At 38.4% G+C, this 60,948-nt stretch overlaps 1 protein-coding gene across 1 annotated transcript; it reads right to left on the bottom strand.

The window, feature by feature from the left end:
• Positions 1-28,870: 28,870 nt before the first annotated feature.
• LOC130848462 (all-trans-retinol dehydrogenase [NAD(+)] ADH7-like) lies at positions 28,871-60,431 on the bottom strand. The gene is given in 9 exon segments (XM_057726950.1): positions 28,871-28,932; positions 33,246-33,381; positions 35,133-35,393; positions 45,450-45,666; positions 45,759-45,846; positions 46,451-46,527; positions 46,529-46,590; positions 47,469-47,570; positions 60,310-60,431. Coding segments are annotated over 9 exon segments (1,023 nt in total). The 5' UTR covers positions 60,328-60,431.
• Between the last annotated feature and the right edge of the window lie 517 nt (positions 60,432-60,948).

Genomic DNA, 60,948 nt, shown 5'->3' on the forward strand with positions numbered 1-60,948 from the left:
TGAGCCACAGCCACCTCCCACCTCTGCAGATGACCCTCCAACACCAGCAGTTAGGGGTCACTGCTCCTTTCCCCAGGTCCTGGTTTGCATACTACATTTTGTGTGCCCTCCAAGAGTGGAGTCTCTGTTTCACCCAGTCCTATGGAAGTCCTGCAATCAAATCCTGCTGGCCTTCAAAGTCTGATTCTCTGGGGATTCCTCCTCCTGTTGGCAGACCTTCAGGTTGGGAAGCCTGACATGGGGCTCAGAACCTTACTCCAGTGGGTGGACTTCTGTGGTATAACTGTTCTCCAGTTTGTGAGTAGCCCACCCAGAGGTTATGGGATTTGATTTTATCAAAATTTCACCCCTCCTTCCATCTCACTGTGGCTTCTCCTTTGTCTTTGGATATAGTGTGTCTTTTGGGGTGAGTTCCAGTGTCTTCCTGTTGATGATTGTTCAGCAGTTAGTGTGATTCTGGTGCTCTCACAGGAGAGAGTGAGCGCATGTCCTTCTACTTCACCATCTTGAACCAATCCTTTGTCTTGTTCTTGATTTTAGAGAAAATGCTTTCAGCTCTTCTCTGTTGAGTTTGATGTTAGTTGTGGTTTTGTCATGTATGTCCTTTATTATGTTGAGATATGTTCCCTCTATGCCCACTTTCTGGAGAGTTTTATCTTGAATGGATGCTGAACTTTATCAATAGCTTTTTTCTGCATCTATTGAAATGATCATATGGTTTTATTCTTCAATTTGTTAATGTGGTGTATCGCATGAATTGATTTGTGGATATTGAAAAATCCTTGCATCCCTGGGATAAATCCCACTTTATCATGGTGTATGATCCTTTTAATGTATTGTTGGATTTGGATTATGGACTTTTTAAAAAGCTATATACCAAAATTTATAAGATGCTCTCATCTGTATTAATAGGTAAAAGCCTTGATTATTTGACTTAAAAATTATGATGTTGATGTTCAAGTGAAAACTATAGCAGCTTTGTGAAAAGGACAAGCCAAGATATACATGTCTGGTGGGAAAATTGATTCAATCACGTTCCTTAAATATAGATTGTAAATCATATTCTTCAACCTGTAGCACTGTTATTGCTCTCTACACTAATACAGAAGCCAGTTACTACTCAAGTAGAACTTTGCTGTGCTCAGCCCTCTCCCTGAAAGTGGGAATTTTCAATTGCATGAAAAATCAGAACTCAGAGCTGGAATTACTCACTGGTTAAATAGAGGGCCACATAAGTGTTTTACTTGCAGCTCACAGCTGAGCCCCCATTGGGACCATCTGATGACCTTCTCAGGAAGGAGGGAGGAGGAGCATGTTTTGTTTCCTTTTATTATTTTTTTCAGGGCAAATAATGTGGGTCCATAGTGATATTTAATCACAACACTTTGTTGCTCTAATTTAGGATAGAAAGGACAAGCCTCTTGCTAATTTTTATCTATAAATAAAGGGCAAATATGTGTGATTTTCTAAATAAAGAGAGATGCACTTTAGATGTTTATCTCTTGATAAAGACATTTAATATTTGTCAGAAAAGTGCCCTGCCCTTGGTATACTTCCCTTAAGGACAATAGAAATTAAAAACTATTAATCACATCATGTATTTCCCATAAAGAAAAAATATATATTAAATAATTGTCTTGGGAAGGAAGTCTTGGGCTCCATTTAGGGGATTTTCCTAGCAATTCCAAGAACACATTTAAGGATTGAGGACTTTATTCTTAAGAGTAATTGAGAAGCTTTGGATTCTGTTAAATGTGGAAGAGGGACTCATAATCATTCTGACACTTTAGAATAATCATTGTATTTGTCTGGGTGGTGAAAACTGGATTAAACAGGGATGAAACTGGAGACCAAAAGACCAGTTAGGTGCTTATTTTAGTGGCACAGAGGAGAGATCATAACAGCCTAGATGAGGAGGTAAACTAATTAAATAGGGGGTAAGGTTAGAGATCAAGAGATGCTTAGGAGATGAAATTGGATTGAATGGATGTTGAAGATAGAGACAGAGAAATTTAGAATGATTCTCTGGTTCTTGCCACTTGTAGAGGGATTGCAGAAGTAAGAATAGGTTGGGGGAAGAGGTGATGGGTTCCACTATGAACATGTGGATTTTGAAGTGCCTAACACACACCCACAGGGAAGTGCCCAATAGGCAAAGATGCATAAGGGCTTGGAGTTCTGGAGAGAGGCCTGGGCTGGAAATGTAGACTTGGGGGCCTTAGCATGTAGCATCTGAAACCAGGAAGTGAATGAAAGCAACATCAAGGGAGGGATAATATTTCCCCCCATACCTTGCTTGCTTGTCTTTGTGATTTCTTTAAAATCCCTGTTGGTTAACAGCTCATTTGCTCTTCCAGTGACATTTCTTTTCACTTTCAGTTCAACACCTGCCATCTTTATTCTGAGATTTGGGGGAAGGTAGGAAGAGGGAAAAGCATGAAAGTAGAGCTGGTAAAGACGAGAGCCAGGTCTTATTGTCTTTGGCAGAGAGCGTGTCTTTGTGGGATATAGTGAGCTGTGCAGGAAATGTTAGGTTGGGAGCTGTGGTTTTCTGTCTTTCATTAAATCTTGTAAAAAAATCCTGACTGGGTGAGAAGGATGAAACATGAGGAAGGCTTCACTTTTTCTTTAACAAATCCAGTTCAGCCAACTCGTACTGCTCAAAGGGAGACAGATGCAAAAATACCACAATGAACTAGACTCTCTTTCTGCTTTTAAGGAATTTAAGGTCCAGAAGATCATGTGGGGAAAAATTTAACATATCCTATATTAGAAACGTAAAAAGGAGTTATCAGATAAATCAAACTAGTGTGATTGGGAAATCTCCATGGAGGTGATGTTTAAACAGGCTTTATATATTTTGGCAAGTGCATACGTGGAAGGAATATAATTCTCAATGGAGGAATGCCTTGAAAAGGTTGGGGCAATATAAGGCATGTTTTGACTGAATGTAGAGTGTGTGAACAGACATAGTCAAGGGAAGTAATATTGAAAAGTAGGTAGGGTCTAATTATGTATTACTTTAAATCCCATTTTAAAGAGTTTGCATTTCCTTTTTCAAAGGAAGGAGGCTATTGAAAGTTCTCAGCATTAAAGTAAAAGGATCAAAGTTGTGTTTTTAAAAAATCTCCTATCCTTGTACTAGGAGGTATGTGTGTGGTGGGGCAAAAGGTAAGAGTTCTTCCAGTAGAAATATTCCTTTAGGTAGGAAGATATAAGTATTCAAAATTAGAGCAGCAAAATTGAAATAGAAGAGACCATGCTCAAACCCCTAATTATCACCAGTGCATTGTATTATCAAGGTACAGGTAGCAACACTTTTCTATTTCTGGTTAGGTGGAAGAAATGAGGCCAGAAAAGGGAACTAGAACTTGCTGAGCATTTACCATGTGTCAATCACATTTAACAGTTATCATCTCACTGAGTCCTTACAACATCGCTTTAAGGTAGTTATGACTTTCTCCATTCTACAGATAAATGAAGGGGCTTAGATAGATGAAGTACCTTTCCAGAAGTTACATAGGTGGAAAAGATGCAAAACTGAGAGTCAAACCTAAATCTGCCTGCCTGAATTATTGTTACCATAATGCAAAAAATAATAAAGTTCTCTCCAAAAGGGATTTTTAAAAAAATTAAGCAGCAGGTTGAGGAAATGGACAAAAAGAACAGTGAGATGCAAGCATAAATAATTCTAGGTTTACAATAGTTTCCTGTGGGTGTTAGTTTATAGGCAATGTTAATTTTCTGCTCAATAATCAAATACAGGGTTAGCTTTCTCACCATAGACAGTTTTCTTTAAACAATCTATTGTAGTATATACCATTTCTTGTGAAAGAGTTGTTGAGCCAGCCAAAAGTTTATCTAAGCAAATACTTTACTGCTTATCTTAGCTTGGGCTGTTGTAACAAAATACAACAGATGGGGTGGCTTAAACAACAAACATTAATTTCCTACAGTTCTGAAGGTTGATAAATCCAAGATCAAGTTGCAGTTTCTGGAGAGAGCCCTTTTTCTGGCTTAGGTGGCCACTTTCTTGTTGTGTCCTCATATGGTGAAGAGAGACAGTGAACTCTCCTGTGTCTCTTCTTATAAGAACACTAATCCTATCAATTAAGGCCCCACCTCTGTGACTTCATTTAATCTTAATTACTTCCTTACTCCAAATACAGTCGCATTGGTATTTAGGAAATCAACATGAATTGGAGGGGGGGGGACACAATTACCTACAAGAAAATTAAAAAATGGCATTACCTACAAGAAATTACCTACAAGAAAATTAAAAAATGGCATTACCTACAAGAAAATTAAAAAATGTATTCACCTATTAAGTTCATTATTCAGCAAAACAAATGAAACAGCCATGGCTTAAGAAGAAATACATCTAAGAAAGCCAGGATAATGTTATTATTTATTTGTGAGAGTTGCCTTATCACAAAGAGTCAATAAAACTGAACATCCAAAGCGAATATGTACACTATACATGATTTCCAGTGAAATCAGTGCCAGTGATGAGTAATGTTCTCTTTAATGTCAATGAACTATTGTTAAGAGGAGTATTTGAAGCAGATAGTCATCTCAGAAATGTTTATTCTTAATAGAAATTATGAACACAGCTTAAATTTTTCTTTATTAATATGAAATTAATCTTTTTGAAAATAATACATTTGTTAGAGAAATATTATAAAATACTGATAATAGAATGAAATACAATAGCCCAGAGATAACCATGAATAATATCTGGATGTGTTTCCTTCCAGAATTTTTTGTACACATAATTTTACATGGTTTATACTCATCAGTACTTTTAAAATTCAGGTCACAATAGCTGTGAAAATATTTTCACATCAGCAAATGTTCACCTATGACATTTTAAGTTGCTGGAGAGTATTTTAGAATATGGATATACTACAACTTATGAGCCATATGTAAGAATCTCCATTTCCCACATTCAAGTCCAAGTTGAATATTTTCAGTCATTAAAATCTTCATTTATTTGATCAGTTTAGTTTTCATTTCCTTAGTTACTGAGGCTGAATTTTTTATGTACTTATTGACCATTTGTTTTCTTACACAGATTGTTAATTCATTTCCTTTGCCTGTTTTTCTTTGAGTTTTGTCTTTTTCTTACTGATATGCATGAAATCATTGCAGGAAATGTATTAACCATTTATATTTAATTGGAAAAAATTTCCAAGTTGTCATTGGCAGTTAAAAATTTTCTGTGTCTTTTATTTTCATCTTTAGCATGTGTCTTCTACTACTAATGGGGTATATACATATACTGTGTATCCTAATCTCCCTGGTACTTATTTAGATATATAGAATGAGATAGGAATATGATCATGTATCCCAACATAAATTATTGAATCATCTGTCCTTTCATTGATTAAAATGTCAATTTTATTATATGCTAAATTCTTATACATATTTGGGTCTATTTATGGACTCCCTAAATTTGTTCTACTGGGTGTATCTCTACTATTGCAAAAGGTAGTTTTATTTTTAATTTCACTTTTTATTTCTTTGTCAATGGTATATAGAAATATAATTTTATATTGACTCTGCATTAGTCATCTTTCTAAATTCATTTATTGATTTTAATAATTTGAAGACTTTTTTAGATTTTCTACATATATGGCATCTGGGAATAAAAGCTTTATTTCTTTCTTTCCAATACTGAAACACTTTATTTCTTCTTTTTGTCTCTTTGCTTTGGCTAGGCCTTTTAGTAAATGTCAAATAGAAATTGTGTTTGTATTACTATTTTTGCCTCATTGTCAATCTCAATAATTCATTATTAAGTATGATGTTCACTGTAGGTTGACATATAGATATGCTTCATCAGAATAGGAAGTTCCTTTTAATTCATATTTTGCTCAGAGTTTTTATCATAATTGCAATTTGAATTTTATCATATGCTTTTCTTCATTTATCAAGATTTTTGTTAATGTGCTGAAATACATTGATTTTCAAATGCTCCTTTTTTTTCTGTTCTCTGGAGGAGACATGACTAATCATCAGAAAAATGCAAATCAAAACCACAAAGAGATGTCATTTCATATCCACTAGGATGGCTACTCAAAAAAACAAGTGTTGGCAGGGGTGTGGAGAATTTGGAAACCTTGTGCACTGTTAGTAGAAGTGTAATATGGCACAACTATGCTATGAAAAACAGTATGGCGATACCTCAAAAAATTAGAAATAGAACTACCGTATGATCCAGCAATATCTGGGTGTATACCCAAAAGAATTGAAAGCAGGGTCTCAAAGAAATATTTGCATATCCATGTTTATCGCAGCACTATTTACAATAGCCAAGAGGTGGAAGCAATCCAAATGTCCATTGATGGGTAAATGGATAAACAAAATGTAGTATATACATACAATGGAATATTATGTAGCCCTTAAAAAGGAAGAAACTCTCGTCACATACTACAACATGGATGAACCTTGAGGATCTTATGCTAAGTTAAATAAACCAGTCATAAAAGGACAAATACCACATGATTCCACTTATATGAGGTATCTAAAGTAGTCAAATTCATACAAATAGAAAGTAACATGGTGGTTACAGGCTGGGAGAGGGAAGGGGTTATTTAATGGGTAGAGAGTTTCAGATTTGCAAAGTGAAAGAGTTCTGAAGATCTGTTTTACAACAATGTAAATATATTTAACGCTACTAACCTTTACATTTAAAAATGGTTAACATAGTAAATTTTATGATATATGTTTTTTACCATAATAAAAAAAGATACAACTTTTTTGTTCCAATGAACTTTTAGATGCCTGAGATGAAAAATACACTGGATGAGATTAACAACAGATTAGATGTTTTAGGGAAAAAAATTAGTGAATTAAAAAAAAACCAATGAAATAAGAGAAACTATACAAAATTAAAAACTGAAAATAAAATGAAGAAAGTGTTAGTGAAATGTGAGATAACTTAAAGGGGACTAGCATATGTGTAATTGTAGGCCTAGGGGAAAAAAAAGCAGGGGAAGATATTATATTTGAAGACATAGTGGTTGACAGTTTTCCATATTTGGTGAAAATTATAAACCCATAGATCCAAGAAATTCAATAAACCCCAGGCACAAGATACATAGAATAAACCACACCAAGGCAAATCAGTCACATTGCTCAAAACCAGTAATAAGGAAAACCACAATTCAAAAAGACACGTGCACCCCAGTGTTCACTGCAGCACTATTTACAATAGCCAGGTCATGGAAGCAACCTAATTGCCCATCAACAAGGAATGGATAACGAAGATGTGGTACATATGTACAATGGAATTCCATTGCATAAAAAGGAACAAAACTGGGTCATTTGTAGAGATATGGATGGACCTAGAAAGTGTCATACAGAGTGAAGTAAGTCAGAAAGAGAAAAACAAATATCGTATATTAATGCATATATGTGGAATCTAGAAAAATAGTATAGACGATCTCATTTGCAAAGCAGAAATAGAGACACAGATGTAGAGAACAAATGTATGGATACCAAGGGGGAAAGGGGAGGTGGGATGAAATGGGAGATTGGGATTGACATATATACACTATCTATGTATAAAATAGATAACTAATGAGAACATACTGTGTAACACAGGGAACTCTACTTAATGCTCTGTGGTGACCTAAATGGGAAGGGAATCCAAAAAAAGAGGGGATATATGTATACGTATAACTGATTCATTTTGCTGTACAGTAGAAACTAACACAACATTGTAAGGCAACTATACTCCAATAAAAATTAATTTAAAACAACAGTAATAAAGAGAAAAGTTTAAAAAGAGCCAGAGAGTAAATGCTGGAGCACAAGGGTCTTTTGGGGGTTGCAGATGTGTTTCTATCTTGTGAATATGTATTAAGTGTATCAAATTGTACATTTTATATTTGTGAAGTTTATTGTTTGTTAGTTATAACTCAAAACAGCTTTTAAAAACGCTGACATACACTTACAAATTGATCAAGGAAATCTTTCTTCATTACTCCTCTAACTTTATCTTCTTTATATTCAGGTGTGTCATGGTCCCATAATAGGGCAAATTAAAAAAAAAACAACTCAAATTTTAGGCTGCAGTAGGAAAATATTTGATGAAAGGCACAAACCTATAATAAACCCTGAAAATTCAAAATCTTTAATGTTCTGCTTATTTCTAAGTGTGTTTCCCACTTGTGAGAGCAGGGGGCCTCACAGGACATTGTGTTTGCTAGACCTCCAAAGGCAGTGCAGGGATGTCTTGCCATCTTTGCACTCTGCTTGGCCTAGTTAGAGTCAAGAAGTCATTGATGGAACTGGGATGCTTACCTTGTAGAGGAGGAGACTTGGGATGAAGGTGGGGAAGACAGTGTACAGCCATCTTCAACTGTCTGAAAAAAGACCCAACCTGTTTTCTTGGACCTATAAGGCAGGGCCAGGGCAAAGCTAGGTTTAGAGACAGATCAACCTAATACGGTGAACAACTTCCCTAGGCTGGCTGTTGAGACGTAAAACACATACATTGACAGGATTGGAGATATCCTAGCAGAGATTACACAACTCTTTGTATACAGTATGGATTATAAAACTTTCTGGCAGATCACAGTGGGGAAAAGTTCACCACCAAATAGAAGGGATGGTCCAACAGTAGACAACTACTTCTTATTCTATTTTTTTTCAATATATACATGTATCTATTCTTTTTCAAATTCTTCTCCCATTTAGGTTATTACAGAGCATTGAGCAGAGTTCCCTGTGCTATACAGTAGGTCCTTGTTGGTTATCTGTTTCTAATATATAAACAACTTCTAAAACTCTTCCAAATTGGATGTTTGAATCTTTTGGCTGTTGTTGGACACAGATTTTTTCCTGACCTTTTCACTGCAAGCCACAGAGAACAGTTCCTTCGATTCTAATGCTTAATTGTGAAAAAACACACCTGCTGCTGGAAAGTAGGATGTCTCACTGAAAGGAGCAGAAGAAACTACAATAAAAAGAAATCATGGGTTCCTGTCTCTGTTCCTATCTTTAAACCAACCAGCCATGCAACTTTATTCTCTATCCTTCTCATCTATAAAATAAGGGAGTTGAATTTGAAGAAATTTAAGGTCATTTCCAGCTCTCACAGCCTATAATTTTTTTTTAAAAAGAGTATCTGTCTTGAAATAGAGACCCAGATGTAGAGAACAAACATATGGACATCAATGGGGGAAAGAGGGGAGGGTTGGGGGGGAAAGAATTGGGAGATTGGGATACCAAATCGTACACTCTAAATACATGCAGTTTATTGTATGTTAACTGTATCTCAATAAAAGTTCTCAAAAAAAAAAAAAAGAGTATCTGCCTTTTGCTCACCACATATTATCAGTGCAGTTTTCTTTCCCATAAAAATCTGTGCATTTTAGTTCTGCTGGGTTTGGTTTATTTTAAGATTGAGAATTTGGGTACTCTCTCAACCTTGTCATAGAAAAGTTGGAGAGCTCATTATTTTGCACATGAAAGATGTCACAGTGGAGGCTCTGGGCTAGTGGAATCTGACTTGAAAGTGTCGGGGGCTGTAAAAATTAGAAGATAACAGTGACAAAGAGATTTTCCTCTAATGTAAGTTGAGTTCACAGAGAGTTATCATGTGTAAACCAAAGTGAGGGTGGACTCAATAAAAATATTCACATCAGCATCATTGATTTCACTTTTCCCTCTCCTCATACAGCACCTGTGGAGGCTTTAGTTAAGGTCACAGGATATGTGTAAGAATGATTTCAGCACTCATCCTGAAGTTGAACCTGAGACACCACTGAGGTCACAATTTTATTGGAGAGGTTATGAAATCCACAGGGCTCTGTAGGTAAAGAGCTAAAGAAGGAAGCCCCATCCATCCCAATGTCCTTATCCTCACAGCCTCCTCATGGTGTCTCTACAGTTCTCCTTTATCCCCTCAGTGGAACAACTGCCGAGCTCTGACTGTAAGTTGTGTCCACTGATTATCCTCCCTCACTTTACTGCAGACCACCATTAACCCAGCAAGGAGATGGGGCATGGCGTTACATCAATTTTACAGATAGGAAACTGCCTTAAGGAAGGTGATCACTCAGACCTTCAAATGTGTCTACTGCCTTTTCCTGCCCACGCCACTGTTCTGTGGGCACAGAGGCCTCAGAGTTGCTAATGACAGACGCTCAGCTCTGAGCTGATGGGACTTCAGGTAGAGAGACTACACTCTAGGCTGTCACCTCTGAAGAGATCCTAGGAGTTCACAGGCAAGTCCTGAGGCCTCCAACTGGCAGGTGAATTGGGAGCTGTACGGAGCTGTAGTGGCAGCCTCCTGCTCTGGTCTTCTCAGGCCTTTTGTCAGGGGGCCTCCAAAATCTCAAGGAAGGGGGCACTGGATTACCCCATGGGCTTGACAGCTGAGGGTAGGGTATTATGAGGTCTCCTAGTACGAATGAATTTCTGTGCTTTGGAGGATTCCAAATTCTTCCCAAGGAGATGCTCTGCTATACCTAAAGGCTTTTCCATCTTGCTGTATATTCTCATGGCCAAGTAGTTTAAGATATGCAGGATGGGACTAGGAATACCTCACAGGTAAAACTGGGATAGGGACTCTTTGAAATATTTATTCACCTAAAAAGATCTCCTTATGGCTGAGTGCTCCATGAACTATATCCTAAGCATACAATATACAAGGCAGTCATGTGACACTTAGAACTTGACCCACTGTGACTATTTGTGCAGCAACTGGACATCTGGCAGGCAGGGAATGGGAAGAAATAAGCCGGAGATGCCAATGTATTGCAAGACTTATGCACTAAAGGTAGAAAGACTCACTCTCACTTTAGCTCATTGGAGACTGAGAGCACCAGGTTCTCCTACCTTCTCCTGCCTCAGCTCCCAGGGCTGCACGGATCAGCCCTCATCTCATTCACGTGATGATGAAGAAATACTGAGACGCGCCAGGAGGCAGTCTCCCTCTCTCTCCCCATTGCCACACAGGGGCATCAGAGTCAGAAGCATCCAAAAGCTCAAAGGCCAATGGAAAGTTTCCTTCACCCTGACAGAGTTGTATGCATGTCTCCTGCATGTCCCTATGTTCTCAGAAGGGCATTGCCTCCCCCACTCCCATCCTCCCCAACCCCAGGAAACTCCTCCTGACTTAGCCAAACCCACATTCCCAGCCAGAAAAAGGCCAACTCCTTTGCTGTATACAAGTCCATACAAAAAAGAGGCCAATTAAGATTTTTATCACAGTTCCTTTTTGCCATGTGGTAGGCAGCTGAAGCCAAAAAGGACCTGAGGCACCTATATTTACAGACAATGAGCACGTGTCACTCTTCCACTCTGACCAAGGCTAAGGGACCCCTTTGGCCATCCTGATACCAGTCCCATAACAATCAAGACCATTGCAGCCACTTCTTGAACAGTCTTTCACTATTCCTGAACTTTAACATGACTTCTGTTCTATACAGTTGAAAGGAAAGCTGCCAACAAGGTTTCCTTGAATCCCACATATCACCTAGGGAATAACCAGTCTACAGGGAAGGCCCTTCTTTCAAAGGATCTCTGACTGCAGGCTTTGATTTTCCCTTTGGGAATACTTGTTAAAACTGAGCAAAGTTTGTCCTGGTGATTTCTACTATATTTCTAAACTTTGAGTAGATGGAAGGAGAGTTAATTATACACAGGATTAACCATTAACAGTTAATTGTTAGTGAAGAGATAGAGAATAAACTAGTGGTTACCAGTGGGAAGGAGAGTGGGAGGGACAATATAGGTGTGGGGGAGTGGAATGTACAAACTTTGGGTATAAGAGAGGCTCAAGAATATATTGCACAACATGGGGAATACAGCCAATATTTTGTAATAACTGTAAACAGAAAGTAACCTTTAAAAATTGCGTAAATTTTTAAAAAAAGTTAATTGTTAATGCTGACAATACTTATATCTTTGATTCTCCCTAAAACTGGATTGTGGATGTGAAGTTCAAGGAGAACCCAGCCAATGATAGCTCTGAAACAGACAGCAAACTCAGTATGTACCCCACCTTAAGCCTATAATAGCTATAGGACTCTGATAACTGAATGTGGTCTTTATATCTTCTCAGAATCTGAAAAGTATCTTATGTAAAAGAATTATCCTGAGGCTGGTACTAAAAGTAGTGCCATTAAAAATTCATAGAATTCTAAGCTTGGTTCTCAAATAGCAAGATTTTCATTCCCATTTTGTAGAGAAAGAAACTGTTAAATAAGACAGATCCAGGGACCCGATGAATGGTGGGGATGATTGGAGAAGCTGTGGAGGAAAATGCCTTGTTTAGAGACCCAGGTGTGTTTCATAGATTAGTGGGTTAACAGAGCAGTGAAAATGGATCTTTTTGTCCCAGTGCTTTGCCTCTTCAAGACACAAATCTCCTTTTAAGAAGTGCCTTATTCTATACCTCTGAAAAAATAAATTCATATATAAATACATCATACATTCATGTTATAAAAGGGGAGGGTGGTGGTCACAAAGTCAATTGCAAACTTCATGTTGGCTTAATTCCTTCCCAGAAGACCAATTTATCAAATTTCAAGACAATCTATTGGTTCTTGATTTAGAGGGTCCTGAGGCTTTGAGGAGGGAGTTACAGGGGCAAAGAGCTAGTTAGGATATTCAACAAGCATATGTCTTCTCTTGATAAGACTGCAGGTGCTAAATAAGAGGTCAAATTGCTTTTCTTTTGGTTGGGCTATATAAACTTGGTGTGGTAACCTTAGCTATTTTATGCTGATCAGAAGCTAAGTGACAATGTGTGGCTTTGATTAATAATGATCACTTTAAAATTATGTTTGGTAGACAAATTGTCTTAAAACCTAAAGTCCATGAGGTTGTTTTAGTAATGAAAGGGGAGCAGCTTGTGAATCATCAAAGAAACACTGTTAATAGGAAGGAGACCTATGGTCCAGTCAAACAGTCTTTGGTTGGTAAATAATTTTACCAGCAATTCTCAATCACTTTTGGATAACTATCTTTGTCTCTAAGTACTTCGAAGGGAGTCATTTATTTACTAAATATTTATTGGTGAAATGGAGCAAGACGCTATGGTCCTTCTCGCTACCCCCCACCCTGCCTGCCTCATGTCCTTGGCCTGTCTTTTCTCTGTAAAAATCTTTAGCCAAAGAATAAGTTTAATCAGAGAAGTGAGAAAATGAACAAAGAAAAACAGGCCAACAAGGCTAATAACAGAGACAGTTCAAGATGGTGGAGTAGAAGGACATGCACTCACTCCCTCTTGCAGGACACTGGAATCACAACTGCTAAACAATCATCGACAGAAAGACACTGGAACTAACCCAAAAAGACACAGCACATTCAGAGACAAGGGAGAAGCCATGGTGAGATGGTAGGAGGGGTGCAATCATGATAAAATCAAATCCCATAACCGCTGGGTGGGTGACTCACAAACTGGAGAATAGTTATACCACAGAAGTTCACCCTCTGGAGTGAGGGTTCTGAGCCCCATGTTGTCAACCTGGGGGTCTGGCAAGGGGAGGAGGAATCCCCAGAGAATCAGACTTTGAAGGCCAGCAGCATTTGACTGCAGGATTTCCATAGGACTGGGGGAAACAGAGATTCCACTCTTGGAGGGCACACAAAAAGTAGTGTGTGAACCAGGACGTGGGGGAAGGAGCAGTGACCCCATAGGAGACTGAACCAGACCTACCTGCTGGTGTTGGAGGGTCACCTGCATAGGTGGGGGGTGGCTGTGGCCCACTGCAGGGATGGGGACACTGGCAGTGTGGGTTCTGGGAAGTGCTCATTGGTGTGAGCCCTCCTGGTGTCCTCCATTAGCCCCGCCAAAGAGCCTGTAAGCTCCAGTGCTGGGTCACTTCAGGCCAAACAACCAACAGGGTGGGAATGCAGCCCCACCCATCAGCAGAGAAGCTGATTAAAGTTTTACTGAGCTCCACTGATCAAAGCAACACCCAGCCTTACCCACCATGAGTCCATCCCATCAAGAAGCACCCACAAGCCTCTTAGAGTACCTCATCCACCAGAGGGCAGACAGCAGTACCAAGAACAACCATACCTCCACAGCCTGTGGAACAAAAAAATGCAGAAAGATAGAGAAAATGAAAAGGCAGAGGACTATCCACCAGATGACAAAACAAGATAAAACCCCAGAAAAACAACTAAATGAAGTGGGGATAGGCAACCTTCAAGAAAAGAATTCAGAATAAGGGTAGTGAAGATGATCCAGGATTTTGAAAAAAAAAGGGTGCAAATTTGAAAAGATGCAAGAAAAGTTTAACAAACACCTAGGAGAATTAAAGGACAAACAAACAGAGATAAGCAACACAATAACTAAAATGAAAAATACACTACAAGGAATCAATAGCAGAATAACTGAGGCAGAAGAACAGATAAGTGACCTGGAAGAAAGAATGGTGAAAATCACTGACACAGAAAAGAATAAAGAAAAAAAGAAAGAAAAACAATGAAGACAGCCTAAGAGACCTCTGGGACAAGGTTAAATGCACCAATATTCGCATTATAAGGGTCCAAGAAGGAGAAGAGAGAGAGAAAGGACCCAAGAAAATATTGGAAGAAATTATAGTTGAAAACTTCCCTAACATGGGAAAGAAAATAGCCACCCAAGTCCAGGAAGTGCAGAGAGTACCAGGCAAGATAAACCCAAGGAGAAATCTGCCAAGACATATAGTAGTCAAATTGACAAAAATTAAAGACAAAGAAAAATTATTAAAAGCAACAAGGGAAAAATGACAAATAACATACAAAGGAACTCCTATAAGGTTAACAGCTGATTTCTTAGCAGGAACTCTGCAAGCCAGAAGGAAGTGGCATGATATATTTCAAGTGATGAAAGGGAAGAACCTACAACCAAGAATACTCCAGCCAGCAAGGATCTCATTCAGATTCAATGGAGATATCAAAAGTTTACAGGCAAGCAAAAGATAAGAGAATCCAGCACCACCAAACCAGCCCTACAACAAATGCTAAAGCAACTTCTCTAAGTGGGAAACACAAGAGAAGAAAAGGACCTGCAAAAACAAATGCAAAACAATTAAGAAAATGGTAATAGGAACATACATATCAATAATTACCTTGAATGGAAATGGACTAAATGCTCCAATCAAAAGACATGGACTGGGGCTTCCTAGGTGGCACAGTGGTTAAGAATCTGCCTGCCAGTGCAGAGGACACGGGTTCGATCCCCGCTCCAGAAAGATCCCACATGCCATGGAGCAACTGAGCCCATGTGCCAAAAAAAAAAAAAAAAAAAAAAAAAAAAAAAGACACAGACTGGCTGAATGGATACAAAAACAAGACGCATATATATGCTGTCTATAAGAGACCCACTTCAGACCTAGGGGCTCATACAGACTGAAAGTGAGGGGATGGAAAAAGATATTTCATGCAAATGGAAATCAAAAGAAAGCTGGAGTAGCAATACTCATATCAGATAAAATAGACTTTAAAATAAAAAAGGTTGTAAGATACAAGGAAGGACGCTACTTAATGATCAAGGGATCAATCCAGGAAGAGGATATAACAATTATAAATATATATGCACCCAATATAGGAGCAGCTCAATACATAAGGCAATTGCTAACAATGATAAAAGAGGAAATCAACAATAACACAATAATAGTGGGAGATTTGAACACCCCACTTACACCAATAGACAGATCATCCAGACAGAAAATTAATAAGGAAACACAAGCTTTAAGTGACACAATAGGCCAGCTAGATTTAATTGATATTTATAGGACATTCCACCCCAAAACAGCACATTACACTTTCTTCTCAAGTGCACATGGAACATTCTCCAGGATCACATTTTGGGTCACAATTCAAGCCTTGGTAAATTTAAGAAAATTGAAATTGTACCAAGCATCTTTTCCGACTACAATGCTATGAGATTAGAAATCAATTACAGGAAAAAAAACTGTAAAAAACACAAACACATGGAGGCTAGACATTATGCTACTAAATAACCAAGAGATCACTGAAGAAATCAAAGAGGAAATCAAAAAAATAACTCAAGACAAATGTCAACGAAAACACAATGATCCAAAACCTGTGGGCTGCAGCAAAAGCAGTTCTAAGTGGGAAGTTTATAGCAATACAATGCTCCCTCAAGAAACAAGAAAAATCCAAAATAAACAATCTAACCTTACACCGTAAGAAACAAGAGAAAGAAGGAGAAGCAAAACCCAAAGTTGGTAGGAGGAAAGAAATCATAAAGTTCAGAGTGGAAATAAATGAAAGAGAAACAACAAAAAGCAATAGCAAAGATCAATAAAACTAAAAGCTTATTCTTTGAGAATATTAGCAAAATTGATAACTTTTAGCCAGACTCATCAAAGAAAAGAGGGGGGAGACTCAAATCAATATAATTAGAAATGAAACAGGAGAAGTTACAACAGACACCATAGAAATAAAAAACATCATAAGAGACTACTACAAGCAACTATATGCCAATAAATTGGAAAACCTGGAAGAAATGGACAAATTCTTAGAAATGTACAATCTTCCAAAAATGAACCAGGAAGAAATAGAAAATATGAACAGATCAATCAAAAGTACGGAAATCAAGACTGTGATTAAAAATCTCCCAACAAACAAAAGCCCAGGGCCAGACGGATTCACAGGCAAATTCTACCAAAGATTTAGAGAAGAGCTAACACCTATCCTTCTCAAACTCTTCCAAAATATAGCACTCCCAAACTCACTCTACAAGGCCACCATCACCCTGATACCAAAACCAGGCAAAGATGTCACAAAAAAAGAACATTACAGGCCAATATCATTGATAAATATAGATGCAAAAATCCTCAACTAAACACTAGCTAACAGAATCCAACAACACATTAAAAAGACCATACACCAAGATCAAGTGGGGTTTATCCCTGGAATGCAAGGATTCTTCAATATACACAAATCAATCAATATGAGACATCATATCAACAAATTGAAGGATAAAACCATACGATCATCTCAATAGATGCAGAAAAAGCTTTTGACAAAATTCAGCATCCATTTATGACAAAAACTCTCCAGAAAATGGGCACAGAAGGAAATTACCTCAACATAATAAAAGCCATATGAGAAACCAAAAGCCAACATCATTCTAAATGGTGAAAAACTGAAAGGATTCCTTCTAAGAACAGGAAAAAGACAAGGGTGTGCAGTCACCATTATTATTCAACATAGTTTTGGAAGTTTTAGCCACAGCAATCAGAGAAGAAAAAGAAATAAAAGGAATCCAAATTGGAAAAGAAGAAGTAAAATTGTCACTCTTTGCAGATGACATGATATCATACATAGAAAACCCTAAGGATTCTAGCACAAAACTTCTAGCAGTAATTGACGAATTCAGTAAAGTAGCAGGATACAAAATTAATGCACAGAAATCTCTTGCATTCCTCTACACTAATAACGAAAGAACAGAGAAATTAAGGAAACTCTCCCATTTACCACTGCAACAAAAAGAATAAAATACCTAGGAATAAACCTGCCTAAGGAGGCCAAAGACCTGTATGTGGAAAACTATAAGACATTGATGAAAGAAATCAAAGATGACACAAAGAGATGGAGGGACATACCATGTTCTTGGATTGGAAGAGTCAACATTGTGAAAATGACTGTACTACCCAAAGCAATATACAGATTCAACGTAATCCCTATCAAATTACCAATGGCATTTTTCACAGAACTAGAACAAGAAATCTTATGATTTGTATGGAAATGCAAAAGACCCCAAACAGCAAAAGCAATCTTGAGAAGGAAAGATGGAGTTGGTGGAATGAGGCTTCCTGACTTCAAACTATACTACAAGGCCACAGTGATCAAGATAGCATGGTACTGGCACAAAAATAGAAAGGAAGATCAATGGAAGAGAATAGAGAACTCAGAGGTAAACCCAAGCACATATGGGCACCTTATCTTTGACAAGGGAGGCAAGAATATACAATGGAAAAAAGACAGCCTCTTCAATAAGTGGTGCTGGGAAAATTGGACAGCTACATGTGAAAGAATGAAACTAGAACACTTCCTAACACCATATGCAAAAATAAACTCAAAATGGATTAAAGACCTACATGTAAGGCCAGACACTTTAAAACTCCTCAAGGAAAACATAGGCAGATCACTCTGTGACATACATCAAAGCAAGATCCTTTTTGACCCACCTCCTAGAATCATGGAAATAAAATCAAGAATAAACAAATGGAACCTCATGAAACTTAACAGCTTTTGCACAGAAAATGAAACCATAAACAAGACAGGAAGGTCACCCTCAGAATGGGAGAAAATACTTGGCAACACAGCAACGGACAAAGGATTAATCTCTAAAATAGACAAGCAGCTCATGCAGCTTAATACCACAAAAGCAAATAACCCAATCCACAAATGGGCAGAAGACCTAAATAGACATTTCTCCAAAGAACACATACAGATGGCCAACAAACACATGAAAAGATGCTTAGCATCACTAATCATCGGAGAAATGCAAGTCAAAGCCACAATGAGGTATCACCTCACACAGGTCACAATGGCCATCATCAAAAAATCTAGAAACAACAAATGTTGGAGAGGGTGTGGAGAAAAGGGAACTCTCCTGCACTGTTGGTGGGAATGTAAGTTGGTACAGCCACTATGGAAAACAATTTGGAGGTTCCTTAGAAAACAAAAAATGGAACTACCATATGATCCAGTAATCCCACTACTGGGCATATACCCAGAGAAGACCATAATCTAAAAAGAAACATGTACCATAATGCTCATTGGAGCACTATTTACAATAGCCAGGACATGGAAGCAACCTAAATGCCCATCATCAGATGAATGGATAAAGAAGATGTTGCACATGTAGTCAATGGACTATTACTCAGCCATAAAAAGGAATGAAATGGAGCTATATGTAATGAGGTGGATAGACTTAGAGTCTGTTATACAGAGTGAAGTAAGCCAGAAAGAGAAAAACAAATACTGTATGCTAACTCATATATATAGAATCTAAAAAAAAAAAGATACTGATCAACCCAGTGACAAGGCAAAAATAAGGATGCAGACTCAGAGAATCAACTGAAGGACACCGGGTTGGGGAGTGGGGGCAAAGGGGAAGCTGGGATGAAGTGAGAGAGTAGCATAGACATATTTTCACTACTAACTGTAAAATAGATAGCCAGTGGGAAGTTGCTGTATAACAAAGGGAGATCAACTTAATGATGTGTGATGCCTTAGAGGTCCAGGACAGGGAGGGTGTGAGGGAGTCGTGGGAGGGAGGGGATATCGGTATATATGTATAAATACAGCTGATTCACTTTGGTGTACCTCAAAAGCTGGTACAAGAGTGTAAAGCAATTATATTCCAATAAAGAGCTTAAAAAAAAAAAAGACTGAATCAGGTAGAAGTAGAAAATATGAACAGACCAATTACAAGTAATGAAATTGAAACTGTGATTAAAAATCTTCCAGCAAACAAAAGTCCAGGAACAAATAGCTTCACAGGTGAATTCCATCAAACATTTAGAGAAGAGTTAACACCCATCCTCCTCAAACTCTTCCAAAAAATTGCAGAGGAAGGAACACTCCCAAACTCATTCTATGAGACCACTATCACCCTGATACAAATACCAGACATATACTACAAAAATAAGAAAATTACAGACCAATATTACTGATGAACATAGATGCTAAAATCCTCAACAAAATATAGCAAACAGAATCCAACAACACATTAAAAGGGTCATACACCATGATCGAAGGGGATTTATTACAGGGATGCAAGGATTCTACAATATATGCAAATCAATTATGATACACCATATTAACAAATTGAAGAATAAAAACCATATGATCATCTCAATAGATGCAGAAAAAGCTTTTGACAAAATTCAACACCCATTTATGATAAAAACTCTCCAGAAAGTGGGCATAGAGGGAACCTACCTCAACACAATAAAGGCCATATATGACAAACCCACAGCAAACATCATTCACAATAGTGAAAAACTGAAAGCATTCCCTCTAAGATCAGGAACAAGACAAGGATGTCCACTCTTGCCACTACTATTCAACATAGTTTTGGAAGTCCTTGCCACAGCAAGCAGAGAAGAAATAGAAATAAAAGGAATCCAAATTGGAAAGGAAGAAATAAAATTGTCACTGTTTGCAGATGACATGATACTATACATAGAAAGTCCTAAAGATGCCACCAGAAAACTTCTTCATCTAATCAATGACTTTGGTAAAGTTGTAGGATACAAAATTAACACACAGAAATCTCTCGCATTCCTATACACTAACAATGAAAGATCAGACAGACAAATTAAGGAAACAATCCCATTTAGCATTGCAACAAAAAGACTAAAATACCTAGGAATAAACCTCACTAAGGAGGTAAAAGACCTGTACTTGGAAAAGTATAAGACACTGATGAAAGAACTCAAAGATGACACAACAGATGGAGAGATATACCATGATCTTGGATTGGAAGAATCAACATTGTGAAAATGACAATACTACCCAAAGCAATCTGCAGATTCAATGCAATCCCTATCAAATTACTAATGGCATTTTTCACAGAACTAGAATAAAAAATCCTAGAATTTGTATGGAGACAAAAAAGAGCCCATATAGCCAAAGCAATATTGAGGGGAAAAAAAAAATGAAGCTGGAGGAATCAGACTCCCTGACTTCAGACTATACTACAAAGCTACAGTGATCAAGACAGTATGGTACTGGCACAAAAACAGAAATATAGATCAATGGAATAGGGTAGAAAGCCCAGAGATAAACTATGGTCAACTAATCTATGACAAAGGAGGCAAGGATATACAGTGGAGAAAAGATAGCCTGTTCAATAAGTCTTGCTGGGAAAACTGGACAGCTACATGTTAAAAGAATGAAATTAGAACACTCCCTAACACCATACACAAAAATCAACTCAAAATGGATGAAAGACCTACATGTAAGGTCAGACACTATAAAATTCCTAGAGGAAAACATAGGAAGAACACTCTTTGATATAAATCACAGCAAGATCTTTTTTGACCCACCTCCTAGAGTAATGGAAATAAAAACAAAAATAAACAAGTGGGCCCTAATGAAACTTAATAGCTTTTGCACAGCAAATGAAACTATAAGAAAGATGAAAAGACAACCCTCAGAATGGGAGAAAATATTTGCAAACGAATTAACAGACAAAGGATAAATCTCCAAATTATATAAACAGTTCATGCAGCTCAAAATAAAAAAAAACAAAAAACAAAAAAAAAACCCAGTCAAAAAATGGGCAGAAGACCTAAATAGGCATTTCTCCAAAGAAGACATATGGATGGGAAAGAGGCACATGAAAAGCTGCTCAACATCACTAATTATTAGAGAAATGCGAATCAAAACTACAATGAGGTATCACCTCACACTGGTTAGAATGGGCATCATCAGAAAATCTACAAACAGTAAATGCTGGAGAGGGTGTGGAGAAAAGGGAATGCTCTTGCACTATTGGTGGGAATGTAAATTGATACAGCCACTATGGAGAACAGTATGGAGGTTCCTTGAAAAACTAGAAATAAAATTACCATATGACCCAGCAATCCCACTCCTGGGCATATACCCAGAGAAAACCATCATTCAAAAAGACACTTGCACCCCAATGTTCATAGCAGCACTATTTACAATAGCCAGGACATGGAAGCAACCTAAATGCCCATCAACAGATGAATGGATAAAGATAATGTAGTACATGTATACAATGGAACATTACTCAGCCATAAAAAGGAACGAAATTGGGACATTTGTAGAGACATGGATGGATTTAGAAACAGTCATACAGAGTGAAGTAAGTCAAAAAGAGAAAGACAAATATCGTATATTAATGCATACATGTGGAATCTAGAAAAATGGTGCAGATCAACCAGTTTGCAAGGCAGAAATAGATACACAGATGTAGAGAACAAACATATGGACACCAAGAGGGGAAAGCGGGTGGGGTGGGGTGTGGGGGTTGGGGTGGGATTAATTGGTAAATTGGGATTGCCATATGTACATTACTAAGAAGAAAAAAAATCAAATTGTACACTTTAAATATATGCAGTTTATTGTGTGTCAAACTTTATTAATGAAGTCAATGTGAAGTTAAAAAAAAACATTAAAAAAAAGACTAAATAACAATAGTTTGCTCATTAAGCAAAGTCAAGGACCTTTAGTTCCTCCTCAAGGGCTATAGATACTATTCTGAGCCATATCCTGTATGCTGTCTTGTAGATACTGAAACCCCCACCAGATGGAAGAAGTTAACTACATGATGACCAACTGTAGCCATAACATAAGCTGCAGCAATTCTGAGAACTGGCCTCCAAGAAATGGGAACAAACTGACCCCGGAACTGAAGATTAACTGTACATAAAAGAATCAAGATGATGCTGGTCAGACCACCTCATGACCAGTTTCAAGATGACTGTCAGAGCTGACTGTGCTGTTTCTGTATGTAGCCCCTTCCCTTCACCTATAAAATCTCTTGCCCACTGACTGTCTGTGGTGGGGGGTGAGTCAGCCTTTGGACAGAAGGCCACCCTTTTCCCCCCTCCCCCCCCACCCTGATTGCCAGCATCTGAAATAAAACAACCTTTCCCTTCACCAAACTTGCCTCCTTATTGCCTTTTGAGTGGTGAGCAGCCAGACCCCACTTTCAGTTACAGCGCAGCCTAGGTGACCAGCACTGTGCTAGATACTGAGGACAGAAAGAGGAGTGAGGCACAAGTCCTGTGCTTGTGAAACTCCGCCTGACCTTCTGATCATTCTGTGTCCTCAGGAGGCTGATCCCAATAGCTGGAACAACTGGCCTCCCTAGTCTTTGAATTCTGGCTCGGTCAAGTCAAAGAAGTCACCAGCAGATGAGTAGGGGCAGCAGCAGAGAAAGATTGGGGTATTTCTTTCCTGTCTTCCTCATTACCCACGCTGGTTGGGCAGGGACTGTTGCCTCTGCTTTTGGCCTCTGCTTCTGTCTGGCAGCCCCTCTGCTATGGCTCCAGCTCTTGCTGGATTTTGGTGGCTCTTCCCTGCCCTTGCCTTTCAGGCCTAGAAGATGAGTGTTTCCCTCTGTAATAAGACCTTGGATACTTCATCGCCCCCTGTTGGAGTGGTTCACCCTGCCTACATTTCTGAAAAAAAGTCTTAAACGTTCTTTAGTTAAACTCTAATTTGACTAAGCTTACTGTTTTCTGCTAGGATCCTGACTGACATAGGCCCTACCCTCAAGTTGTTTACCAGACAAGTCAATAAGCAGTGATTACACAATGTGAGCACACTGTGATGAAAATTCTAATTTCTTGCTTCCTGGGTTAGAAGTTCACTAACATACAGAACAAAGAGCAGAATATAAAATAAAAATTATAGCCATCACCAATGCAAACACTTAGAGATCACTGAATGAAACGTAGGTTATTTCAACCTACATTTATCTGCTTGGAACCTACTACAGGCGAGGAATTATGGGGTTGGGATTGAACTGAGCAATGTAAAATGGGAGAATGGGATCATTGATTAAAAACTAATAAATATAGATTAAGTATAAAAGGAAGACTTGGAGTTACAACGGGGATATAAGCACTTTCCCCAATAACTTTCTCAGCTTATGAAATCATTTGTAAGCTAGAAAATTATTTACATACTGATTAACAGGTCATTTTCTGTACATTTTTTTCTCATTCCTGAAGCAGTTCCTAGGTTGGGCATGATAAATGTGGGAAAACGTGCTCTGTACAAGTTATACAGCTGGTCCAGCATTTCATTTTGGTGTCTTCATCAAGCACAAAATTTTCAGCTGTTGCTTCATTTTCCTCAACTCTACTGCAAGAGAGAAATGAACAAGGCAGTTGGAAAAGTGTCCCAAGGCACATGCAAAGGAAAGCAGTGATTTCTGATTTCTCCTCCTGTTTTAACTATAATCTTGTTCATAACCCTTTAGCCTAGCTAGCTACTGCCACCTTCAGCCTCTTCCTAAGTCCTGTAGAGGAAACCAGTCCTCATGGGATCAAGAACCTTTCATTTATGCATTTATTTAAGAAATACTGTTGTTAGCCGCTCTGCTGGTGGCTGGAAATAGACGAAGAGACTTGTGAAGGAACAAACACATAAACAGACGACGACAATCTAACATGGCATGCACAAATGACTGATTCACAGCCAGGTTACTGAGAGAGCAAAGAGGTGTTGAGGTCAGAGAAGATGTTCTTGAGGAGTGAAGACTAAACTGAATCCTAAAGGAGAAGCAGGAATTTGCTAAGACAAGCAGGCAGGATAGGAGAATAGTCTAGGAAGAGGAATAGCAAGAGAGAAAGCAAGCAAGAAAAGGACACCCAAGCATGGTGGGTGCAGGGGAAACTCAAGCATTTTCGTGTTGCCTGAGTGTGGTGGGAGGGCAGGTGATGCGTCAAGGGCCCATCAGGAAGGGCCTTTGATTCATGTTCATGTCCGGGAGGAAAAGTGGAGCTCCAGAATCACTTGTAAGTAAAGCAGTGACATGATCGGATTTGCTCTTTGGATGTCTCACTCTGGAGATGGTGGGGAAGATAATTCTGAGGGGAATAAGACAAGAGGCAGTGTATAGGGAATTTCCCAAAGTGCTCTCTGTAATTATCTTAGAGGAAGATAATAGGATAGCAAAATTTCTCTTTCAGTAGGTAATTTCCCGAAGATTAGGGAAAATTAAGTCACACGGACTATGTTTTTGTTGAGTACATTCATCCCTTAATATCCACGGGGGATTGGTTACAATACCCATCATGGGTACCAAAATCCATGGATGCTCAAATTCCATGATCGGCCCTCCATATGCACATGTTCTGCATCCGGGAATATGGAGGGCTGACTCTACTTAGTAAACTTACACTTAAAAACTCAGTAAATCTAACTAAAACAATGTCGTGATTTCCAAAGTACTAGTAAGCTTGTTTTCGATAAAAGATAAAGCGGATAAGTCCATGGTATTTAGACTTTGAATTCTCTGTTTTGGTTTTCAGGGGAAATAAGCCAGTGAAAGATCAATCCTCTTCTTAAGGGAAAGGGAGGAATAAGAATGAGCTCTTGCTCTGATGCAAAGATCTTGCATCAACGAGATCTAGCCATAGAGTACACCTGTGCTTGGCATTATATCTACTCTTTTCAGGTGAGGGCCCATTTTTCTCACTTTCACCTGAACAGGAACCAGGGCCCAAGTAGAGCCGGTCCACAGTGAGAGGGCCTTCACTCTCCACCCTACACCTCCCGTCCGTGCTGGGACCGTGAAGTATTCTGCTCTGAGCCTGAGGTGAGAGAACGTCGTATGAGGAGGTTGGTGCTACTCTTCTTTGCTCTCAAACAGATTTTTATTTTAAAGAAGAGAAAAGGGCAGTGCTCAGTTTGTGCGTTCCTGTGGGTGGGCTTGGAGGATTTGGATGAGCCAGTCCAAAGCCATTCTACAGTAGGCAGGGACATGTGTTAGATGGTTATTGCAGGAATTTGGGCAAGAGATAAAACCGGGGAAACTTGCTAGCAGGAAAGAGAGAGAGGGAATTGATTGAATTATGTTTAGGTGGTAAAATCAAGAGGTCTTGATGATTCACCTACTGTGGAGACTAGTGCGGAGGGAGGATTCCAGCAAGGTACCCGGCTTTCCAGTTTGAGTGAATGGTAGCACCTCAAACTGAAGTGAGAAATTTTGGAGGAAATGAAGGCCTTAGTTTTGGTCATGTTAGTTGGCGTTACGCATGGAGCAACCAGGTGGTAATTCCCAGTAGTCGGAGAGAGAATCCATGTGGGTAAGGTCAAACTGACAAGCTCGTCTTAGGGAAATGTGGTGTGGACTCTCAGGGATATTTCCACTGTGTAAATTTTGAAAAAGAGAAAAATATTCTTGGTAAGAGGGGGAGAGACCTCATACTAAAGGTGTCCTCAGTGAGGTGGGGTGACTTCAGGGAATGAGTAGGTGTTTGCCCTTTCAGGGCCTCTTGTTATTTCTACAAACATTGCCTAATGCACAAACACCAAAGGAACATGCGTCATCTCCTCTGTGAAAGTCCTAAGTCTGGTGGCTGGGGCCAACCAGGTGTCTGAAATATACATCCCATGTAGGGAAGTAGCCCAGTTTCTTCATTTTGCCCCTACTACAATTAGTGGAAATAATTTGGATAACATGAAATATTTAAAGCAACTGGAGGAAAAAGATGGAACTTAATATTCTTCACACAGGACAAACCTCAGAATATGGGGACATTGGCTTTCTTTAAACATGACATGTTATAATGATAATTTAGATTTCAAAGGGACAACAGCCCCGATTAAGCTAAAAGCAGGTAAGGATGAAATAGGGCCTCTTGACAGCGCTGGGGCTGAGCTCCTGATGAGAAAACCGCATTCTCTTTCTTCTCTCCCCACCCCGCAGGGTATTTTCTCCTTGATCAAACTTGAGAGTTTCTTTCAAATTCAGCCAAGTGCTTCCCAGAACCTGGGAAGAGTCTATTTCTCTGATTTTCATTTGCCACAACTAATGCACTAGCATGGGACCCCTATTTTGTAAAAATAAGTTGAAAGTGCTCTAGTACCTTTATTCCTAGGGAGATGTTCCTGAGCCCTCATTCTAATTATAGCTTTTGAAAGTTAGAGCTAGATGGGACCTCAGGAAATAGGTGCTGAGAGTTCTAAACCCAGACCTTCCAAATTAGGCCACCACATCATGCTTTTGACTAAACCTGTAATCCACAATCAGAGTACAGTATTTGATCTTCATGGGGTTTTTTGGTAGGAAACTTTGTTTTACACAAGGCTACATTGAATGAATAGCACTATATTTGAGACATGGCACATGGTTATGTAAGATTTGGTTCCTTGCTGAAAATTGCATTGAAATTTATAAAATGCTAAAAAGTCAAAACACATTTTTTCCCCAAATGTGCAATTCCAAATTCAAAAAACTTTTCTAATTAAAATGTTGACTTGAATTTTAAGTGAGAGTGGTATTTATTTACAGTAGAGAGAAATAAATCCAAATTTGAAATTAAATATTTGACTACCTGAAAGAGTAGCTGCCAAGATCATCGTGCTATTTCATTCAGTTCTTTGGCTGCCATGTTTTAGTGAGTTGGATACTTGACACAGCCAGAAATAGATAATCCTCTTAATTTAATTGTTGAATTGGTCAAGAATGTTTGCATGATTTTAACTGGGCACAGAATGTTCTACTAGGTACTGTTTTAAGAAAGAACTGGGAGCACAGTTCCTACCTTCCAAAACTTTACATGTATAATGGGTTGAATTCTCAGGGAAGGCATAAGTCACTTCTCTGCAGCCAGTCAGGGGACTGGCAATGTCAGAAGAGTGGTGGAAAGAATGACAGGAACCCAAGGCTAATGTGGCCTGGAGGTAACAAGGATTTTCACTTCACCTGTTGGAAGGGAATCCAGCTCTGTGAGGGAGTGAGAGAAAAATGGACAAATAGATATGCATGAAGAAGGTAAATGCTACAAACTAGTTTATGAGGCCTCTGTTAGCTAATTATTACAGAGAAATAGGGAAAAAATTAGCTATAAAGAGGAGTGTGAAACAAAAGAGAAAATTCTGGTGGAAGGAACTTTTCCTGGTTGGAGTTAAGGTCACGGGGGAAAGAGTATTCCTGGGAAAGCTCTATATAGAGTCATTTTCTTCTAAGTAAAAATCATTTCATATCACTGTTGGTAATAACTAAAACATGTTCTTTTCTGGACAAGTGCATGAGGAAGCTGACTATTGAGATATATAAATGTACAAAAATGTCCACACGTAATTAGCATTTTTCATCTTCATGAACATAAACAATGTTATTAACGTTTCAAGGCAGATACCAGCTTTTCCGGGCTGTTCTCTGTGCCCAGTAGGAGATGGTCAACTTTTCCAAATTACTGGCCTTTGGGCATGTGGTTCCTTTGACTGGGAGAATTTTGCCCCTCTCTTCACGGGACCTGTTTCAGTTCATCCCTCAGATGTGAGCTTAAACTGACCTTCTCAGCATGGCCTCCCAAGACACCTTATAGAAAACTGAAAAATTCCTTCCCTTTCTTCCCTTTCTCCCCCCTCTAACACAGTACTTTTGTCGTTGCCCTATTTAACACATCACAAATTTAAGTGATACATTTCTTCTTTTGTTTTTTTTATGAGCTGAGTCCAGTTACTTTTTTTCTCTCATTTTTTTAAGCTCTTTATCGGATTATAATTGCTTTACACTGTTGTGCCAGTTTTTGCTGTACAACGAAGTGTATCAGCTGTATTTATACATATATCCCCATATCCCCTCCATCCAGCGACTCCCTCCCATCCTCCCTATCCCACCCCTCTAAGTCATCACCAGTCATTGAGTTGATCTCCCTATGTTATGTAGCAGCTTCCCACTACCTATTTTACATGTGGTAGTGTATATATGTCAATGCTACTCTCTCACTTTGTACTGCTTCCCCTTCGCCCCCCACCCCATGTCCTCAAGTCCGTTCTCTACATCTGCATCTTTATTCTTGCCCTGTCACTGGCTTCATCAGTACCATTTTTTTAGATTCTATATATATGAGTTAGCATATGGTATTTGTTTTTCTTTCTCTGGCTTATTAAGTGATATATTTCTATGTTTATTTACTTTCTTATTAAATGTGTCTCTTACCATACCATATGCTCTGTGAGGGCAGAGGCCATGTCTGTTTTTTACTCACCGCCATGAGCTAGGTGTTTTCCTAACTCAGTGCTTTGTGTGTGGTTGGAATGAAAACAAAATTGCCTAATAAATTAGTACTTTTCACACATGATTTAAGTGGATAAAATTCTAGATTATTTTTTAAACAAGAAGCTGGATATTTTGTTTAACATACCTCTAGCTATTTCTTGCTCATTTATCCTCTGATTTAATAGCCAAGAACACAGTTTGACACTGCTTCATGGCTTCCTTGACTAGAAATGAAAAATACAAAAACTATCAATTTCCTGATCTTTCCTTAGGACCAGCGTTTTCTGATGATATGAAAACTACTCATAGGCACGTTTCCCTGGCAAGATTGTAGAAGGTCTTTCTGTTCACTATTTGGCCATGACAAGTTCAGAAGTGAGAAATGATTTCACAAAGTTTCAGAATAAATACTAAAAGTATAAAATTGTGACATATATAACATTTTAAAATATATAATTTATAAGATGCTCCAGGCATAAAGTGGAGTTTATTTCAAAAACTGTGATCTGAGAATATAAATGTTTATTCCTTTTTGGATTTATTTCTTCTGATGTAACTATATTTGTATATAATTTTAGATATCTGTATGTAATAAGTTTTTAAAAAAAATTTTAGATAAGGTACATAAACATTAACCCAAAAAATGCTTTTGGGGGATCAGTTTTCCTTCATTAACTAGGTCCTAGGGTCCTAAATATAGATATTGCTGATGGATGAGGGAAATGTCTCTGAAGGATTCTTTTTTTTTTTAATTTTATTTATTTATTTATTTATTTATTTATTTATTTATTTATTATTTAGGCTATGCCACCATGGTTCATGGGATCTTTTTTTTTTAATTTATTATTTTATTGGCTGTGTTGAGTCTTTTTTTTGCTGTGTGCAGGCTTTCTTTTTAGTTGCGGTGAGTGGGGGCTACTTTTCATTGTGGTGCGCGGGCTCCTCATTGCCATGGCTTCTCTTGTTGCAGAGCACCGGCTCTAGGCACGTGGGCCTCAGTAGTTGCAGCATGTGGGTTCAATAGTTGTGGCTCATGTGCTCTAAAGCGCAGGCTCAATAGTTGTGGTGCACGGGCTTCGTTGCTCCGCAGCATGTGGGATCCTCCTGGAGCAGGGATCGAACCTGTGTCTCTTGCATTGGCAGGCAGATTCTCAACCACTGTGCCACCTAGGAAGCCCTCTTCAAAGGATTCTTAGGTGGAGATTGTGTGTGTATGCATGTACATATTTTTTTCTAATAAACTGTGGCTATTTATAAGTGCTTTGAAAATTGCCATAGTTAAACAGCTGATGATGAAGGAATTTCACATACTTTTTAGTATTTCAGCTGTTTTTTGTTTTGCTTTGTTTTTTAAACCTGGATAAGCCTAGATCAACAAACTGGTAAAGAGACCTTTTACCCCTTGAGTTCAAGCCACTTTTCATTGGGAAAGACTTGTTGTGAAAAGTGACTCGTAATTATCTGGACCTTTTGCAGTCTCCCAAGGCAGGACTGTCCAAGCCACATTACAGCCTTATATTGAAAACTCCAATTTCTGCTATGCCCACCTTACTTATTTTTCTTATAAAGTATTTCATGTGTTTTTTCAGGTGACTTCATACTTTACTCATAGTCATTAAAAGCTTTATAACAAAACTGCCCACTTCAAAATATATCACTACAAAACATTTCATAAAATATTTAAAAATTTTTTAAAGAATTTTAAGTATATTATATATATAGATATAGCTAGTTAGACCAGTGCAGTTGTACCAAATTGAAAACATTTTTTGGTTAAATGGAATCATTACTAAGTAAACAGGGATTTAGGGACTTATAATTCTACTTTATTGAACTCAACATTAGGATATATATTACAGCATGATTCTAGCTGCACTTTTATATTGAAGTAGTATTACAAAAAGACATATTTTCTGAAATGTTAATGTATGCTGGCAAATAGTCTCATGACCCCTTATAGGATGCTTTTCAGTTTCATCTAGTTATAAAATGATTCTTAAAGTTAATCATTTAAAATGGACCCTCCCTTATATTTCACTATTTCTTTTCTAAACTAATCAAGTAAGGTACCATGCTAAGAGCTGATTTCAAAACCTATTTCAAGTTAATTTGTAACAAGTGCTTTTTAAAAATATTTACATATGCATCCAAAAAGAATGGTTACAATGTGTTAAAGACTGTTCATAAAAGTAATATTACTGTAGGAAATACACGTATCATATATTTATATGCTAAATCTGCTGTACGTGGTAGCAGCTGGGATAAAACTCTTTTTAAAAAAATCTCTACTCAAACATAAAAATCCAACTCTGTGTGTGTGTGTGTGTGTGTATACACATATATGTATCTCAAAATATATAATTATGGCTTTAGAACATGTACATTAAAAATGTTAATATTGTTGACCTAAGCACCCTGCTAATTCCCAGGTCCACATAAGATACTAAATATTTATTTCAGAATCATTTTATCCAGAAATATTGGGAAAGAATATTTCAGGGAGAGGGTAGAGTAATTATAAAGGTGTTGAGGTAGGGTGTTGGCCAATGAGAACAGCGAGGAGGCCAGTGTGGCTACAGCAGCGTGAGAACAGAATGGAATAGTAGCAGCTGGGGTCAAAGGGCCAGATCATGTGGAGCCTTTTGGCCATTGTATGTTTTGAGATTTTATTCTGAGTGAGAAAGGAAGACAGTAGATAGGTTTGAGAGAAGTGTGACCTGATCTCATTTCCATTCAGCATTCTCACTCTGGCTGCTCTGTGGGGAATATTCTATATGGAGGCAAAGGGCAAAAGCAGGGAGACCATTTAAGACATTTCTGTAATACAGGAAGGAGATGATGGCGGCTTGGACAAGTGATGCTGCTGGTTAGGAATGGCCAGATCCTGGATATACTTTGACAATAGAGCCAACAGTATTTGCTGAAATACTGATTGTATAAGAGAAAGAGTGTAACTCAAGGTTTGAAGCCTGATCAACAGGAATGATCAGGCTTCGAATCATTTATTGAGGTGAGAAGACTGTAGAAGGGGCAGATTGGGGACTAGGATGGAGGTGGTGGAGTCAGGAGTGGTTTGGGCAGGTTAAGTTTGCATGTCTATTAAATATCCAAGTGGAGACGTCAGGTGGGCAATTGGATATGAGTCTGTAGCTCAGGTGGAGGTCTAGGCTGAAGATATAAACTTGTGTTATAAATAGAGTGTATTTAAAGCCTTGCGATCAGAGGAGATTACCTTGAAAGGAAATGTAAATAGGAGAAGAGGTCTGAGGACTGAACCTTAGGACCCACCAAAGTTAGAATCTGAGGGATGTGGGGGAAGCAGCACAGGTTCCTGGAAGGAGTGACCATGAAGGAGGAAGAGGAGGAATGAAAGAGAAAGAAGAGAAGGGGTGAGAGGAGCAGGAAGACGAAGAACAACAGCAATAACAACAAAGTAATTAATATCTAGAAGTGACCTGAACAGAGTGTTTGAGAACAAGGGAGTCATCAGCTGTGTCAAATCCTGCTGATAATTCACGTAAGACCAGGACTGAGAGTTGACCATTGTCTGTGCCAGTCTTTCCCGTGTTAATCCCAACTGTCCCCATAAAATGGGACTATTCCTTTTTGTTTATTTTGGCTTTAGATCCAGAACTTTTTGCTGATACTATGGTGAATTGAATAAATTCTATTTTCGTACGTATTCTCGTGTACATTGAAAATAATAGATTAGGATTTCTTAGGTGGTGCAGTGGTTAAGAATCCACCTGCCAATGCAAGGGGACATGGGTTCCATCCCTGGTCTGGGAAGATCCCACATGCCACAGAACAACTAAGCCTGTGCGCCACAACTATTGAGCCTGCGCTCTAGAGCCTGTGAGCCACAGCAATTGAGCCCATGTGCTGCAGCTACTGAAGCCCCCGCATCTAGAGGCCTTGCTCCACAACAAGAGAAGCCACCGCAATGAGGAGCCCTCCCACCACAACAAAGAGTAGCCCCCGCTCTCCCCAACTAGAGAAAGCCTGTGTGCAGCAACGAAGACCCAACACAGCCAATAAAAAAATAAAATTAATTTTAAAAAAAACAGAAAAGAAAATAATAGATTAAATCAGAAATTTCCATTCCATAAAATCATCCCAATAGAGACAGTGCTGGTGCCTCTCATTCAGACCTTTGGAGAACTTGAGTTGCAGATGCTAATATTAAAAATATGCCCACCAGGAAAGCGGGGAGGGTTGGGGGGGAATGAACTGGAAGATTGGGATACCAAATTGTACACTCTAAATATAGGCTGTTTATTGTCTGTTAATTGTATCTCAATAAAAGTTCTTAAAAAAATGCTTATTAAAAAAAATATGCCCACCAATATTAGCCCTAAATCAGGGTGGAGGGGATTATCTTTTGTATCATTATGGTCACAGTCTCATTTTAGATTGCTTCATATCTGTTCTTGGAAGAAAGACTTTTAAGGGAGTATATGATGAGAAAATAGACTTCTCCTATTTGTCAACAGAGTGAAAGCCACCACTCTCAGGCCAGAGGATTTGTCATCTTTACCTCCAAGAATGCATCCCTTCCGTGTACACCCAGTGAAGAGAAGCATTGGGTCGTAGGTGAGCATCTTGGCTGATAGACGAGATCCCACTACCACACTGACCCCATAGCTCATGTTGCAGGATGAAAGGGCATCAATCTGAGTTTAGAGTAAAGGAGACTTGTTGTTCCTCATGTCTCATAATATGTCATAGGCTTAGAAATGCCCTCCATACTATTGCGGTTCCAGTACTTGGCTCAGTCTCCAAGTCATGAAGTGAAATTAGGCCCATATGTCTCTTGCTTTCTGCTTGCTTTAAAACATTCTCAACACAATTTTAGTCATGAGTTAAACTCCTTCATACATTTGCCCTTTAAGGCAGAAAGTCTGTGGTCAGTATTCATGGCATTTTCAGTTTACCCCGGACCAACTGGGTATTTGGTCCTGTATTTTCAGACCGATATCATCACTTCAGATAAGCTTTGGAAAACCATTTGAAGTAAACTAAATCAAATAACCTATACTGAATCAATTAACCCAGTTGTTTTTAAGTTTAGTATGAAAATTAAATACTAAAATGTGGTATAAAGGAATCCCTTTCTTGGTTGCATCTCTGAGACTAACCCCACATTTTCTGGTCATCCACCCATCCAGCCATTCACTGATAGTTTTTTGAATATTTGGTAGGTTGTAGCAGTAGATGTTGGCATTTTTCAGAGACCAATGTTCATTAAAGTATCATCTGGAAATCAATACACCCTAACAATATCCAGTATTGCATGTTGGCTATAAAAACATGGAATTTGTTGCTATGGAATAATTCTAAGTGACGCTAGGGAAGGGAAATGACAACAATGGTAAATTAAAGACTACTTATCCCTAAAGTATCGAAAGTATGAGAGCAAATTTAGTCTACTACTCAACTGTGAGCAGAACTGACTTTGTCCCAAAAGTCTCCCTCCCTACCCTACCCCAGGCTGGAGCTTTCCAATACAGGAGAGTTGACCTGTTTCTCCGATTGATCGATATGGAAGTCTGGTGCTACTGGCTGCTACAAGGGAGGCTTATTTTATTTTATTATTTTATGTCTTATCTTTTTTTTTGTTATTTATTTGTTTTTAATTTTGTTTGGCTGTGTTGGGTCTTCATTGCCATGCGCGGGCTTCTCTCTAGTTGTGGCATGCGGGTTTTCTCTTCTCTAGTTGTGGTGCACAGGCTCCAGAGCATGTGGGCGCTGTAGTTTGCGGCATACAGGGTCTCTACTTGAGGCGCACGAGCTCAGTAGTTGTGGTGCATGGGCTTTGTTGCCCCACGGCATGTGGGATCTTAGTTCCCCCACCAGGGATTAAGCCCATGTCCCCTGCATTGGAAGGCAGATTCTTTACCACTGGACCACCAGGGAAGTTCTGGCATGTTTTAGAAAGTTGAAGGCTCCTATTTTAAGATGATTCGGAAAAGAGAAAACAAAGCTCAGGTGTAGAGTGAGAAGTTGGCTACATGTGGTTTTGAGGGAAGAGACTGCCAAATTTGGAATAGTTCCTTTCCCTGCTGGCTCTCCTCCTTCTCTCTCCCCAGAGAGTCACTTTGTGCTGTTTGGCTTGCTAAAGTTCAATTGATGGAATCACTGTTGCCAAAAAAGCCACGTATACAAAGTAGATTAACACTTAATTTGCCTAGATGGTTGACTCCCTGGCAGTCTGGTCACATGAGAGTGGTATGATGTGATACTTAACTTTGGTCAAACAGATCTGCACATAAGCTGTTTGAATTTTTAGGCACAAGTGCTTCATGATGACCAGGTTGTTTTGCCTACCAGGCAGTTGCTTTTAGAAAAGCTGTGGAAAATGAGTTTACCCTGTGCGATCAAGGTAGTTTTGATATTGTGTGGCTCCCCTAATCTTGGCTCTCACCATAGTTTCAAGATGCCCAATAGCTTCAAAACTGTAGTCCACAGTGTTGGCTGTCATTTCTGACAGCACCTTACTGATGGGCTCGGTGGAGTACCTGGGGCTGATGCACTCAGTGGCTCCTACAGCCACGGCCTTTTCAAATTTGTTTTTGTTGAGGTCAATCCCAGTGATCCTGGATGCACCGGCTGACTTACAGCCCATGATGACTGAAAGGCCAACTCCTCCCAGGCCAAAGACCACACAAGTTGAACCAGGGGTGACCTGTGGAGCAACAAGTTCCTATAAAGGCTAGACCTCGGGTTAAAAGATGGAACCTGCAAAGTATCTCCAATATTAGAACACAAAATTCAGAAGAACACTATGATGAGTTATTAGGACCGGATGACATTCTCATGAGAATGCCACAAAGAGAGCTAGAAACAGTAGAACGCCTGAGAACAGAAAAGGCACACAAACCATATTTTGCAAATAAATGAAAACCTTTGATAAAAGTTTACATCATTCAGGCCTTTGTTGTGGGAGCTTTGGTAGCCTTCTTGGTCACCACTCACAACCGCATCTAACCTCATAGCAGGATTAAATAAGCTCTTGGATCTCTATTACTCTTCTTCACAAAACCATGCTAAATCTGTTTTAGATTTTGTTTAATTAGCATTTTCTTAATAACCATAACTCTCAGTCATTTGTAAATAAATCGTTTTTTCATCAAAGTTGAACCTCCATGTTGCAGTTAGATGATCTGTGTGTAGCTCCAGGAAGGAAATGTAGTTAAATCAATTGGGGGATTTTTACCCTGTACTATGCTATGTTAAAGAAGGTTCTAGCCAAAAGTCATTTTCTTGCTAGTAGAGTCCTAACCCTGTTTCACAGCAGGGATCAGAGAGACTTGAAAACAAGGAAACCCACAAAAAAAGGATATGGAACTTACTGTGATCATTTTTGTCTTCTTTTCTTTTCTTTTTCCCCTCCCTCCCTCCTTCCCTTTCTTTCTTCCTTCCTTCCTTTTTTTTTTTTTTTTTAACATGCAAAGTCTTGTGTGTGAGCAGGGTGTATTGTCAGATGTCCTGGTTCTCTGGTTTTGTCCTCCCTTCTTTCAGGAATTACCTGAAGAAATAGCCTGTGTGTAGAGGTCTATATATGCATATGTTTTGAAATGTCTGAATTTGTAAGCTGATATTTAAGTGGGTGCAGAGATGCTGCACCCACTCGCCATGAGCTATAATTTCAGCTACGGCATCCTAACCCCTCAGTTTAATTCCTGAATTTGGAGGTTTGAAGTTAGTGTCGCCATTCTCTCAAGCATCATTCAGTCCTTCACTCATCTATGCAGCAAATTTTATTGATGGATTCTTTGTAGTCAGCATTTTATGCCAGAAACTAAACGGGACATTCTCTGCCTTTTCTCCTAGTTTATCTGCTAGTTTTATTGTATAGATATGAAATGGAATATTTTGTTGATGGTTGAACTTTAGGTTCTAGATTTAGGTACAAAATCTTATGATTCTAGCGCTATCTTCTGGGACCTCTTGCAGCCTCCCTTATTTAATCTCTAGCAAGCCTTAGCCTATGGTGGCCCTGCAGTGTGATCTTTCTGACCACCAGGGAACTGAGCCCCTAAAGACTTCTCCCTAGGACCCAATCACCCACCTGCAAAGTTGTAATTTTTGACCTGTCACCCTGCCTCTGAGCCTTTACGTGGATCATGGCCCCAGTCTCTGCTAACTTCAGGTGTCCCCCCACCTGAAAATCAAAACCACAAACCAAAAAAAAAAAAAAAAAGCAAACTTCTCTCCCTTCCCAACCTTCTTGTTCTACAGAATGGGAACTGGAGATTAATATCTACAGTGAATCATCCACATCATTATTGTAGAAGAAAGCCGTAGTCTAAAACAAGAGTGTCAATTTTAGGTCATTAAAAATATTATTTTAAAGAATATTTTATTATTTTATATTTTAAAATATAGTAAGCCTCTACTTTTTAGTATTATTTTTCTTTACTGTTCTGATCCCCTTCATGATCTTTAATAAGTACTTATATTTCACTATTCCAAAGAACCTCAGGACTGACCCTTAATCAGCTCTTGGGAGATAACTTTTGAGTCCTTGGACTATCCTGTCCATTAAGAATGTCTTTGTACATCTGAGACATTGGGCTACTCCAGATAGTTTATGCCAACAATGTAACATGGTGAATGCCTGTTTTCTTATTTCTGGGGCTTTGAGTCATCAGTTTAACTCCTGATGCTTCTGGGGTCTGAGTAGCTTAGGTCAGTCCTGTGGGAGCTGTGTGCCTACATGACTGTTCCCCCAATAGAAACCCTGGGCACAAGACTTGAGTGAGCTTCCCCAGTTGGCAACACTTAGTATGTGTTGTCACACATTGTTGCTGGGAGAATTAAGCTCTGACCATGTGAACCTACTGGAAGAGGTAACTGGAAACTTATACCTGGTCTCTCTTGGATTTCACCCTATGTGCTTTTTTCCTTTGCCGGTTTTAATCTGTATCCTTTCACTGTAACAAACTGTAACCATGAGTATAATAATTTCTGAGTTTATAAATCCTTCTAGTGAATCATTGAACCAAAAGAGCATTTGGGGGGACCCCAACACACCCTCATATTGTAAGTTTGACCTATTTTCTCATAGGCAAAAGCAAGAATATGTGTTCATTCAAGTGATTTGCCTTAAGATATAGCTTCCAAAAAAATTATACCTAAAAGTGGAGAATGTCTTGCTTGATAATATGTTAGCCAAATACTAATATGGTACCAATACATCAAGTACAATAAAAAACTTAGGATGCTAGGGGGGCAGAAAAGATGGTGGCGAAGTAGAGAGACGTGGAGTGCATCCCTCTCCACAGATGCATTGGGAATGCACGGAAGGACGCAGTCATTCCCACAGAGAACCAGCTGAACACCAGCAGACGGCCTCAGACACCAGAAAGGGCTGCGGGGAGCCTGACATAGCCGACTGAATATTCGTCTACTCCAATACTTGGACATTAGTCTGAGGCTTGGACAGTCTTCTATAAACACCTCTATCACCAGGACAAGCAACCCCAAAAGCTTGGACAACCATGAGGAAACAAAGAAACACCATGCAGGCAAAGGAGCAGGAAAAAAACCCACAAGACCAAATCAATGAGGAGGAAATAGGAAAAATGCCTGAAAAAGAATTTAGAGTAATGATAGTAAAAATGATACAAAATCTCAATACCAAAATAGAGAAAGTACAAGAAACAGTTCATAAGAACTCAGAAAAACAAACAGCAATGGATAACAAAATAACTGAAATTAAAAATACTCTAGATGCTCTAACCAGCAGAATGACGGAGGCAGAAGAACAAATAAGTGAGTTGGAAGATAGAATGGGAGAAATAAACGCCACAGAGCAGGAAAAAGATAAAAAAATAAAAAGACTAGAAGACAGCCTCAGAGACCTCAGTGATAACCTTAAACGTACCAACATTCGAATTATAGGCATCCCAGAAGAAGAAGAAAACAAGAAAGGGTCTGAGAAAATATTTGAAGAGGTTATAGTGGAAAACTTCCCCAACATGGGAAAGGAAATAATTCACCAAGTCCAAGAAGCACAGAGAGTCCCATACAGAATAAACCCAAGGAGAAATACACCAAGACACATATTAATCAAACTAATGACAATTAAACACAAAGAAAAAATCTTAAAAGCAGCAAGAGAAAAGCAACAAACAACATATAAGGGAAAACCCATCAGGATAACAGCTGACCTTTCTACAGAAACTCTGCAGGCCAGAAGGGAATGGCAGGATATACTGAAAGTCCTGAAAGAGAGAAACCTACAGCCAAGAATACTCTACCCAGCAAGAATCTCATTCAGATTTGAGGGAGAAATCAAAAGCTTTCCAGACAAGCAAAAGTTAAGAGAATTCAGCACCACCAAACCAGCCTTACAACAAGTGCTAAAGGAACTTCTCTAAGTAGGAAACACAAGAAAAGGAAAACACCTACAAATACAAACCCAAAACAATTAAGAAAATGGTAATTGGAACACACATGTCAATAATCACTTTAAATGTAAATGGACTAAATGCTCCAACCAAAAGACACAGACTGGCTGAATGGATACAAAAACAAGACCCTTCTATATGCTGCCTACAAGAAACCCACTTCAGACCAAGGGATACATATAGACTGAAAGTGAAGGGATGGAAAAAGATATTCCATGCAAATGGAAATCAAAAGAAAGCTGGAGTAGCAATACTCATATCAGACAAATTAGACTTGAAAGTAAAGACTATTAAAAGAGACAAGGAAGGGCACTACATAATGATCAAGGGATCCATCCAAGAAGAACATATCACAATGGTAAATATCTATGCCCCCAATATAGGAGCACCTCAATACATAAGGCAAATACTAACAGCTATAAAAGGGGACATCGACAGTAACACAATTATAGTGGGAGACTTGAACACCCCACTTACATCAATGGACAGATCATCCAAACAGAAAATAAATAAAGACACACAAGCTTTAAATGACACATTAGACCATCTCGACTTCATTGATATTTATAGGACATTCCATCCAAAAACGAGAGACTACACGTTCTTCTCAAGTGCACACGGAACATTTTCCAGGATAGATCACATCTTGGGTCACAAATCAAACCTCAGCAAATTCAAGAAAATTGAAATCATATCAAGCATCTTCTCAGACCACAACGCCATGAGACTAGATATCAATTACGGGAAAAAAACTGCAAAAAATACAAACACATGGAGGCTAAACAATTCACTCTTAAACAACCAAGGAATCACTAAAGAAATCAAAGAGGAAATCAAAAAATATCTAGAAACAAATGACAACGAAAACACAACAACCCAAAACCTATGGGACGCAGCAAAAGCAGTTCTAAGAGGGAAGTTTATAGCAATACAGTCCTACCTTAAGAAACAAGAAAATGATCGAATAAACAACCTAACCTTACACCTCAAACAACTAGAGAAAGAAGAACAAAGAAACCCCAAAGCAAGCAGAAGGAAAGAAATCATAAAGATCAGAGCAGAAATAAATGAAAAAGAAAGGAAAGAAACCATAAGAAAAATAAATAAAACTAAAAGCTGGTTCTTTGAGAAGATTAACAAAATTGATAAACCATTAGCCAGACTCATCAAGAAAAAAAGGGAGAAGATGCAAATCAACAGAATTAGAAATGAAAAAGGAGAAGTCACAACAGACACCTCAGAAATACAAAACATCATGAGAGACTACTACAAGCAACTATATGCCAATCAATTGGATAACCTGGAAGAAATGGATACATTCTTAGAAAAATACAACCTTCCAAGACTGAACCAGGAAGAAATAGAAACCATGAACAGAGCAATCACAAGTACAGAAATTGAGGCAGTGATTAAAAATCTCCCAACACACAAAAGCCCAGGACCAGATGGATTCACTGGCGAATTCTATCAAACATTTCGAGAAGAGTTAACACCTATCCTTCTCAAACTCTTCCAAAATATTGCAGAAGGCGGAGCACTCCCAAACTCATTCTACGAGGCTACCATCACCCTGATACCAAAACCAGGCAAAGATGTCACAAAAAAAGAAAACTACAGACCAATATCACTGATGAATATAGATGCAAAAATCCTCAACAAAATACTAGCTAACAGAGTGCAACAGCACATTAAAAAAATCATACACCATGATCAAGTGGGGTTTATCCCTGGGATGCAAGGATTCTTCAATATACGCAAATCAATCAACGTGATACATCACATCAACAAATTGAAGGATAAAAACCATATGATCATTTCAATAGATGCAGAAAAAGCTTTTGACAAAGTTCAACATCCATTTATGATAAAAGCTCTCCAGAAAATGGGCATAGAAGGAAATTACCTCAACATCATAAAAGCCATATATGACAAACCAAAAGCCAACATTGTTCTCAATGGAGAAAAACTGGAAGAATTCCCTCTAAGAACAGGAACAAGACAAGGGTGTCCACTCTCACCACTGTTATTCAACATAGTTTTGGAAGTGTTAGCCACAGCAATCAGAGAAGAAAAAGAAATTAAAGGAATCCAAATTGGAAAAGAAGAAGTAAAATTATCACTCTTTGCACATGACATGATACTATATATAGAAAACCCTAAAGATTCTACCAGAAAACTGCTAGCACTCATTGATGAGTTTAGTAAAGTAGCAGGATACAAAATTAATGCACAGAAATCTCTTGCATTCCTATACACGAACAACGGAAGAGCAGAAAGAGAAATTAAGGAAACTCTCCCATTCACCATTGCAACCAAAAGAATAAAATACCTAGGAATAAACCTGCCTAAGGAGGCAAAAGATCTGTATGCAGAAAACTTTAAGACATTGATAAAAGAAATCAAAGACGACACAAACAGATGGAGGGACATACCATGTTCCTGGATTGGAAGAATCAACATTGTGAAAATGACCGTACTACCCAAAGCAATTTACAGATTTAATGCAATCCCGATCAGATTACCAATGGCATTTTTCACAGAACTAGAGCAAGAAATCTTACGATTTGTATGGAAACGCAAAAGACCCCGAATAGCCAAAGCAATCTTGAGAAGGAAAAATGGAGTTGGTGGAATCAGGCTTCCTGACTTCAAACTATACTACAAGGCCATAGTGATCAAGACAGTATGGTACTGGCACAAAAATAGAAAGGAAGATCAATGGAATAGAATAGAGAACTCAGAAGTAAGCCCAAACACATATGGGCACCTTATCTTTGACAAAGGAGGCACGAGTATACAATGGAAAAAAGACAGCCTCTTCAATAAGTGGTGCTGGGAAAATTGGACAGCAACATGTAAAAGAATGACATTAGAACACTTCCTAACACCATACACAAAAATAAACTCAAAATGGATTAAAGACCTACATGTAAGGCCAGACACTATAAAACTCCTAGAGGAAAACATAGGCAGAACACTCTTTGACATACATCAAAGCAACATCCTTTTTGACCCACCTCCTAGAATCATGGAAATAAAATCAAGAATAAATGAATGGGACCTCATGAAACTTAAAAGCTTTTGCACAGCAAAAGAAACCATAAACAAGACTAAAAGGCAACCCTCAGAATGGGAAAAAATAATTGCCTATGAAACAACGGACAAAGGATTAACCTCCAAAATATACAAGCAGCTCAGGCAGCTTCATACCAAAAAAGCAAATAACCCAATCCACAAATGGGCAGAAGACCTAAATAGACATTTCTCCAAAGAAGACATACAGATGGCCAACAAACACATGAAAAGATGCTCAACATCACTAATCATCAGAGAAATGCAAGTCAAAGCCACAATGAGGTATCACCTCACACCAATCAGAATGGCCATCATCACAAAGTCTGGAAACCACAAATGTTGGAGAGGGTGTGGAGAAAAGGGAACTCTCCTGCACTGTTGGTGGGACTGTAAGTTGGTACAGCCACTATGGAAAACAATTTGGAGGTTCCTTAAAAAACTACACATAGAACTACCATATGATCCAGTAATCCCACTCCTGGGCATATACCCAAAGAAAACCATAATCCCAAAAGAAACTTGTACCATAATGTTTATTTCAGCACTCTTTACAATAGCCAGGACATGGAAGCAACCTAAATGCCCATCAACAAATGAATGGATACAGAAGATGTGGCATATATATACAATGGAATATTACTCAGCTATAAAAAGGGATGAGATGGAGCTATATGTAATGAGGTGGATAGAACTACAATCTGTCATACATAGTGAAGTAAGTCAGAAAGAGAAGGACAAATATTGTATGCTAACTCACATATACGGAATCTAAAAATGGTACTGATGAACTCAGTGACAAGAACAAGGAAGCAGATACAGAGAATGGACTGGAGAACTCGAGGTATGGGAGGGGGCGGGGGGTGAAGGGGAAACTGAGAAGAAGCGAGAGAGTAGCACAGACATATGTATACTACCAACTGTAAAATAGTCAGTGGGAAGTTGTTGTATAACAAAGGGAGTCCAACTCGAGGATGGAAGATGCCTTAGAGGACTGGGGCAGGGAGGGTGGGGGGGACTCGAGGGGGGGGGGCGTCAAGGAAGGGAGGGAATATGGGGATATGTGTATAAAAACAGTTGATTGAACCTGGTGTACCCCCAAAAAAAAAAAAAAAAAAAAGTAAAAACTTAGGATGCTAGTGTAAAACTATATCCAATGTCCCTTCTCTCACCTTTATCTTGGTAGAAAATTTTTAGTGGAAAGTCTTGAGGACTGTTCCAGCACCAAGATTTTCCAGATAAATCTAAAGGCAAGTGGTAACTAACATATGGCATTGACATGGGCACGCATGCTAATGTTATACATTCATAGATTTCAGACCTGTCTTGAACCTATGTCTCAGATAAATCTACTTCAACACCCATATGTATATTTTCCACAAGCTCCTCACCTTTTTATTATTCCACATATTTGAACATCCCTTTCCTTTTTCGTTCCTACATCTCTTCTTTTCCAACTATTATTTATTAAGTCATTACTATGTCCAGGCTCCTTGCTAAGTACTGTAGTGCATAGAGACTTGGGTCATACCTTCCTGGAGCTTGTGGTCTAATGAAGACTAAAGGTATAATGAGAATTTGGGATTTCAGACACATACTATTAGCAAAGCAATCATGTAGCCTTGAATATTGGAAAGAGGTTCCTGCTTGGATGGAGTAGACAGAAGAAAATTCCTTGAGCAGGCAGGTTATCTTTAACCTGAGAATGATGTTAATGAAGCAGCCACACAAGGGCTTGGTAGATGAGTGTTGCAGACAATCAGAATAGCTTGTGCCTATGTCTTCATGCAGGAACCGCTCAGCAGGCTTACAGATCTCAAGAGAGGTGAGAGAGTGTGAGGGGATCATAGTGGATGAGATGAGATTGTTCCAAGTATAGAAGCTACTGAAGGATTTTTGGCAAAGAAGTAATGCAGATCAATTTATGTCTTATAAAATTATTCTGGCTTGTAAATGGAGACTGATTAGAGATGGTCAAGAGGAGTAATGAAGACAACGAAAGGGAGGCTGTTGCATCTGTCAAGATATGATGATGGTAGCGAGTTGAAGAAAATGGAAAGACTTAAAACATACCTTGTAAGTAAAGTTAATAGGACTTGCTGCTGGATTGCATATACGGTGTTGGAGAGGGAAGAGCAAAGATGAAGAAAATTAGAGTGGGGATAAATATGTTTGAGGGGCAGAGAGGAAGAAAATTAAGAATTCCGTTTTATACGTTTTCAGTTTGAGATACCTGTGAGACCTTCAAAGGGAGAGGTCAAGTAAGGACTAGAACAAACGAATTTGGGGTTGAGAGAGAGTTTGAGATATAAATTTGGAATCAACTAACATATAGATAATTTTTAAGACTTTGGAGTTGGATGAGACCACCACAGTACGGGGATTTCTTGGATTGCTTGTGGGAATGGTTTTACTATTTATAAATTATGTGTTATTCTACTTACTTCTTTGACTCATTAAGAGTGACATAAATTGAATCCAAATAATCACTCTTAAAAATGCCTTCATGTTTTCATACTATATTCCAACCATTATAGGTCTAATTGTGTCCCCCACACTCAACTCTGCAAATTCATATGTTGAAGTCAACCCCCAGTACCTCAGAATGTGATCTTATTTGGAGACAGGGTCTTTGCAGAGCTAATCAAGTTAAAATAAGGTAATTAGATGGACCCTAATCCAATATAATTGGTGTCCTTATAAAAAAAGGGGAAATTTTGGACAAAAAGGCTGGCATAAAAGGAAAGTGATATGAAGAGACATAGGGTGAAGACAGTCAAGGAGAGAGGCTGGAAACAGATCTTTCACTCACAGCCCTCAGAAAGAACCAATTCTGCTGACACTTTGATTTTGGGCTTCTAGTTTCCAGAATGTGAGACAATAAATTTGTGTTGTTTAAGCCACTGAGTCTGTGGTATTTTGCTACAACAGCCCTAGCAAACTAACACACCAACTTTGATATTTATTTTGTGAAAGAAAAAAGATTAATTGTAGATGTGAATCTAAATTTTAGAAATAAACCTGAAGGAAATTAGAAAACAAAATTAGATCTAGAAATTTTATTTCTACTTATTTAGAAATAAAATTTTGAATCTGAAATTTTCATTTTCTTCCAGTTGATTTGGCATTGTGTAAAAATAGCCTCTATATGAGATGTTTTCAAAAGTTGTTTTTTTTCAAAATTCTTCAGTTTTCAAAAAAAAAAAATCATTTAAAAAATAAAAAAGAAGGAACTAGCCCACCCTGCTTCTCACCTTGCCAGTTTTAATAGCGGCCCCATATCCAGTGGAAAATCTACATCCAATTAAACAGACTTTCTCAGGAGGAGCTGCATCATCGATCTTAGCAACAGAAGTTTCACCCACCACCGTGTACTCAGTAAAGGTACTAGCGCTCACAAAGTGATAGACTGGTTTGCCCCTGCATGTAAATCTGGTGGTGCCATCAGCCAGGACTCCACAACCAGTAAGGCTATTTGATACATCAAATGCTTATATTAATTCAATTCAAAAATTAGCGCAGGAACTACTAAGTGGCATTAGAGAAAAGTGACTGAAACCTACTCGCTTCTTATACAAAAGTTGCCATCTGGGTTCCGACAAGCATTGCATTCTCTACACTGAGGCACAATGAGGGGGATGACTTTGTCACCTAGAGGGAAAACATCATGATATAAAGTATTGGTCATTAACATTAAAGGGTGAAATAGATGAATGTGATTGAGCCCATGCCACATGCAAGAATTTCTTAAAAGCAGAGATATTTGGTTCTAGACCATTGTAATAAAGTGAATCACCAAAACAAATTTTTTGGTTTCCCAGTGCATGTAAAAATGTTTACACTATACTGTAGTCTATTAAGTATGCAATAGCATTGTGTCTAAAAAAACAATGTACATGCCTTAATTAAAAAACAGTGCTATTGGAAAAGTGGCACCGATAGACTTGCTTGAAGCAGGGTTGGCACAAACTCAATTTGTAAAAAAAAAATATGCACTATCTTTGAAGCACAATAAAGTGAAGTGCAATAAAGCAAGGTATGCCTGTGTTCATACGTTTACAAGCACCAGCCCATTTGCTTGCTACATGTTGAGATTTTACCAAATTAAACTTCACTCTATAGAATCCATTCTCCTTGTATTCTTTTATCCTCCTAAATTAGTGAAGGCTAATCTAATAATTCCTAGTTGTGCTATTTCCTTTGATAGGACAGTCAACCCTGCTTATCTCAGACTTGTGACTTGACATTTGCACGCCTGGTTTCACTGTAGTGACTCCTTCTCCGATGCTCTCCACAACTCCAGTGGCTTCATGTCCCACAATCACTGGAAACAGACACTATTGCTTCTTTTATCGTGTGGTCATCTGACCGACAGATTCCTGTCGCCAAAATTTGCTTTCAACGACAAGAACATTGCACCAACCAGCAAACGGGTCATTTTACAGTTAGGAGGATATTTAGCTCTCTCTTGAAAAGATTATAATTGTTTATCCAGTATGATTGTCTAATATAGTAGTGTTGACTCTTAGGAGATTCTGAGCTGAGTATCAACCATCAGACAGAAATCTCTCTCTTAAAGGAATTTATAGTATTGCTGCCTCTGGCCTTATTTTGAATCTCAGTGCCTTTTGAAGTATGTTGATGCTCTTGTGAGAGAACTAGAAGGCAGATGTTACCATGCAGCCATCACAAAAATAGATGTTTACAATTAGTTCCTCCTCTCCATGAAAGGTAAAGGGAATGGTGTACAAGAAGAGAAGTGAGCAAAATTGTACTGTTAATACAGTGCTCAGGTAACAGGAGATGGTCAAAGAAAGATAGGCAGCAATGGTGTTCAAACCAATGGTTAGGCTCTATCCACAGAAGCAGGGGAAATCCTCCAAGAAGGGAAATCCAGGAAACTGTCGTTTCTCTAGGCACAAATGAGTTCTTCATTCTTTGTGAAAAGTAATCTCAATACTGTCTGATACCCAGAGGATTTTAAAAGTAGTCACTAATCATAATTATTAACCATTTTTACCAGACACTGTGTCAATAAAAATTCAACAAATAAAAGTTATGATAGAGCAGATTAGCAGGGTTGTTTTTTAATCAATAAATGTCATTAATTTTATATTCAGTATGACCAGATCCTCATCAATTAAAAAAAAACAGTCTGAGAATTAATAACCAAAATTTGGGAAACATCTCCTTATCTAAGAATCCAACCTCACAACAAAGATATATTCAAAGCATGATAATATTTTAGACTTGTGTACTCTTGGGTTCATTACCTTAATACGAACTTCTTTAGCCTTTGGTGGGGCAACTTCTATTTCCTCAGTGGAAAAGGGTTTCTTCTGTTCCCATAGCACAGCTGTCTTACATTTAATAATCTAAGAAATTGGTGAGAGTTATATTGGGCCCGAATTATGTCTTTTTCAGATTTTTTTTTTCAGCTCTTTATTGGAGTATAATTGTTTTACACTGTTGTGCCAGTTTCTGCTGTACAACAAAGTGAATCAGCTGTATTTATACACATATCCCCATATCCCCTCCCTCTTGAGACTGCCTATCACCCTCCCTATCCCACTCCTCCAGGTCATCACCAATCATCGAATTGAACTCCCTGTATTATGCAGCAGCTTCCCACTAGCTATCTATTATACATTTGATAGTGTGTATATGCCAATGCTACTCTCTCACTTCATCCCAGCTTCCCGCCCCCTACCCCATGTCCTCAGGTCCGGTATCTACACATGCGTCTTTATTCTTTCCCTGCCACTGGGTTCATCAGTACCATGTTTTTAGATTCCATATATATGAGTTAGCATAAACTATTTGTTTTTCTCTTTTTGGCTTACTTCACTCTGTATGACAGACTCTGGGTCCATCCACCTCACTACAAATAACTCAATTTCATTCCTTTTTATGGCTGAGTAATATTGCATTGTATATATGTAACACATTTTCTGTATCCATTCATCTGTTGATGGGGATTTAAGTTGCTTGCATGTCCTGGCTATTGTAAATAGTGCTGCAATGAACATTGTGGTAACTGTATCTTTTTGAATTATGGTTTTCTCAGGGTATATGTCCAGTAGTGGGATTGTTGGGTCATATGGTACTTCAATTTTTAGTGTTTTTAAGGAAACTCCATACTGTTTTCCATAGTTGCTGTACCATTTATATTCTCACCAACAGTGCAAGATAGTTCCCTTTTCTCCACACCTTCTCCAGCATTTATTGTTTCCAGATTTTTTTTGGTGAAGGCCATTCTGACTGGTGTGAGGTGATACCTCATTGTGGCTTTGATTTGCATTTCTCTAATGGGTGGTGATGTTGAATATCTTTTCATGTGTTTGTTAGCCAGCTATATGTCTTCTTTGGAGAAATGTCTGTTTAGGTCTTCCACACATTTTTGGATTGGGTTGCTTGATATTGAGCTGCATGAGCTGCTTGTATATTTTGGAGGTTAATCCTTTGTCAGTTGCTTCATTGGTGAATGTTTTCTCCTATTCTGAGGGTTGTCGTCTTGTTTATGGTTTCTTTTCTGTGCAAAAGCTTTTAAGTTTCATTGAGTCCCATTTGTTTATTTTTGTTTTTTTTTTTCCATTATTCTAGGAGGTGGATCAAAACGGATCTTGCTTTGATTTATGTTGTACAGTGTTCTGCCTAAGTTTTCCCCTAGACTTTTGTAGTGTCTGGCCTTATATTTAGGTCTTTAATCCATTTTGAGTTTATTTTTGTGTATGGTGTTAGGAAGTGTTCTATTTTCATTCTTTTTCATGTAGCTGTCCAATTTTCCCAGCACCACTTATTGAAGAGGCTGTTTTTTCTCCATTGTATATTCTTGCCTCCTTTGTCAAAGATAAGGTGCTGATATGTGTGTGGATTTATCTCTGGGCTCTCTTTTCTGTTGCATTGACCTATATTTCTGCTTTTGTGCCAGTACCATTCGGTCTTGATCACTGTAGCTTTGTAGTGTAGTCTGAAGTTAGGGAGCCTGATTCCTCCAGCTTCGTATTTCCTTCTCAAGATTGCGTTGGCTATTCAGTGACTTTTGTGTTACCATACAAAATGTAAAATTTCTGTTCCAGTGCTGTAAAAAATGCCATTGGTAATTTGATGGGGATTGCATTGAATCTGTAGATTGCTTTGGGTAGTATAGTCATTTTCACAATGCTGATTCTTCCAATCCAAGAACATGGTATATCTCTCCATCTGTTTGTGTCATCTTTGATTTCTTTCATCAATGTCTTATAGTTTTCTGCGCACAGGTCTTTTGCCTCCTTAGGCAGGTTTATTCCTAGGTATTTTATTCTTTTTGTTGCAATGGTAAATGGGAGTGTTTCCTTAATTTCTCTTTCTGCTCTTTCATTGTTAGTGTATAGAAATGCAAGAGATTTCTGTGCATTAATTATGTATCCTGCTACTTTACTAAATTCATTGATTAGCACTAGTAGTTTTCTGGCAGCATCTTTAGGACGTTCTATGTATAGCATCACGTCATCTGCAAACAGTGACACTTTTACTTCTTCCTTTCCAATTTGGACTCCTTTTATTTCTTTTACTTCTTCGATTGCTGTGGCTAAAACTTCCAAAACTATGTTGAATAATAATGGTGAGAGTGGGCACCCTTGTCTTGTTCCTGTTCTGAGAGGGAATGCTTTCACTTTTTCACCATTGAGAATGGTGTTGGCTGTTGGTTTGTCATATATGACTTGTATTATGTTGAGGTAGTTTCCTTCTATGCCCACTTTCTGGAGAGTTTTTAGCCATAAATTGGTGCTGAATTTTGTCAAAAGCTTTTTCTGCATCTATTGAGATGATCATATGGTTTTTATCCTTCAATTTGATATGATGTATCACATTGATTTGCATATATTGAAGAATCCTTGCATCCCAGGGATAGACCCCACTTGATCATGGTGTATGATCTTTTTAATGTGCTGTTGGATTCTGTAAGCTTGTATTTTGTTGAGGATTTTTACATCTATATTCATCATATATATGCATCTATATCATCGCATATGATATTGGCCTGTAATTTTTTTTGTGATATCCTTGTCTGGTTTTGGTATCAGGGTGGTTGTGGTCTCGTAGAATGAGTTTGGGAGTGTTCCTCCTTCTGCTCTATTGTGGAAGAGTTTGAGAAGGATAGGTGTTAGCTCTTCTCTAAATGTTTGGTAGAATTTGCCTGTGAAGCCATCTGGCCCTGGGCTTTTATTTGTTGGGAGATTTTTAATCACAGCTTCAATTTCAGTCCTTGTGATTGATCTGTTCATATTTTCTGTTTCTTCCTGGTTCAGTCTTGGAAGATTGTACTTTTCTGAGAATTTATCCTTTTCTTCTAGGTGTTCCAATTTATTGGCGTATAGTTGCTTGCAGTAGTCTTTCATGATCCTTTGTATTTCTGTGGTGTCAGTTGTTACTTCTTTTTCATTTCTAATTCTGTTGATTTGTGTCTTCTCCCTTTTATTCCTGATGAGTCTGGCTAATGGTTTATCAACTTAGTTTATCTTCTCAAAAAAACCAGCTTTTCATTTTATTGATCTTTGCTATTGTTTCCTTCATTTCTTTTTCATTTATTTCTGCTCTGATCTTTATGATTTCTTTCCTTCTGCTCACTTTGGGTTTTGTTGTTGTTGTTGTTGTTCTTCTTCTTCTAATTGTTTTAGGTGTGATGTTAGGTTGTTTATTCGATATTTTTCTTGTTTCTCATGGTAGGATTGTATTGCTATAAACTTCCCTCTTAGAAATGATTTTGCTGCATCCCATAGGCTTTGGGACATTGTGTTTTCATTGTCATTTCCTTCTAGGTATTTTTTGATTTCTTGTTTGATTTCTTCAGTGATCTTTTGGTTGTTTAATAGCATATTGTTTAATCTCCATGTGTTTTTATGTTTTACAGTTTTTTTTTCCTGTAATTGATATCTAGCTTTACAGTGTTGTGGTTGGAGAAGATGGTTGATAGGATTTCAGTTTTATGAAATTTACTGAGGTTCAATTTGTGACCCAGGATGTGATCTATCATGGGGAATATTCCATGTGCACTTGAGAAGAAAGTGTATTCAGTTGTTTTTGGATGGAAAGTCCTATAAATGGCAATTCAATCCATCTGGTCTAATGTGTCATTTAAAGCTTGTGTTTCCTTATTTTTTTTCTGTTTGGATGATCTGTCCATTGGTGTAAGTTGGGCATTAAAATCTCCTACTATTATTGTGTTGCTGTCACTTTCCCCTTTTAGGGTTGTTAGCATTTGCCTTATGTATTAAGGTGATTCTATGTTGGGTGCATAGATATTTACAATTGTTATAACTTATTCTAGGATTGATCCCTTGATCATTATGTAGTGTCCTTCCTTGTCTCTTGTAATAGTCTTTACCTTAAAATCTAATTTGTCTGATATGAGTATTGCTACTCCTGCTTTCTTTTGACTTCCATTTGCATGGAATATCTTTTTCCATCCCTTTACTTTCAGTCTATATGCATCCCTTGGTCTGAAGTGGGTTTCTTGTAGGCAGCATATAGAAGGGTCTTGTTTTTGTATGCATTCAGCCAGTCTGTGTCTTTTGGTTAGAGCATTTAATCCATGTTCATTTAAGGTAATTATTGATATGTATGTTCCTATTACCATTTTCTTAATTGTTTTAGGTTTGTTTTTGTAGGTGTTTTCCTTCTCCTGTGTTTCCTGCCTAAAGAAGTTTCTTTAGCAATTGTTGTAAAGCTGATTTAGTGGTGCTGAATTCTTTTAACTTTTGCTTGTCTGTAAAGCTTTTGATTTCTCCATTGAATCTGAATGAGATTCTTGCTGGGTAGAGTATTCTTGGCTGTACGTTTTTCTCTTTCAAGACTTTAAATATATCCTGGCACTCCCTTCTGGCTTGCAAAGTTTCTGCAGAAAGGTCAGCTGTTATCCTTAGGGGGGTTCCTTTATATGTTATTTGTTGCTTTTCTCTTGCTGCTTTTAATATTTTTCCTTTGTGTTTAATTTTGGTTAGTTTGATTAATATGTGTCTTGGTGTGTTTCTCCTTAGGTTTATTCTGTATGGGACTCTCTGCACTTCTTGGACTTGATTGACTATTTCCTTTCCCATGTTGGGGAAGTTTTCAACTATAATCTCTTCAAATATTTTCTAAGACGCTTTCTTTTTTTCTTCTTCTGGGACGACTATGATTTGAATGTTGGTGCACTTAATTTTGTCCCCAAGGTCTCTGAGACTGTCTTCCATTTTTCTTAATCTTTTTTCTTTATTCTGCTCTGTAGCAGTTATTTCCACCATTCTATCTTCCAGCTCACTTACTCGTTCTTCTGCCTCAATTATTCTGCTGTTGACTCCATCTAGAGTATTTTTAATTTCAGTTATTGTGTTGTTCATTACTGTTTGTTTACTCTTTATTTCTTCTAGGTCCTTATTAAATGTTTCTTGTATTTTCTCTATTTTGTTTTTGAGATTTTGGATCATCTTTACTATCATCACTCTGAATTCTTCTTCAGGCAATTTACCTATTTCTTCATTTATCTTGCTCCTTTTCCTGCAAGATGTTTTTCTATTTTCTGATTTTGTCTAATTTACAGTATTTGAGGTCTCCTCTCCCTAGGCCACCCAGTCATAATTCCTCTTGCTTCTGTTCTCTGCCTCCTGTGGTGGGATTGGTCCAGTGTCTTGAGTAGGCTTCCTGATGTCCCTCCCATCAGGGACTGGTGCCTGCTTTCTGGTGGGTGGATCTGAGTGTTTTCCCTCTGATGAGCAAGGCCATGTCAGGTGGTGTATTTTGGGGTATCTGTGAGCTTAGTATGCCTTTTGGTAGTCTGTGTGCCAATGGGTGGGTCTGTGGTCCTGTCTTTGTGGTTTGGTGTGAGGCATCCAGCACTGGCAATTATAGGCAATTGGGTGAAGCTGGGTCTTAGACTCTGATAGAGGCCTCTATGAGAACTCTCTGCAATTAATATTCCCTCCGGCCAGGGGTTTTCTAGTGTTCCAGTCCTGGTCTCAGTGCTCCCTCCCCAGAGCCTTAAGCCTGGCTTCTGGTCAAGGAATCAAGACCCCACAGGTCACTCGTCCCAGCAGTAAAGGGGATTAAAAAAGACAAACCAAGCCACAGACTGATGGTAAAAAGTTAAGTCAAACAAATAAATACTGAAACAAGGAAACACGTACATGCACAGGAGAAAGAAAAATAAAACCCAAGAAAACATAAAGCACTAGAACAACCTAGCAAAAGAACCCCAGAAGGAAATCAGACAATTAAAAAGAAAAACAACAAAAACTCACAATCAGAAAAACAAAACCAAAGCAGAGTGCCAAGTAAGGACTGATGCAAAGAAACAAAACAAAGTGACTAGAATGATTGGGGAGCAGGGGCAGGGAAGAAGACAGAACAACAGAATAGAAATGTAGAAATGGGAATATATTAAAAACTTTTAAAAGGAAGAGAGAAAAAAAAGACAAAACCCCAGAGAAATTGTGAAAATAAGTACCAAATATAACAAGGACCAAATATAACAAAGAACAAGCAACCAGAGAGACTGAAGATCCCCAAAACAAAATCAAACAATTAGAATTAGAACTAAGATAAGGACAAAACCTAAAAACAAAAAACAAAGCAGTGTGTTAACTGAAGAATAAAGCAAGGAAACAGAGCAGACTGATAGTAATGATTAAAAGTAAAATATAATGAAGAAAAAATAAAGAAAAAGAACTCAGCACAACAGAAAAGCCAACTAGAAATAGAAATATATAAAAAGAATAAACATAAAAATAAAAGTAAAAAATAGAATAAAAAATGTTATGAAACACAAAGATCCCATAAGACCAGAATTGTAATTAAAAAAAAAAAAAAAGCCAGTACCAACAACAGAATGAATCAAAACAATAGAACTAATAATAATGATTTTGTTTCATTGGGGTCTCGGCTGTAAGTGTCCTTGTACACGTCCTGAGCCACAGGCCATCTTCACCTCCCCAAGAGGCCCTCCTCTGCTCTTGGTTAGACTCTGGACCTGCTGTGGGCCCTGTGGGGTCCACTTAGGCTCTGATCTGGCCCAATTCCTGAGTGTGCTTGCTCCTAAAGTCCACAGCTACCAGAGACAGACTTTTTTCATTTGTGGGAATATTCATTGTCTACTCAGATATTCCAAAGACACAGGGTCTACCTAGCTGATTGTGGGGATTTAATCTGTGGCTTGTATAGCAGATGGAAAGATTTTCAGTCCTCTTCCTTAGTCTCCCATCCCTGGCATTCAGCTTTAGTTTTGTCCCTGCCTCTACATGTGGTCCAAACACAGGAGTCTGGTCCTGAGGCTGCCTTGGAGCTTTTGTGTCTGCCTCAGTGAGGGCTTCCTTTATCGTTCATCACACACTGCAGGTGCCGGTGTGTGGGGAGAGAGAGGCTGTGAGAGTAGTGGCTCTTCTCCCTGCGTGTGACCCAGAAGTAGTGCCCTGCTTGGATTGCAGGAGCCCCAGTGGTAATGCCAAATGCGCAGGGATGCTGGTGGCTACGGGTGTAGGAAATCTTGCCTTAGTGAGCATCTTTACTAGTGCCCAGCATAAGGCGCATGAAGGCCATCCCTCGGGGGGCTTTGTGTATTACTCTGTGACCAGCAGAGCTTCCTTTATTGTTCATTTGCATGCACCAGTGTCTGGGGAGAGAGAGGGTACAATAGTGCTTCCTCCCCATGCGTGTGAGTCAGCAGTAGCACATTGCTTGGATCCTGGGAGCCCCAGGGGTGGCACCAATTGTACAGGGAAGCTGGTGGGCAAAGGTGTAAAAGGGATGGCCTGCCCTGGCCAGATTTTTTGCTCTTGGCAGCAGGCATGCTAAGGCCAGCCCATGAGGAGGCTTTTTCTATTATTTGTTGACTGGAGCTTGACCAGGCCTAGAGGGGACTTCCTTTATTGTTCGTCACTGGCACCGAGAGAGAGGCTACAACAGTAGCTCCTCACTCTCAGTGCCAGTGACTCAGCAGTAGTGCCCTGCTTCCATGGCAGCCCAGTCTTCCCTGGTAGGCAGTCCCTGCTGCAGATTTCTTCCCTCCTGTCCCCTCATTCTGTCTACCTGCAGGCAACAATGGTTCTTACCCTGGGCCTGTTCTCTGGTTCCCATGCTCCAGCTCCCAGACCCCCTGCACTGCTGTGAACACATGTCTCAGTCCAGGGCATGCAGGGCCATTGTACAGACCCTCTGTGTGTTTTTCACTCTTTCCCATCTGCCACAGATCGGCCGTTTCACCCTCTTTGGACAGCCCTGAATGCCTCTCTTCTGTCCCAATCCAATTCCGTGTCAGAGAGGGGGTTTCCCCATCAGATAAGGGGGGGTTTCCCCAAATTCAGGACTCTCTCCTCTGCTTTGGCTCCCCCGCCCTGGGGTGCAGGTCCCATCCATTTTTTTCTCCTCCTCTTCCTCCTTTCTTTTTTTTCATCCTACCCAGTTATGCAGGGATTTTTATAGTGCTTTCCGGTGTCCAAGGTCTTCTGCTAGTGTTCAGCCAATTTTCTGTGAGAATTGTTGCATCCATTAATGTATTCCTGATGCATCTGTGGAGAGAGATGAACTCCACGTCCTTCTACTCTGCCGCCATCTTTTTTCCCCCCAATTATGTCTTTACAGTTAGACACTCCTAATAATATAAATCTGGACAGAAGGCCCCTAGAGATCATCTTATGTACACCCATGTTTGATATATGGGAAATGCAGCCCAGAGATACTAAATAGTGGATTCAAGGTCACACAGCACATGGGAAGCAGGGCTGGACTAGACCCGAGGTACACCCTTTCCAGCCCTTTGCTTTTTCTCCCTGTGGTCACATAATGTTTTACTAAGCTAGGTGTTTTTCTTTTTTCTTTTTTTTGGCTACAATTTCAAAGTACCAAAATGTTACCTGTGTATCACTTATTCACAAGAGCAAATGTATAAAACAAAAACTGTTGTTGATTTATCTGCAAGAACCTAAGCCAACATTTAATTGTTGTATAACCATGTAGCAATGGTGAAGACATTAGAAAATTGGCTTGGTTAGAGATGAAGGGAACCATGAACATCATGAAATGTATAAACTGTGAATTCCTGGATGACTCAGTCTGTGTCTTTGCATCTCTGAATGCACCCAGCCTAATTCTTGCATCTCATGGGGCTAGATAGGTGAGGTGAAGCTTCTCATCTTATGGAAGTGGAAACTAAGGGTGGAGATCCTCATTGAGTAGCCTCCAGCTGTTCAGCTGGTTTTGGTATAGTTACTCAAATAATTTTGCTGACATTATTGAAATCAGTGAGGGGTTGTGGGAGAGAGAGAAAGAGAGGGAGAAGGGGAGGGAGGGAGAGGGAGACAGAGAGATTTTTCTTTTCCCATCCTCAAATCTGTCTAGGAAATGTATAAAATATTTTAATTAATTTGTTCAGATACAAAATGAGTTCTCTCTCATCTTACTTGTTAACTAATACACCACTCCCAGAGATCTCCTTTAGATGGATGGTTACATGGCTCTTTTGCAAGAGATTAAGTGTGAGAAATGATGTGCTGGAAAGAGATGGGCTGAAAGCCATCAGTGACATTCCCATTCACCCTCTGCCTCTATAAGGCAAATGTCATGGGTCACAGTGTAATGTGGGCCAATGCTGAATTTAGAAATCTCACACCACAACCCCACACAAATTCCTGCTGGATTAATAGCTGAGATTTAGTTTTAAAGTCAAAATGGAGCATGAAGGAAATTTTATACTTGAGGATGATAGAAAAAGTCACAAATGAAGCATCTAAGAATGAACATTTTGTGTGTTGAGAAACAATAAATAAATCTTCCAAATGTAAGTAAGTAGTCTGAGGGAAAAAAAGCTTAAAGCAAAAATGACAAGAGTTAACATTTTTGATATATACAATGCATAATCAAATTGATAGGGAAAGCATTAAAACTTCCACTCCTACCTCTTCTGCCCTCCCACTTATTTTACTCATACCTGGAGATACTTGCGAAGAACATAAAGAGGAAAATACAAATTAATAAATATATAGTGAAGTGTTTGTCTTCCTTGGTTATAAATTTTTTTAAATGAAAGTAATGAGATATAATTCTCTGTTAGGTCGATAATGATTTTTTCTTGCTGACAATATACGTATTGTCAAAGGGGTGTCATTCATGTCAACATCTTTGGAAAATAATTTGCCATATACATCAGGATACTAAAATGATTCTTTTTTTCCTATAGATGGTCATATTTTATTTAGCAACTGTATTGAGATATCTTTGCCATATAAAAATTGCATATGTTTAAGGAATATAACTTGATGTTTTGATATATGTATACATTGTGAAAAGATCACCATGTCAGCTATAAATTGGAACTTGCCATCTGCCTGTACAAAGACAAAATCACATTGTGCTGCTACTGCTGCTGACCTTCCACATCCCCTGAAGGGCATTCAGGGTGGAAACCAGGAGTGAGGCACTCTGTGCTTTGGAGGATTGGCTGAACAGGTCTTTAGACGGTTAGATGTTTTCAGGAGCTGATTTTATGAGCCCAACCCTTGCATCTTCTCATATCTAGAAAAGCACTAAATCCCTACTTGGTGATGTCTGCTTCTCGTGACTAGCAGAAACCCCCTACAAAAAAAAAATGTGTTTGATTGCATGTACTCCTACTTTACCAAGAATACATATATACTAATCTTCCCCCCTGCCTCTTTGGAACGGTTTCTCAGAGCTATCTGGGATGCTGTCTCCCGGGCTGCAGTCCTCATTTTGCCCCAAATAAACTCAACTTGCAACTCTCATGTTGTGCATTTTTTTTAAGTCGACAACCACAAACAACCTAAATAACTTATCCATGACCTCTACCTAGTTACTATTGTGTGTTCATGTGTGTGTGTGTGCACGTGTGTGTTAAGATTTAAGAGCTGTCCTCTTAGCAAATTTCAAGTATGCATTACAATATTAACTATCATCACTATGCTGTACATTAAATCTCCAGAACTCACTCATCTTGTATAACCAAAACTTTGTACCCTAAGTAAGAATATTTTGACCTTTCACCTGATAATTCCTTTAAAAAAAAAAACCTAACTTAAGGAAATTGTAAATTTCAGAAAAATATTAGTATATATTAGAGGGCATCACAGCACTAGTTACAAAGGAAAATATGTAAATAATATGTGTAAACAAATATGTAAATAATAGAGAAATGAGTAAAATGAATCATAAATCTGGAAAGTAGAGTTACCAATTTAAAAAGTTTATAAATTGTTATAAATTTGGAAAATACTTATATTAAGTTGGAAAAATAGGATAAAAATATTTATATATTATGTGAGTACACCTACATAAAATATGGATGGAAAAATATAAGGAGAGAAATAAACACAAAAATAAAATCAATGGTAGTCTTTAGGATATAAGGCCATAGTTGATTTTTTTCTTCTCATATTTTCTGAATATCCAAATTTTCTAGAATTATTATTGTTACAGTCTGGATTGTGTTCCTCCAAAATTCACATGTTGGTGTCCTAACCTCCTGTACCTTGAAATGTCTGTATTTGGAGATAGGGTCTTTTAAGAGGTTAAAATGAGGTCATTCGGGTGGGCCTTAATCCAATACAACTGGTGTCTTTATAAGCAGAGGAGATCAGGACACAGATATATACAAAGATAACATGTGAAAACACAGAGAGGAGATGGCCATTCGAAAGCCAGAGGGAGGTTTCAGAAGTTACTGTCAGCACTTTGACATCAGACTTCCAGCTTCCAGAACTGTGAGAAGAGTAATTTCTGTTGTTTAAGCCATCCATTCTGTGGTACTTTGTCATGGTAGCCCTAGCAAACTAAACAATCATCTTTTACTTTTTTAATGAAAAAGAAAACATTTATTATAAAAGGAGGGGGAAAAAAGCAATCCCCAATGTAAAGAGAATCCCTCCTTTCCTGTGATTCAACTGAAACCCTAAAGCTACTTGGGAAATATAGAACCCTTACACAAACCACACTATTGCATGCATATCTCTATGTCAATATAACTTTTATGCTATATCTTAAATTACACACGGTATCATTAATTTTAATTGGAAAGTGCTGCCTTTAGGAGACAGATTTCTCCATCATTGGAAATGTTCTAATAATGGCTAAATATCCAGTTTAAAGAGGTAGCATAACTAGAACTCAAGCATCTGTTGGTTGGATGAAGTTGAAAATTTTTAAGGTTACTTCCAACCCTAAGATTCTTTAGTTTCTGTGGGTAGAGTCGCTAGCTTGTATAGTCCAAAATTAATTCTCCAATTAAGCTAGTTTTGCTGGGTCCTTGACCTAAACTAGAATGCTTTTATTCTAGTCCTATTCCATTCCAGGAAGAACTATTTCTAACATCATCACTCACCACATTACTCAGACTTCAAATGTCATCTTTACTTTTCCAAAACCTTAAGGTAGGCTAAATGCAAAGTTGTTTAAATAAAAACAAATCAAACAAATGAAAGCACCTAACACCATAAACAATTGTGTACCCATTTAAAGCAAGGAACTATACTGACCAACTTACAAATGAAAAATTGCCAAAACTGTTTCTAAAGTTAATGCCAGCTCTGTTTTAAAATAAACATACTTTACCTACAATGAATTCTTGATTTTTAAAGATTTTTTAACTTGTATTTTGATGAAAACTACTTAATAAACCTTAAAAGCATGATAGTTTGTTGTCCAGTTTACATTCCAGAATTAGCATTTTTCCATTGTCAACAGCAGGAAAATCCTTTCTAACAGCTTGGTTGCCCTTTGAACTATGGAAGTGAATGCAATGTGTGCTATTGAAAGTCAATTCGTGGAAACATTTTACCAGCACAAATGCCCAGCTATACTGAAATTAAATTATTATTTATGTCAACAGAAACCACATTTCTCCATCTCCCCCCCAACGTCTTACTAAAAAACCTTCCATACACTGTTTTATCCTGTTTCTATGGCATTCTCTGAAACGCCAACCCAGTGTCCACACCGCTCCCCCGCCCCCAACCCCGTACGCTTGCTCGACAAGCATTTAATTCCCCAAGAAATAACCCCAAGTGCTTAAGTACGTTAAGATATTCCAAGTTCTAACAATCAGTCCCATATCATTAGATCATAATGAGGATAAAGAAATGTTCTGCTTACTTTTCCAGCTGTGCCCATCCTGTCTTTCTCTTTGTTCTATATATCAGTAAACAGATACTTTTTCTGTGTGATGTTTGGCTCCGTCTGCTGTAAATAACAGCATCAGCTGCTCTCAGATAAACAGTTTGGCTCAAAAGTTCTGCCTTTAGCAATATGACTCATAGCCTTTAATACTTTCCAGTAATCCATGAGCCCCACCCTTTGCAGATCAAGTTGTGAAAAGAAATACGGTAACTTATATTGATCAAACCATGGTAGAGCTCTAACAAGGACTGGATAATCAAATGTATTGAAAATGACTGAAAGTTCCCTTATGCACCTTATATCTGGGAATATAAAAACACATCAGGTTAGTTCAGCTCAACACAGCTCACGCTCACAAAATGCACTGTGTGCTTCTTTAGCTGCTCTGCAAGGCACAGCTGATTTGGGGGATGTGTGTGTATATATTTATTGATGCTCTACTTCACACCACAAAGACTTGATGTAGTTTGTGGAAAACATGTAATTAAACATAAGTGAAAATAAGGCCAAGAAAATGTAAACAAATTGGAACTGAAGGTCAAAATTGGGAAAGAGGAGCTGGGGGTATATAGAACGCAGGTATGGGTAACTATAGTTTCTAGATATTTGGGAGAT

This window comes from Hippopotamus amphibius, chromosome 3 (genome assembly GCF_030028045.1).
Source record: "Hippopotamus amphibius kiboko isolate mHipAmp2 chromosome 3, mHipAmp2.hap2, whole genome shotgun sequence".
In the NCBI taxonomy this organism is placed as follows: domain Eukaryota; kingdom Metazoa; phylum Chordata; class Mammalia; order Artiodactyla; family Hippopotamidae; genus Hippopotamus; species Hippopotamus amphibius.